The 72,089-nt window shown below is 43.3% G+C and overlaps 1 long non-coding RNA gene across 1 annotated transcript; it reads left to right on the top strand.

The window, feature by feature from the left end:
• Nucleotides 1-20,046: 20,046 nt before the first annotated feature.
• Nucleotides 20,047-51,252, top strand: LOC144242528 (uncharacterized). Its single transcript, XR_013338369.1, has 5 exons — nucleotides 20,047-20,126; nucleotides 25,132-25,261; nucleotides 47,057-47,140; nucleotides 49,497-49,653; nucleotides 50,706-51,252. It is a non-coding gene; the product is annotated as an uncharacterized LOC144242528 (long non-coding RNA).
• The last annotated feature ends 20,837 nt before the right edge of the window (nucleotides 51,253-72,089 follow it).

Genomic DNA, 72,089 nt, shown 5'->3' on the forward strand with positions numbered 1-72,089 from the left:
AGTGCATAGCTTGGTTATCTACCCAACCCAGAGAGCTGTCTATCATTTTCTGAGAATCTCCCCAGACTCCTCTGAGAAGATTGTCTAACTTTTAAATCCTTAAAACAAGATCAGTTCTCTCTTCCAGGGAGATATTAAATACTTGACAACCAGTACACCATGGGAGTAGGGTAACCAAAACCATACCAGTGGTAAGCAACCCATAAGACCAAACTGATCCATGCCAACTGACCATCAGTCCAGCATCTCCTTAACCTAAGAGGGACATTGAAAGCCTGTTCTTCTGATCTCCACAATAAACGTTGATAACAGCTCCTCGTTCCCTGGGAGAAGTACTGAGATCTTCTTTCCTGAGTTTCACAGACCCATGGCTTTGTCAGGGACTCGAGAATTTAGTGTGTCAACTGTATGATGGAAGCCGCCTTCTTAACAGAGCTGCACTTAAATGCCATGCAGTTTGCTGCTTTCTCCTGTTTACTAAACTCTGGAGTCACTCTGCCTGAGTTTAAAACCCAGCTCTACAACTTACCAGCTCTGGGATCTCAAGTAAGTGATTTACCCTCTCTGGGCCTACCTTTTTACTTGTAAAAAGAAGATAATAACAGACCCTGCCTTATAAAAGTTGTTGGAAGAATTAAAGGAATTAAAGCTTACAAGGTGCTTAGCATTATACCTTGTTCATAATTGGTTCTCAACAAATGCTTACTGTTGTTGTTCTTATATTTTTAACATTTATCTTCTGAAAACATCAAGGGCACAGTATCCTTAGAAACAATGTGTTCAATTCTTTACTTGGACAGAAGGGACTGTGAGGCCCTGGGAGGGTAGTCATTTGCATAAGGCCACACAGCCAATTGGTGGAGCACCATGACTGTGATCCAGCAGTTGAATGGGTGACATCTGTGCATAGTGGTCTGTTGACCCCATGCATAGACCAAGAAGGTAGGTACTTATAGGGGCAACGTTGGAAGCCTGGGATATCCATAATGGAACCTGCCTCACCATTGGCTGTGAATGGCACCCAGCTGTCCCAGACCCTCCTGCCACCCCTGGTGGGGGGTTAGCAGGGAAGACAAAGTGGAAGTGAAAGACTCCAGGGAAGAAGAGTCACAGAATCTAGCTTTTGTCTCTAACCTAGCATTATGCCAGCTCCATCCTGCTGGGAGTAACTTGGCATTTAGGACTGCCTTTATTCATCGCAAAGCAGTTTTACATATCCTATCATTTCATTTAATCTCCACTCCTCCCTGTGAACTAATTATTATTATTAGTCCATTTGAGAAAGAGATAGAGGTTAAATAACTTGTAATTTATCCTTTTTAAAAAAAATGTTATGGAAAGTTTCAAACATGCATAAAAGAGAAAGAAAATAAGACCACAAACCTCCATTTATCTACTGACAGTTTCAACAGTTATCTGCCTATGGCTGTTCTTGTTTTATCTATGTATACCCTCCCCACCATTTTCCCTCCTCCACTATAAAGCAAAGTCCAGACACCATATCATTTCATCCATAAATATATTGCTAAATGATAAGGACTCCCTTTAAAAGATAATCAGAGTACCGTAATTCTTTGATATCATCAAGTAGCTGTTCCTCATTTATGGTTCTTTTAAAATATCTTAATTGTTTTCTTAGGAAAGTAGTAATTTCTTTTTTCCTCAACATAGTATCATAAACATTTTACCATGTTGTTAAATGTTCTTCTAAAATGGAATATTTAGGGGCACCTGGGTGGCTCAGTCAGTTAAGCATCTGACTCTTGATTTTGTCTCAGGTCATGAACTCATGGTTCATGAGTTCAAGCCCCACATCAGGCTCTGTGCTGGCAGTGCAGACCCTGCTTGAGATTCTCTTCCTCTTTCCCTGCCTCTTCCTGCTCCCTCTCTCTCATTATAAATAAATAAATTTAAAAAATAAAATAAAATATAATATTTAAGCATGCACGATGTTAATGAATCAGTTAATTTATTGAGCCAATCATGCTTTCAGATATTTATGTTATTTCCAAATTTTCACTGTTAAAAAAGGCTTCCAATTAACATCTGTGGTAGATTCTAGGTGTCTCCAAATATACATATTCCCCTTATTCTTTAGGATAGAACCCCAAATTTACTTGGTGTGACAAAAGATAAGCTAAAAATATTTCACTTCCCAGTTTCTCTTGCAACTAGCTGAGGCCAAGATATGAATAGACGTTACATGGGGTCTCTGGGAAGGGTGCTGGAAGGAAATTGATTCGGCTGGGAAGTGCTCATTTTCACCCTCCTCCCCTCCCTTCTTCATACTGCCTAGAACACAAATAGAGTTCTTAGTGGTCCAACACTCTAAGATACACTGTAAGGTGACAGAGCAGGAAAAAATCTTGAATCTCTGGTGACCCCCTGATGACCCCTAGTCAGAGGTCTGTTTACCTCCAGACCTCCTTTAGGTGACAAAGTAAAAACTCTATTATTTTTTTTAAAAAATTTATTTATTTGTTTTTGAGAGAGAGAGGGGATGGGAAGGGCAGAGAGTGAGGGGGAGAGAGAAAATCCCAAGCAGGCTCCACACTGTCAGCGCAGAGCCCACCACAGGGCTTGATCTCACAAACCATGAGATCATGACCTGAGCTGAAATCAGAAGCTGGACATTCAACCAACTTTGCTGACACCCAAGTGCTCCAATAACTCTTTATTTAAGCCACTGTAAGGGCTTATCATTTAGTGTGAAGCCCTGAGACTGGCATATGCTGATCTTCACACAGAACAGCAAGAACATGATGTGGCTGGAGCAGAGTTAAGGTGTGGAAAATGGGTTCTACCTATGAGGTTGGAGAAGAGTCTGACAGGCCATGGTGAAGACACACATCTTACGTGTGCTATGTGCCTCACGATGGCATGAACCTTCTAGAGTTACTCCAAGGGAGTTATGTGATAGTGTCACCACATTGCCTGCCTCATGGTAAGCATTTACTACTACAATTATCATTATTGTTATTACTAATGACAGGGCAATAGCGTTGAAAGAGAATGGGACCAGGAGTCAGAGAAGTTTTGCAAGTTGCCAATCTCAAGACACTAGCCGAGTGTCTTTGCCTCTTATGATTTCAGTTGTGTCATATGTAAAATGAAGATGTGGAAGATGTAAGACCAGGTAGATGACGGTCAAACTTATGTTAGCCTCAAACCCCCTGCTCAAATGGAATATTGAATAAGTCAAACATGCCCAATAGACACAAGCAGAGTGACTGTGGTAGAGGTGGGCATTGCTGAATACTGTTGGTACTTGCTGGGGCTTCTCCTTTTCCATGCTGATCCCTCAGGAGGCTTCTCAAGGTGCTGCTTAAAAGCCATTAGACTGAGGGGCACCTGGGTGGCTCAGTCAGTTAAGCGTTTGACTTCCGCTCAGGTCATGATCTCACAGCTTGTGGGTTTGAGCCCCGTATCGGGCTCTGTGCTGACAGCTCAGACCCTGGAGCCTGCTTTGGATTCTGTGTCTCCCTCTCTTCTGACCCTCCCCTGCTCATATTATGTTTCTTTCTCCTTCAAAAAGAAATAAACATTAAAATTAAAAAAAAAAACAACACTAGGCTGAGGCTGGACATCATTAGACAGTAAAGAAATGCATCAAAACCACACTGAGACAGAGGACAGAGGATTTTCAGGGCAGTAAAACTACTCTGTATGATACTACAATGGTGGTACATGTGTCATCATACATTTGTCAAAATCCAGAGGATATACACCATGAAGAGTAAACCCTGATGGAAACTATGGACTTTGAGTGATAATGGTGTGTCAGTGTAGGGTCATTAATTGTTAGAATGTACCAGTGTGGTGGAGGGTATCGGTAGTGGGGAAGGTTGTGCGTGTGTGGAGGCAGGAGTAGATGGCAACACTCTGGACTTTCCACTCAGTTTTGCTATGACCCTGAAACTGCTTTAAAACATTAAAAATTAAGCTTACAAAATTTAAGTTAATTAATTTAAAAAAGTTTTCTTAAAAAAAACCACAGGGAGGGGCACCTGGGTGGCTCAGTCGGTTGAAGGTCTGACTTCAGCTCAGGTCATGATCTCACCATTTGTGGGTTCGAGCCCCACGTCGGGCTCTGTGCTGACAGCTAGCTCAGAGCCTGGAGCCTGCTTCGGATTCTGTCTCCCTCTCTCTCTGACCCTCCCCTGCTCACGCTTTCTCTCTGTCTCTCTCTCAGAAATAAATAAAAACATTTAAAAAGTTTAAAAAAAAAACACAGGGAGATAGCATTTCATACTCACTAGGTGGCTATAATTTAAAAAAAAAGACAAAACAAATGTTGGCAAATAACACGAATTAGCAAGAATGTGGAAATTGGTTGGAACCCCCATACTTTGCTGGTAGAAATGTAAAATGGCTCAGCCACTTTGGGGAACAGATCAGCCATTCCTCCAAAAGCTAAACAAAGAATTACCACATGGCTTAGCAATTCTACTCTTACGTTATGCATACAAGGATTGAAAACAAGTATTCAAACAAAAACTTGTATACCAATGTTCATAGCATCACCATTCACAATAGCCAAAGAGCAGAAACAAACTGAATGTCCATCAGCAGATGAATAGATCTGTGGTATGTACATGCAGTGGAATATTATTCATCAATGAAAAGGAACAAAGTAGTGGTAGATGCAAGAACATTACGAACCTCAAAAACATCATGCTAAGTGAAGGAAGCTGACAGAAAAGGTTGCGTATTGTACAATCCATTTACATGGGATATCCAGAAGAGACAAATCCATAAAACAGAAAGCAGAAAACAGTGGTTGCCAGGTGCTAGAGGAAGGGGGTAATGGGGAGTGACAGCTTCATGAAGATGGGGCTTCCTCTGGAGTGATGAAAATGTCCTAGTACTAGGGGCGCCTGGGTGGCTTAGTCAGTTAAGTGTCCGACTTTTGCTTAGGTCATGATCTCGCGATTCGTGGGTTCAAGCCCCACGTCGCTCGGTGCTGACTGCCAGCTCAGAGCCTGGAGCCTGTTTCAGTCTGTGACTCCCTCTCTCTCTGACCCTCCCCTGCTCACGCTCTCTCTCTCTCTCCTAGAAATAAAAAAAAAGAAAAGAAAAAGAAAAAATCCTAGTACTAGATGGAGGTGATGGCTGCAAATGCTGCAAATGTACTCAATGTCTCTGAATTGTTCACTGAAAATGGTTAATGTTATGTTATGCAAACTGTACCTCAGCTTTAAAAAAAAAACATCAGACTAGAACCCTCTAAATTCTTTCCAATGCCAATGCCCTGGCTGTCCTACTCCATTGCCATGCATAATTTGTAATCTGGAAGTGGGTTGGTGAATGCTCATTCCCAAGAAGAGAACCACAGCTTATTTTGCCGAATAGCCCATATCACCATTATCCCTTAAGCCCTGAACTAGGCTCTGAGGGGGAAAAGCACCCAGTAAAGGTAAGTTTTAAAAGGATAAAATATAGGGGTGCCTGGGTGGCTCAATCAGTTAAGCGTCTGATTCTTGATCTCAGCTCAGGTCTTGGTCTCAGAGTCATGAGTTCACATCTAGTGTTGGACTGTGCTGGGCATGAAGCCTACTTAAAAAATAAATAGAATAAATAAATAAAAGGATAAAGTACAGGAAAATCCAGAGTATGAAACACAAACAAGGTATGAACATAGCATAAACAGGGGTGGGGGTGATAGGTACTGTACTGTGATGGAAGGTCTCTGAATTTGCCAGCCTCTGGGAGTAACAGAAATAATTGTGCAGTTGGAGGGTTAAGTAGCAAGCTATTCTACTCAAAGCCAAAGGGTTGGGTTTTTAATTGCTTATAACGGTTGAAAGAAAAGACCCTCCAGGGCTCCAAGGGATCTGCAGAAGGATCGGTAGAGAATTCTAGACATCTGCTGTCCAATGTGGTAGTCACTTGTCACATGTAGCTATTGAACACCTGAAATGTGGCTAGTCTGAATTGTGGTGTGCTGTAGGATAAAATACATACCAGACTTGGAAGACTTAGTGTTTTTTTTTTATGTAAATATCTCATCAATTATTTTCATATTAAGTCTATGGCAAAATGATCATAGTTTAGGAATATTGGGTAAAATAAATATATTATTAAAATTAATCTCACCTGCTTTTTAAAACTTTTTTATGTAGCTACTAGAAATTTAAAAGTTATGTATGTGGCACTCGATTTTGCTTGGACATTATATTTTGCTTGGACAGAACTGCTCTGTGGACCATTGTACTACTCCTCCAGGGCAGGAGTGGCGCTGTCCAGGGTCTCTTGCAGAGCCCACCCAGCCTAAAGCACCATCTGGGCATTCAAGCTCCCCAAATAACTGCTGGAGAAATGTGGGCATGTCTTTTCCCAAGACAGCATAACAAACAGAACTCATTAAGCAAAGCAAATTTTGCTTGTGGCCTGGATACAAACACAGGTGCAGTGAAAGCTTCAAGTCTTTTTAAGCAACTCTATTTTCTCAAAAGGACAGTGTGGTCATAAGCATAGTGTCAGGGCAGGAGGGAGGTCCCAGCATGCCCTTCTCCCATATCTCAATATGTATCTCAGAGTCCCAAAGGGTAAATGGAATAGCATTTTTGAAATTGGCCAGGAAAATTGTGAAATGTTTATTTAATGGCAGAGTAAAAATTACATTTTCTGTCAAGATGGAAAACAAGAACAAAGATCCAAATAGGCAGTCCCTCATACTACCATTTTAGTCACAGTTGGCCTGTGCTTTTGGCTATGTTACAAAATGAAATAAATCCCTTTATAATCCCTCACACTGGCTCCAAAAAGAAGTATTTTCACAAGCACCAGAGCAGACCCTTTGGGTATTCCTTCCTACAAATGTTCATCCTTGCTCAAACCTCTTTGCCCTGCTCCCTATCACATCCTCTTACAAAATGGTGAACTGAAAGGACTCTAGTGCTGGTTATGTCATGGGGGGGAGGGGGTTCAGAAGGAGGGAGATAGAGGGAATGGTCCAAACAGGAATCTCTCTCACAAGCTCAATATCCTTCCCAAACTCTCCATAACCCTTCCCAGGTCACTCACCTTTGTCTGTTTCTTCTTCCAACTAACATATCAAATTTCCTATTTTCTGCCTGGCAACAATTCTTTTGCACTGATGTTACTTAACACTTTCACATAGTTTTTAGTCTTTGAGTAGCGGGACAGTTCCCCTCAACCCTCATCCCTATACCTAGCTCAGTATAACCTCATGTAACACTCAATAAATATTTGTTGAATGACTGAATGTATTTGAATCTGATATTTTCAACTCCGATAAAATAGAGGAAATCAATGTCAGGTTTTCTAGCTAGATAGAGAAACAGGACAGCTATATAAAATGATCTGAAGGAAAAATTGCATCCAACACTTTACTTCCAGGTCTCTGAAGGAAGCTGTTATAACAATGGACTATAAATACAGGGTGAATGCTGTATCTGTAAGGAAGCAATTCTAACAGTGTTCTGGAAGAGCCAAGAAAATCCAGCTTCTTCTCCCTGAGTATACACACAGGTGCGCTGTGTGGAATGAAATCCACTTAACTTGATTTTATGGACAGTGATTCATGCAAACTCAGTTCCAAACTGCTCAGCACGGCTCAGTTAAATAAATTACAGCAAGAGTAAGCCAGCCAGCAGTAAAGGCAAAAGACAGAAAATACACTTGAGGTTGAGGGCTGAAATTTTAGGAGTGCCAAAATCATCTTTCTTCTAGGGGTTCTGAAGGGCCTTCAGTGGTCTTCAAGGTCAAGGCCATGATTTGACTGATAGGGAAACTGAGGACCAGGGAAGACAGAGTATATGTTCAAAGTTACTTAGAGAGTGACCGGCAGAATCAGGGCTCCTGGGTCCCAGGTAAGAGCGTTCCTTCATCTCATCAGGCTCCTGAATGTCTTGTTCACTGCCACAGTACCAGGCACATCCAAGAGACTCGATAAACATTTGTTGAATGGATGAATGACGGAATATTTTAGGCTGGGGATAGCAAGTCAGCCTGAGGGTGAGAGACAGGGAGAAAGATCTAAGATGACCCTCTAGAATGAATACTCATGTATTTAGGGATGGAAGGAGTCCTCTTTAGGTGCTCAGTACTCTAACTCTCACTTGAGGAGACACAACCAGCCCCATACTTCGGCTTCCTTTCTGGAGTGTGTGACGGGCCTGCCCCAGTGTTCAGTCCTAGTCTTTCCCTTTAGTGACATTCCCTGAGGACTCCCGTCCCTTCCTTCAGGGCAAGGCCATCCCTGCCTGGGAATGGAGATAATTCAGTGGGGATGAGTTTGCCTCATTAACCCCTTAGCACCAACTGGCCCTGAGCACGCAAAAGTACTACGGTGACGTCCTTGGAGTGTTCTGTGAGATACTAACGAAACCTTAAAATAAATTACTCATATCTTTTTTTCGAACCTAGCTTCAATTATTTTTTCCCTTTGTAACCAAAAGATTCTTACACAAAATAAAGGATCTTAATAGCTAACACAATGGATAGATAAGTTTAAGGTATGTCAACTTTAAAACATGGCTGAAAATTCTTTGACAATTGTCCCATCACAAAATGAAGTCTACCTCCTTCCCCTTGAATCTGAGCAGACTTGCAACAGTCTTAACCAATTGAATATGAGAGATGTAAAGGTATATGTCAGTTCCGAGGATAACCCATAAAAGGGCATGAAGTTTTCACCTCACTCTTGGAGCACTGAGCAACCACATAAAAAGCCCGACTGCCATGAAGCTATCATCCTGTGGATAGGCTACATGTTGGGGTCAACAGTCCCCAGCCCAGGCACTACACATATGTGAAGGAAGAAGCTTCTAGATGACACCAGGCTCTGCCATTCAAGTCCTCCCAATCAAAGACTCAGATATCCAGGAGCGATGACCTCTAAATTCCTGACCTGTGGAATATAAGAACAAGAAAAAAATTGGTGGTTGCTTTATGCCATTAAGTTTGGGATAGCTTGTTACACAGCAATGTATAACTGAACCAGAAGTGCATAAAAGGAAGAAGAAAAAGGCCAAGAGTATGAAGCATTGTTTAACTGCTGTGTACAGAGGGGGACCATGGAATTCCAGTTTTCAATCTGAAGATACAAGAGGCAGGTAGCTTTGGGACAGGGAGAAGGGACAGCCAAGGTGGGTTGTTACATTGTCTTCTTTGGTCTACACCTGGGCCAGTTCTGGGCAGAGGCCCTCTCTGTAAGATGAGGAAGCTGACAGAGGGAATAACCAGCCTGCTCTTTGAATGTGCTTTAGACATTCCAGGTTGCTTTCTCAGCCACATAGCTCAGGACCAGGAGCATCACAGGTGGGAGGGCAGGCACTGTAGTTTTTCAAAGCTCCCATCCCTAGAACTCGAACTCTTTAGGTTGCAAGGGATAGAAATCCAATTAACTAGTGTAACCAATACGTGAACAATATAACATGGAGCTTACCATCAAAATACAACTTTATTTCTTTTAAAGTTCATTTATTGAGGGAGAGAGGGTAAGAGAGAATCCCAAGCAAGCGCCATGTTGTTAGTCCCGACACATGGTTCAAACTCACGAACTGTGAGATCCTGATCAGAGCAAGGGTCAAGAGCTGGATGCTTAGCCAACTGAGCCACCCACGCACCCCCTCAAAATGCAACTTTAAATTTTATTCAGTAGAGGGTGATGGCATCACACTACTCCTGGTGGTCCGGCAATGCAGGGCAGCCATGGGGATGTAGTTGTGTACTGTCTTGACCATGTTCTCAAACACACTCATTGTTCCCACATGCTTCAGTAAATAGACACCTTTCTTAGGTAATGACTTGACGTTCTGCTATGCTGAGGCCAAGTTATACCTGAGTTTATGCACCATCATGACCTACCAGCTAGTATTCTGTCCATTAGATAGACACCATAGTCTATATTATCTATCACCACAATCATGTTATGAAACAAATACCCACAACACTTCAGTGACATATGACAATTAACATTCTGCTCACGAATCCCTGGGTCAGCTGGGTGGTTTCTCTGGGCTTAATAGGGATCATTCATCCATCTACACTCAACAGTAGGTTGGCTTAGGAGGTTTGGCTGATCTTGGCTGGGCTGGACTTCCTCACATATCTGGGGCTTCGACCTGGCTTTGCTTCCCATGTCTCATTCCCCATAAAGCTAGCCCAGACTTATTCCCATGGTGACAGAGGAGCAAGAGGTAGAGCAAAAGTAAGCAACGTCTCCTGAGGCCTAAACTTGAGACAAACACACCAGCATGTTCACCACATTCTGTAGGTTGAGGCCAGTCACAAGATCAGCTCATGCCCAAGGGGTAGAGAAATATCTTAGTGGGGGTAGTTGCAAAGGCAAATTGCAAAGGGCATGTATTAAGAATTAGAACCATCTCAGAAATCAATGTACCATATAACATTTGCCACTCAGCAGTAAAATAATTTTGTATGTAAAATTTAGCAACATGCCTAGTACAGGTTTGCACTACACCAGAACATCGGTATACAGCTTGATAATTAGTGGTATGATGGCTGAGGACTGGGAGTATAGCATCAGACAGCTGGATTCTAATTCCTACTCTACCACTTACTAAATGAGCTTGGGCAAGGCTCTTAGCCTTTCTAAGCCTCAGTTTCCTCCCCTAAAAAATGGGCACAATAATAGCCATCCACATCAGAAGCTTATGAAGGTGAATGGTAACATCTATTACAAAATTGCCTAACACAGTGCTTGTCATAAAATAAGTGTTCAGTAAATAATAAATAACAATTATTAATTTCTTAATAAGGTGCCAAAGCAGGAGGGGGAATTGCATAGATCTACCCTGGCATGGCTGTCATGATCACTCCATTCATCTCACCCTCATGGAGTTTTGTTAAAAGTGGAGGGCAGACTCAGAAAGAAATAAATATGAAGTAGCAGCGCTCATATTAATTAATTCATTCATTATATGTCCCTATGCAATCTCCAATTTGCCTTTAAAATAGTATAGTTTTTTTTAACTTTATTTATGTTGAGAGAGATATAGAGCTCGAGTAGGGGGAGGGACAGAAGGAGAGAGAATCCTAATCAGGCTCCATGCGATCGTCACACAGCCCGACATGGGCCTGGATCTCATGAATCGTGAGATCGTGACCTGAGCCGAAATCAAGAGCTGAACACTCAACCAACAGAGCCACTCAGGCACCCCTAAAATACCATAGTTTTAAAGTGTGCTGGCGTTAGCAAATAGTTTCAGATGTGCCCAGAGATTTAGTTCCAAGGATTTTTAGTGCATTATTGCTGATAACAGTGAAAAACAGAAATTACAGGAGACTAACAAAATAAATTATACCTTTGAAAAGTGAAATATAATGTAGCCATTAAAAATCACCATGTAAGGTAGCTAGGGGCACAAGATGATGACGCTGTATTGCTTAGAGAGAAAAGCAAGGCGCTAACAGTGTGTGTAGGGTGATGAGCTGGTTTTGGTACCCCCATCCCCCGTTTCCCAGTGCACTTGTAGATCCATCAATTTTGAGATTATTGGAGATTCAATCATTCCTTTTTGATTCCTTGCTGATTCAGGAGGCGGAAATATTGGCGGCCTCTTCTCTCATGAAAATATTTTTCCAGATTTCGATCATTCAGTGCTTCAATCTCCATCTTATTCTAAATCTAATCGTGAATAGAGATATGGAAAAGCACTCAACTTCACGAATAGTCAAGAATGAGCAAATCAAAACTATACTGAGATACCACTACACATTTCGCCACAGCTGAAATAAAAAAGGCGGACCATCCCAAGTTGCTGAGGAAGCGGTGCAGTGGAACTTGCACATGCCACTTGGCAAACAGTTTGGCTGCCGTTATAAAAACCAAATATGCACACCAGCTATGCGCATGACCCGGCAGTTCACTCCTAGTTGACACTCAGCAGAAATGTGGGTGCCTATGCACTAAAAGACACACACGGGAATGTTCATGGCAGCACTTTTTACAATAGCCAGACTGGAAACAACCCAAATGTCCGTTTATAGTCAAATTGACGATTTGTGATCTCATCAAACAGAAGAAGCTTCTGTAGTAATGAAGATGAATGAGGTACATGCAGCAAAGGGAAGTAGAACAGAAGAGGCCAGAGATAAAAATGTATGCACACGGCCCCACACATGTACCCACATACGAATAGTTCCAGTTATGTAAAGTTTAACCGCCTAAAACTGTAGTCTTAAAAGTCAGGGTGGTGGTCAGCTTTGGGAAGGTTGGAGGGAGTCATGCTTGAGGAAAAGCATGAGAGGGCTTTCTGGGGTACAGGTAATTATCTATTCTGGACCTGGATGGTAGTCACATGCTCTACACTTTACTATAACTCATTGAGCAGTATGCTAATAAATTGTGTACTTGTTATGCATGTGAGATTCTTTGCAATAAGCATTTTTAAGTAAAATAAATTTAAAATGGCTCATACCATAAGATACTTTCTAGGAGTTACTGTCTAACAAACTGAGGTTGTCTGTCCTTATGATTCCTTGGGACCAAGGGAGTGTCCCTCTGAGAGTGGCCTGAATTCCTAGGAGCCTTGAGGTAAGGCATAAACAACAGGCCCAGGCCAGTCCTGATGAGAGAGAGCCCAATCTGGCTGCAAGCTCAGCCTAACAGAAACCCCAGGCAAGGAATTTCTTTGAGGAGCCCAAACAAGTTGGGAGACCCACCCTGAGGGGACAGGGACAGGGGCCCAGGGATAGGGGACAGGGTGGCTTACAGGAGCCCCTCCCTCTGCTTGCGTTGGAGATTGGCAAGCATTTAAACTGAACAAAGCCCCACTGACGGGAGCTGTTTGTTTCCAAAGGGCTGGTGGAACAACTAACTGTAAGCTGGGGAGAGGAAATTACACAATGGATGTTGAAATGTAGGCTTGTTGAAAAGTTGTCACTCGAGTAATGAATGCCCTATTTCCTGTTTTTTTTTCTTTGTTTTTGTGTTTTTTTGTGTGTGTTTTTTTTTTTTTTTTGCTGAAAGTTAAATGCTGGGCATAATTAGCTAGTAAAAAAGCAAGCTTGGCAGCAGAACAAAAATAGCACATTTTGGGAGCCCAGGCCAATTAAAATTGTTTATGCAGCCATTTAGCAATATTTTTCTCCAAACTATTATGACCGGGAAATATGCAGCAGGAGACTGTAAGGCAAAGCTCCTCAGAAGAAAAATGGCCCACACACTGATCCTTTAAACAGCCTGCTGTTCTCAGGGGATTTTATAATAAGAATGAACACTTCCATCCTCCTGAACTCCCTGGGCCTCCTCGGGATCTTGAGAACAGCATCACTCACCCTCTGGAGCAGACAGCTGTTGATGAGTTCTGCAACCTGCTAATGTTAAGATTAGCCAAGCTCCCCTATGTGGTAGAGAGGCCAGCGACTACACAGTTAGCTGCCTAATGCAGTCATTTAAATCATCTGGCTGATGCCGTAATCGGACCGAGCGTATGAAACATTTTTGTTAGTAACCGGACAGTCTGGCTGGTGTTAGGATTAGTTGCTAGAACTCCGCGAAATCGCCCTTGGTGAAGTTTGTCACCATGCCAGCTCCTCCTCTCTGCTCTCTCTCTCTGCCCTCTCCCTCTCCAGCACTTTCTGTGTCTCTGATGATCTTCCCCCTCAAGTACACGGGTTACATCTTCCTTTCCCTCTCCAGTCTCCTTGTCAAAACCTACTTTCAGATCCTTCACTTACAATCACGCGTAATGGACTGATAACAGCTTTAGAAGCCATCACAGCTCCCAGACACTTTGATTATGGAATTGCGGGCCCCGAGTTAAGGGATGGGGCAGGCACTTTGGAGGCGGAGAGCCTTCTCGACATCCCTAAACTTTCACCCAAAGGAAAGAGCCTATTTTGCTTAACTTACTAGGTTAACCCACTTGGCCAATGCCTCCATTGGCTAATGGGAGAGAAATCTTTGGAGACCTTTTCTTGGCCACAGGCCTTGCTCCTGATGCAGCAGCAGGGTTAGTCTTAGCCTGGCCACCTCCTCTGCCAGAGTTCTAAATCTTCCACGCCCTGAGGCATCCAGGTGAGCACTGTTCACCTAGAAGGCTGACTGTGTAAAGCTTTTTGCCATCACTGGGTTGGACATGCGTATTCAAACAGCAGAAGGGCTACCTCTCATCTTCCTGTTCACATTCTGTTCATTTCACATTCGTTCATTCGTTTGTAGACCGTATTTATAAAATATATGTGGACCAAAAACAATAATTTAGCTTAATATTAAGAGCTCTCCTTGGCTTGGTCCCAGCTTCCCTGTCTCGCTCTTTCTCTGACGAGTCATTTTCCTGAGTTTGCCAAGACCGTCTTTCCTCCGAACCACACGCTATACTTTCCTACTTCTATGCTTTGTTCAGACTCTGTCCCCTGTCTGTGCTCCTTTTTCTCCATGTATCTAAATCTCTCCCATTATATGAGGCTAACCTGAATCCCTCCCTCTTCCTGCCTGTAAAGAATGCCGTCTGTGACCACTCCTGGCCATGACAATCTACTACGCATCTGATCTCCTGTGGCATTTATTCCCTCGGCCTGTACATGCCGTGTGGTCAAAAATAGCCTTTGACATGTCCTGTATTCCACTGAACATTTTCTCCTTGCGTAGAAAGTATGGCCTAGAGTTGGCTCCCTCCCTCCAGCCGATGGGCATTGGAGTCAGGAGGGGGCCTCTGGTCAGCAGTTTCCAGATCAGAACTAAACCAAGTTCCTGGCAGTGGACCTGCCCCTGGATCCCCACAGGAATTTCCTGTCAACACCCCCGCCCTCTGCCTTCCACTTCCTGTCTTCCAGGCCTCACCTCTGAATCATGAATTTCCCTTCTAGCCCTTCCATTCTCTCCCCTGCATTCAATGAGCTTTACGAGGCTTCAGATAAGAACATTTGGTGAGAGCAGCTCCTGGAGCCTACAAGTGGGACAGTGGTGTAACCCTTCGCCGTTAGCCAGCCAGCGACCTTGAAAGGTCATCAGCTCATTCATTTATTCGTTCATTCAATCCATAAATATTTTCTGGAGTGTATACTGGGTGCCATGCCCTATGCTGGGCCCCAAGGACACAGCAATGAACAGATCCCAGGCTCTGCTCTCCTTTTTTTTTTTTTTTTTACAAATAGTTTATTGTCAGGTTGGTTTCCATATAACACCCAGTGCTCTCCTTTTTTAAAGAGCCAGAGATCTAGAAGATGATCCTGGCGAGAACACTAGCAGTAACAATAGTATGCAGTCTGCATGAGGGGAGAGGTTTAAGGTATCCCGTATGGATGAAATTCTGTTCTGTTGAACAATATCTGTTGAGAAATAGGGTCCACAGTACTCTTCTACAGAAGAGTACTTTCCAGAAGCTGCTGTTCCTTTATGGTGCACCAAGTCTTCAAAAATCTCTGGTTTTTCCCTTTGCCTGTTAAACTTAGCCATAATCCATTAAAAAGAGCTGGTCACAACACTTAGCAGGATTCTTCATGTATGTCACGGTAATAATCAGGCCATGCTTCTAGCATTCTACCAGGTGCTTTAACTTCGCCTGGTGTTTTAAAATGATGCTACGAAAGTGATAATTCCAGCACTAATGGTACTAGCTATCACTTACTGACCATGTGTCCAATGCCCCAGGCACTTTTCACAGGCCTCATAGAGAGATCTGAAGGCCAGAGGGGGCTTTTTACCTTACCCCGGGCCATTAGTACCTCCTTTGGGCCTATGTCCCCCAGATGTCTGTTCCCCCAGTGAACTTGCATCATTTTTGCCTGCCCCACCTCCGTTCTCCCCTCTTCTGGTGTCCTCACTCTCCTTTGTTAGGGACAGACCATCCAGTTTTCCATCATTCTTTGGCCAAAACCTAGTGCCTCAAACTAGACTCAACAGACATTCCCTTCCCTTAAACCTGAAACTTCAGGAGCTCCCCCGGTGCTCATTCAGCCTCGTAGCCGACTTGTGAGGTGACTTCCCAGTAGGCCCCACTCTGCTTACATTCACACAGTTGATTACTGTGGCTGGCAACCAAAGAACTATAACACAAGCTGTCGTTAATTGCAGCCTGGTACAGTCTTATCATTCCTTCGTTCCAAAGACGACAATCTGATGCTGTCCGGAGCTCACAGATTCTGCTCAGCACTCTGTGGAAAGAGGATGGACTCCGACGCCAGGGCCGTGGACCGTGGGACGCTGGAGAAAGCAAGTGCCTGACAAACAGCAAACGTGCCAAATGAGTGCTTTCAGAGAAACAAGGGTTGCCTGCACAGTATTGATTGTAGGCCCACTAATGGTTCAGGCTGTGAGGCTGGGCGTGACAGCTCAGCCTCGCTCAGTGCAGTAATATACCGCCAAGTCAGGCCTATTTTCCGGTGTCAGCAGGGAAATGGGAGACTATTAAGGACGCACCTTATCAGGAACTGAGCTCAGTGTCACTGGGGAGACTGGCAATTAGCATGATGGAAGCCGTGAGGCAGCCCCAGCTCTGGGCCAGGTGCGGAAGAAATTAGTAGGAAGCCTCTTAACTGACGGGTCAGCTCAGGCTCCAGCAGGGAGAGAGCCTCTAGCAAATGCTGATGCTCCCTTTTCTCTGGCCGGGAAGACCCCCGCCCCTTCTGGTTGCCTTTTGATCTGCTCTCTGCACACACATTTGCTGGTGGACGTCCATCCACTCTACCTGCCCCAATTACAAAATTCTCTCACACGTGAGTGGAGCTCTCTCATTTATTCTATCAGGCAGGGAGTAGAGTCAAGGGCCCAAGCTTTGGAGACCGGTGTGTCTGGGGTAAATGGGGGAATAAGTCAGGTGCTATCTTTCTCTCTGGGGCTCTTGAGCTGGAGGGAGCCATGAATGAGTGTGTGAGGGGCCTTCTTCTTTTGAAGAAATTCCCACCCAAGTGTCACCACTTCCCTCCTCCCATCCAAAACACACACGGAGGTAAAGGAAAGAGATGTGGCCTGTAAGCTAGGAGACCCATTTCCTGCTCTGCATGGGTTTGACGTGTGGCCTCAGAACATTGCATCTCTGAGCTCCAGGTTTTTCAACTATGAACGGGTCATAATCCCAGGGTTGTGGGATTGAGCCCCAAGTCGGGCTCTGTGCCAGACATGGAACCTGGATGAGATTCTCTTTCTCCCTCTCTCTGCCCTGATCCCCCACTCACACTCTCTCTCTCTAAAAAATTTTTAAGTGTATTTATGGCGAGAGAGACAGAGAGAGAGAGAGATGGGAGGGGCAGAGAGAGAGAATCCCAAGCAGCCTCCACCCTGTCCGTGCAGAGCCCAATGCAGGGCTTGAACCCACAAACCCTGAGATCGCGACCCAAGCTGAAACCAAGAGTCAGACGCCTAATCGACTGAGCCACCCAAGTGCCCCCCTTCTCTAAAATTTAAAAAAATAAAAGTGAGGCAATTACTAGATGATCTCTGAGTTAGTTCAGGTCCTCCAAGAAGCAGATGTCAAGAGGAGTTGACTGTACTAGGGTGTTCTGAAGAGCTGCTGTGAGAGAAAATGCGGAGGAAGGTGAGAAGGGCTGGGAGAGCCCTCAGACTCAGATGCTCGTTTGACTCTGAATCAAGAAGAGAGAGAAGGACGCTTACGTGGAAGTATCTCAGACTAAAGAAAGTTTAGCAAGGCCGCCGGAGAGTCCTCGAGCCAAAGACGGCTGTCACAGGAGTCCAGTGTCTCCCAGGGACAGGTCTGCCCAGCATCTGTGCTGTTCTCTGGGAGCAGCCGGGAGGAAGTGTGGCCTTGGAGGAAACACAGTGATGGATTTCAAAGCAAGCAGCTGCGGCCTCCTGTGGTGGGACGTCTGTGAGGTATATTCTTTTGGTCACAATAAAGCACCCTGTAGGCTCTGTGCTGCGATGTTCTAGAACCCTAGAGATAGGCCAGCAGACCCAGACCCATGTCACCCCGAGGGGGTCTGGCTGGGCGTTGTGGAGAGCAGCTGCTCTCGGGCACTCCCTGAAGCAAAGCTGGCAGGATGTTTGTGTGTTGGGATCAAATGCTTCCTGTCTCTCCTATTTTTGGCCTTGCTTTGGTCTTCAGAGAAGGGAAGTGAGGGCTCCAGTTTCCCTGTTGTCATCTTTGTTTGAAGGAAAGCCAAACAAAAGAGGCCCTGCCCTGATTACGTCTGTCTTGCCTTTCCTGGGTCCCCGCAAGCTTGGACCCTCCGTGCACATGTCCACACGCCCATACATGGGAAGCTGTATGCCTTTGAGTTCTGGATGAGTCTGGGCTCAGAAAAACCTAGACTTGAGTTTCAGTTCCGCCTCTTCCTGGCTGCGTAACCCTGGGTGAATGACCACCTCGTTGAGCCCTGACATTCTTATCTATAAAAGGAGGGAAACCATACCAACCTCTTAGGTATGGTTAAATAAGCCAATGGGGTGTCTGAGTGGCTCAGTTGGTTTAAGCGTCCGACTCTTGATTTCAGCTCAGATCATGATCTCACGGTTCATGAGTTCAAGCCCCACATAGGGCTCTGTGCTGGCAGTATGGAACCTACTTGGGATTCTCTCTCTCCCTCTCTCTTTGCCCCTCCCTTGCACACTCTCTCTGGCTCAAAATAAATAAAACTTAAAGAATTAAATAAGGCAAGGCACATAAAGTCTTTAGCACATTGCGGCACATACTACCTGCTTGATAAATGACACTTATTAGTGGTGTCACTTACTAAACACCTACTATCAGTATCTTTATTATCGCCCTCAATATTATCTTCTGGTGAGAGACGCTAAGGTCTCAGAAATTCGTCCTGTCCCCAAGAAGCACTCAGATTATGGGCAAGGACATGTAGAAAGCCACACCGAGATTAGCTGCTAGCCTGTGGGGCTGGCTTGGGAAGTTTGTTACAATCAGGGCTGTCTCGTTCATTTCACAACTTTTACAGGACTTCCCTCTCCTGTCTGTGCATCTGGTTTCCTGAGCTTGCAGGCAAGATCTTAGACCCAACACACCGTAATGTGTAGAGATGGTGATCCTGGCTTGCAGAGTACATGCTCCAGTCACGAAAGAACTGGAAAGGGGAGTGCTGGTCGAAGGTGGTGACAGACAAAGCAGAAGGAAGAGGTGGGCTGGCAAGGCCAAGTGATGAAGGGCCTTGTAAACTGTATTAAGGAATTGGACTTGATCCTGAGGGCAATGGCGGTGCCCTTGATGGGTTTCAAGCAGGAGAGCCATGTAATCAGATTTGTCTGATGGCTTCAGAACAATTTACCCAGGTTAGCCCCCCCTTCCCTGGGGAAAACCTACGCCCCAGAGAGGAAAATATGAAGAGAAAGGATTGGAATTGCACACGCCCCTTAAAAGCACTGCCCGCTCAAACTTTCCCTGACCCGTCCTCATCTGAACAAAGGCCCCGCGGCCAGCTGGAGAGGAGCCGTGTTGATTACTCACAATTCCCTTCCCGAGAGGACAGGCGCTGATGTGTTTTCTCTCGATAACACTGGCTCCTTTCGAGCAATAGGACTTCCTGTCTGATGGGAGAGCAATTACTGTACCTCCAAAGAGAAAATGCTTTAAACAAATCTAGTTTTAGCCCTCCATGATAAGGGAGATGTTTGCTCACAGATCCACCATTAGCCCCGAGTTTAAGGAAGAGCGGCCACTTAGGACTCCCAGCGACCAGAATGACATCTCCAGGTCTGTTTGGTAAAAGATCCCAGTGGCCAAAGGGAAAGGGGATCTTTCCCCCGGGGAACCTGCTCCCTCCAACACCAGCCTGGGTCTGGAGCTCCTGGCTTTCCTGCTCCCCACCCCCCAGAGGGGGCCAGGGGCCTATGAAGATCACTGCTAAGATTTAATCAACTCAGGGCACGTCCAAGCTGATCCAGTCAAATGAGGTGCCCCTCGGTCTGTTTCCATTAGCAGATCATGAGGGAATCTGCATGAAGACAATCTGCTCCCCAACAGGCATCAGTAAAAACTGCCTTGTGTCGTGCGTTGGGAGAATATGAAAACCAAAGACGCCACCCTTCAATGAGCACGCCAACCAGAGACATTCGTTGTTTTCACTATCTTTCCAGAATCAGCTGGAATACACCTGACCCTTGCTCGCGATTGCAATAGCATTAGTTACACTCGTGTAGCACTTGCAATGTGGCAGGCCCTGCTCTAAGTGCCGGACGCGGACTCATGTGCAGTCGGTGTAGGTCTCCCAAGGACCCTCTGCCACAGGTACTATTATTATTCTCAATTCTTAAAATGACATAACTGGGGCATATCCCAGAACTGAGGACATATTATGGTATAGCAAAGGCAGGGATTAAGTTTACAGATGAAATTAAGGTTGCTAATCAACTGACCTTGAGATGGGGCGTGTGTCCTGGATGATCCATCTGGGCCCAATGTGGTCACAGTGAGAGTCAGGGTCAAGTTTGAAGAGGCAACACTGCTGGCTTTGAAGGTGGAGGAAGAGACCTAGGAGCCAAGGGATTCAGGGGGCCCCTAGGTTCTCCCCTAGAGCCTCTAGAAGGAATGTCACCCTCTAACATGATGGTTTTAGACCCTTGAGACCCATTTCAGGCCTCAGAGCTCCAGAACAGGAAGATAATAAATTGGTAATGTTTTAAGCCATTAAGTTTGTGGTCATTTGTGACAGCAGCCACAGGAAATGAACACACTAGTACTGAGTGTACAGTCGTAAACACAATAAACATGGTCTCTGCCCTTAAGAGCTTGCTGGATATTGCCAGTGTTTGCGGACTCCTGGGTTTGGTCAGCAGTTCCTAAAGCATATTAGGCAGTGGGAGCTCTGCTTTTGCTGGAGCCCAGGGCTGGCAAGAGAGCTGAGTGCCCTCCTTGGCCTATTTAACTTACCTCCTTTGACTTAATAGAAAATATTAAGTATTTTCTAGTATTTGGGACTATAGTAGGTGTTTTGCATATAGACCTAATTTCATCCCGGCCACAGCCCTCTGAGAGATATTTTTATCCCCATTTACCAGATGAAGAAACTGAGGCTCTGAGAGGAAAAATGACTTTCCTAAGAGCACGCCACGAGTAAGTGGCAGGTGTGAACCCAAGACATCTGACTCTAAACCATCCCCGCTGTCAGCCCCCCCAGCTTCTGTTCCATCCTTGATGCCGGCTCGCCCGCCCCACCACCCCCACCCTCATTCACATCTGAAGGCAGTTGCAGGGCCCACTCATGGATTCCAGTAATAGGGCGGAGTCCCCCGTTTCGGGCAAACGCTGTTCCTACGCATGAGCACAAAGGGGTGTTTTTCAGACAGAAGCCTGGTGGAGGCTGAGATAAGGGTGGTTCAGGACAGCTCACGAGGGGCTGTTCGGGATAAAAACCCTTGGCAGACGGCGTGGACTAGGGCAGCACCGTGTGGAATCAGAGACTACGTGCCAAGCGCGGGGTGAGCAAGGGGTTCTGTTTCTTGGGGAGCTCTGGGCCCAGAAATGACCCTGAGGAAGCTGACACTCAGACCTGCCCCACCCCAGGCCTTCACATCTAGCCAGCCCTGTCCCCCCCCAGCCGTGGCCTCTGAGGCTGCCGTGTCTCCACACGTGTTTCTACCACGTGAGGGCAACTTGAGCTGGCTCTCAGCAGACCGTTGCTTGGGAGGGGGTGGGTGTGTGTCATTATTGACAGCAACAACAGCAACAAAAATAACTGTCACAGCCACTATTTATTAAGTGCTTAAAAACATTAAAGTAATCTCATTTAAACCCTCATGACAATCATTTGGGGTGATCTTATTATCACCATTTTACAAGGAGGGAAACTGAGGCTCGAGAAGGGGACTTCCCAAGGCCACACAGCCAGTAAACACAGAGCCTGCTCTCCCTTGTTCCAAAGCACATGCTGTCACAGAAGTCAGGGACACGCTTCCCACTGGGATCATTAATGAGGAGGCTGCCTGTCTCATTGCCTGCAAAGGAAGTGGGGAGGGAGTGGTCTCTGGCTGCTCCCATTTCTCAGGTGACCCTGTCTCTGATGAGGCTCGAAGCCACCACCTTGGCTGTGGAGACGGGATGCTCTGGCCAGCAAAGGGTGTGAGCCTGTGGGGCGAGCCGCACTATCGCACTGCCGAGTGGGGAGGAAGTGACTCAATCATCAAAGGCCTGGTCTTCCTCGGGGAACTGTCCCTAATCACAATTATCCCGCTACAATAATACCATTTCAGAGAGACTGTGAGCCGGGGCACTGTGTAGCCATGTAAACTGCTTCCTGTATCTGCCAAACCCAACAGCATTGGGCAATTAATAGAATCCAGCTAGGCCTCCCGCTCTGATAAGGCCGGAGCAGTTGTTGCCGCTGGCCGTGTTGCTCTCCTGACGAATGGCCCTCGTGCTGCAAAGTCATTCTCTCTCCTCCCTGGCAGCGCGGGGCCACAGTGGCCTGGGGCCCCCACCAGGCCGAGGAGAGCCACGCACGTCCTGTTTGACTTGGCATTTTGTGGAGATAAAAAATGATTTTCATTCTGCTGCTGAACAAAAGTCATGACCGTCGAGCCTACCCCAGGACCCTGGTGGCGAATTGACGGTTTGGGATTGAGCGGGACCCCTGCTGTCTAGAACAAGGACCCACAGACAAGAAAGCACTTCATGAGGCAGCTCAAGAGAAGAAGGAATTAGAAAAGGTTTAAATGGCACACCCTCTAGGTCATACCGGGGCTCTAGGATTCTAAGAGCCTCAGATCCTTACTTTGTAAGCAGTAAACTGCTTCGCAGGGCAGAGAGAAGGGCTTTAGGAAATGACCGGGCCCCACCCAAATGCTTCATGGCTCTTGGGATACAGTTGGGAGGCAACACTTCGTAGTTCCAGGGCCTCCCTGAATCTGGGGGTGAACGTGGTTTGGCAGACAATGGTGGCCCTCGGGGCAGGCCTGACTGCTGCCCAGACCTCCAGGCCCCACGGGACGGAAGGATGTTAAACACCAAAACGTAAATTGGTGCAGTCACTATGGAAAACAGTATCAGAGATCAAAAAATTAAAAATACGATTCCACTCTGAGTATTTATCCAAAGGAAAGAAAAACAGGAACGTGAAGATACGTATGCACCCCTGTGTTCATTGTAGTATCACTTACAGTAGACAAGATATGGAAGCAACCTAAGTGTCCATCGATGCATGAATGGATACAGAAGATGTGTTATATGTGAGATATATATATGTTTATATGATATATGTTATATCTATTTATAATGGAATACTATTCAGCCATAAGAAAGAAGGAAATCTTGCCATTTGTGACAACATGGATGGACCTTGAAAAATAAGTCAGACAGAAAAGACAAATACTGTATGATCTCACTTATATGAGTAATCTAAACTCAAACAAACAAACAAAACAAAACTTATAGAAAATATATTGGTGGTTTCCAGAGTCAGGGGGTGGGGTGGGGGGTGGGCTACATGGGTGAATGGGGTCAAAAGGCACAAACTTTCAGTTATAAAATAAACAAGTCTTGGAGATGTAAGGCACAGTGTGACTATAGCTAATGAAACCGTATTGTATATTTAAAAACTGCTAAGAGTAGACCTTAAAAGTTCTCATCACAAGAAAAAAAATTCTGGGACACCTGGCTGGTTCAGTTGGTAGAACATGCAACTTTTGATCTTAAGGACGTGGGTTCAAGCCCCTGCATTGGGCGTAGAACTTACTTAATTTAAAAGATGAATAAAAAGAAAATAATAATGAGAAAAAAATCTGTAATTATATGTGATAATAGATGTAAGTAGATTTACTATGTCATTTCACAATATATACAAATAATCAAATCATTATTGTTGTGTGCCTGAAACTAATACAATATTATTATAGCATAAAATGTTAACTAAAATAATATGAACTTAACCAACAGAATGTTAACCCGTGTAATAATGTCAACCACATCTCAATTAAAAGAAAAGCCGGCACTCTTCTGGTCTTCCCAGTTTCCTATTTTCTTCTTGGTGACCAGTACTCTCATTTTGCGTCAGTGGGTAGGGCGCACTCATTTTCTTGCAAAGGATCAGGTGTCTACATTCTCTGTGGTAAAGTTTGACTAATAAGTTTGTCTCGTCTGGAACCCTTAAGCCAAATTCCCGAGAAGTCTCGGCTCATCGAGTTGAAGGTGTGATTCATTCCTCAGGGGAGTGAAAGTGAGCTCCCTCACTTTCCTCCTCCCGAGAACAATGCAAATGAAGGCAGAGGGATTTTTGCCTGGGCAAGGTCAGAAAAACCTTTGAGGAAGAGGGAGTGAGGCCAGAGGATGTGGGTGTTTTAAAATTGGCTCTGCCTTTGCGGGAAGATTCTCTCCCAAGGTGACTTGCAAATTGTACTCAAATGTAGTAATTTCCCCCCCATTTGGGCATTTTGTGTTGTTAGTTGCTATTCTGTGTTGAGGCCCATTCTGATGAACTTTCTTGGGAGAAATTTCTTTTCATGGTCTCATAGTTTTTATGCTCTATTAGGAGGGAGACAGGAGGTAGCGAGGAGGCAGAGGTGAGCAGGGTGCTAGAGCAGAATGGGTAATCCTTTGGCAGTTAGGATATGAGGCCCAGCTCTGTACCTCCTAGCTGTGCAACCTTGGGCAAATTATTTAACTTCTCTCAGTGTCAGTCTCCTGATCTCTAACAGGGTGATAATTATAGGACTCAATGCCCAAGATTTGTCGTGAGGATTAAGTTCAGTCCTTGGTGCATGTAAGTGTTCAGCACCCGCATATTGAGCTTTTAATGAATGACTTTCATTGTTTTGTCATTTTAGATCATTTTTCTCCCCTACTCCCAGCATCCAGATCATTCTCGCAAACAGCAGGCCTATGAAACATCCCTCAACCATACCCAGGCCAGTCTCAAACACCTCCAGAAACAGAAGACTCACTAGCAGACTAGGTGTCTCATTTCATTTTCAGAAAGTTCTGGTTGACGGATGTTTCTTCCTTTCATTGAGTCAAAGTTTGTCTCTCTGGGCACATCATTTGGTTCTTGCTGTGCTCTCCAGAACTGTAGGAAATTTAAGTCCGATCTATGTGCAAATGCTGCAAATATTTGAACAGAGTTGATACACCCTTTCTGAGACATCTCCACCTGGAAAGCTTGAGTCTTTTATGAGGCTGGAGACTCTCATCGGAACCCGTCTCCCGCATATCACTCTCTCTCATGGAAGGTGAGTTCAAAGAAACCAGAAGACTCATTCAGTTAGCTGGAACCACATGACAAGTTTCACGTCTTTTGTTACAGAGGTGAATCCCCATGTCTACAGCACCAGAACAGCAGGAGGTGGTTGATTAATGGGACCTGGCTCTAGATATCAAGTGCACCCCAATGTCCTGTGGCTGGCGGAGCATTTCCTTCACCAGAAGGACTGGAGGTAACTTTAAGAGCAAGATGACAGGGCCCCTCAGAAGTAGAGCTATGGCTCAGCCTCCCCAAGACCAGGCGGCAGGTTGGGCCAGATAACAGCTAGATAATGGCATCAAGGAGTCACAGGAAGGCCGGCACTAATCTCTCAGGCCATGTTGTGTGAGCATCTGGAATCTGGGCAAGGGATGCTCCAGTCTTTGAACCTCCTACTTCTTCCTCTGCACACAGCAGTTAGCTGCTTCAGAAGATAATAGTCAGTCTCATCTCTGCCACATCGAGTTCAAAGGGGGTGGCTAATCTTGACTTTTAATTGCTAACTAATGAAGATTTTAATCCAAATCTCTCGGCCCAGTGACATACTGAACAATCATTACTGTCACACATATTTTAGCCTCAAGTTACTTTGTCCAGTGTTTGGCACTGTCCTTCACTCTTACACTAATACCACACTCACAACACTTCTGACACTGGCTATGTGGGTTTATTCCCACACCAACCAATTCTTTCATACCAGCCAGGTTTTCTACAATTTAATTCACTTCTGACACTACCTCCCTGGAGATAGCATCCAAAGCCATAGGTTAAGGACTCAGACCCACAAGACTGTCCCCATTTCAGATATCAATGGCAAGTCCTAGGTTGCCCCTGGTATCTATGCCCCTGGGACTTATGAAATGGGGTTCCTAGACCCCCTCTTTGGGTTTGATATTTTGCAAGACCAGCTCACAGAACTCAGGGACATATGTATTTATGTTTATTAGTTTGTTATCTAATAAATAATATAAAAAAGGATATAGATTAGTAGCCTGATGAAGGACAAGGTCCAGAAAGGTCCCAAGCACAGAGCTTTTGTCACCGTGGAGTTGGGGTGTGCCACCCTCCCTGCACATGGATGTGTTCACCATCCTAAAAGCTCTTTGAACTCTATTTTTTGGATTTTTATGGAGGCTTCAGCACATTGGCATGATCAATCATTAGCTCAATCTCCAGTCTCTCTCCCTTCCCAGAGAATGAGAGATGGGGCTGGAAGTTTTAAGCTTCTAATTATGGCTTGGTCTTTCTGGTGACCGGTCCCCATTCCGGGGCCCATCAAGAGTCACCTTATTACAGGGCACCTGGGTGGCTCAGTCTGTCAAGCGTCTCTTATTTTACCTCAAGTCATGATCTGACAGTTTGTGAGTTTAAACCCCACATCAGGCTCTGTGGTGGCAGCGTGGATCCTGCTTGGGTTTCTCTCTCTCCCTCACTCTCTACTCCTACCCCACTCATGCTCTCTCTCTCTCAAAAAAAAAAAGTCTTTTAGAGCAAAAGACATTCCTATCACCCCAGAAATTCCTAGGAACTTGGGGACTCTATGTCGAGAGCTGGGATCAAAAAACAAATATTAGGAGGAACTTGGGTGGCTCGGTGGGTTAAGCATCTGACTCTTGGTTTCGGCTCAGGTCATAATCTCATGGTTCATGAATTTGAGCCCTGCATCAGGCTCCATGCTGGCAGCATAGGGCCTACTTGGGACTCTCTCTTCTCTCTCTTTCTCCCTCTCTCTCTGTCCCTCCTTTGCTTGTACTATCTCTCGCTCTCAAAATAAATGAACTTAAAAATTATTGAAAAAATATTTTAAATGTGGAAACTAATTTGACAATAAACTATTTGTAAAAAAAAAATATTTTAAAAACACAAATATTAGAACAAAAGAAGTTTCTAGTACTCTTATCATTTAGGAAACTTTTAGGAGCTTGGTATCAGGAACCAGAGTCAGAGACTAATAAATATGTTTTCTGTTATTTCACATGCAGCCTGGGCACTTAGAAAGCATTTGTTCATTTGTTTATCCATCCATCCATTCATTCAACAACTTGGTTCTGAGCTCCAATCATGTGCCAAGGCACTGTGGTGCACATGGGACTCTAATGGCGAGCAAGACCAGACAGATTCCTTCTTGGCAGAGCTTAAGATCCAAGTGGTAGAGAGAGAGATTAATTAAATGATCATTAACATGTGCACAGGACAACAAACCACTCTAAATATTATAATGAAAAGAAACAAAGTTCTGAAGAAGCTGTTTATGAAGGATCTAACCTGGGTCTGCAGGAATCAGAGAAGGCCTGAGAATACATGGAGAGAGTGTATATCTAGTTTACTCTCCACCCTCCCCACTTCCCAGGGGCCTAGCATAGTCCTCAACACATAGTAGGTGTTTAATAAATGTTTGTGGATGCAGGAATGCATATATGAACTAACCATGTTGTTCTTGATTAAAGTGATAGACTGAATGGAGTTTTATATCTGGGTAGCTCTCTAGAGATTATGTGATGCTTTCACATGCATAACTTTGTGTCCCCAAATACCCTTGAGTAGTGGGAAAGATGGGTAGTATTCTCTGTGTTTGATGGGTAAAAGAAGGAGCGAAACTCAGTTGATGTCACAGGGAGGAAGTACAGTGACTAAAAACGTGCTCTTGAGTCTTGCTGTCCTGGGTTAAACCCCCTGTCTTATCAGTGGTGAGAGGCCTGTGAGCAAACACGGGGTACAACACCTTTGCCATGTTTTCCCTAGGCCTGGCATCCCCTGAATTAAAGTTCACGCTGGAGGGCTCCAAAGCGATGACTGTTTGAGGCTTTCTTTGGGGCTTGTGAGAACAGGGGCTTGCTTGTGGTCCACATGAATACAGTCTGAATCAGTGTCAGCTTCCCAAGAAGAAAGATGTTCTGTCTTCACCTTTGGCAAAAATCTCTCTAAACAATTCAACAAGTCATTATGAAAGGCACTGTGGGGCGCCTGGGTGGCTCAGTCGGTTAAGTGTCCGACTTCAGCTCAGGTCATGACCTCACGGTTCGTGAGTTCAACACAGATCCTGCGTCAGGCTCTGTGCCGACACCTTAGAACCTGGAGCCTGCTTCAGATTCTGTGTCTCCCTCCCTCTCTCTGCCCCTCCCTTGTTTGTGCTCTGTCTCTCTCTCAAAAATAAGTAAACATTTAAAAAATAAAAAGGCACTACACTGGTGTAAATATGCTTTCATATCTTAGTAAGAGGAACCACCTTCTAGAAATTTGTGTTTTAATAAAATTAATAACCACCACTACCAGTTATTGAACCCTCAGTATGTGCCAGTCAATGTGCTAAGTAGTTTACTTGTATTTACCCTCCCAACTCTGTGTGATTGGTAGTAGGACTACCTTACCCCCACTGTGATGCTTAATTTTTGTGTCAGCTTGAGTGTGGGTCAAACATTACTCTGGGTATATCTGTGCGGTTGTTTTGGATAAGATTAACATTTAAATTGGTAGACTAAGTAAAAGCACACTGTGTTCCTGAATGTGAGTGGGCCTCACCTAATCAGCCAAAGGCCTGGCTAGAACAAAACGGTTGACCTTCCCACTAGTAGCTAAGAACTCCTCCTGCCTGACTTCCTTCAAGCTGGGACACTGATATTTTTCCAGCCTTTGGGCTGGAACACCATAGGCTCTGTCAGGTCTCCAGCTTGCTGAATGTACATCTTGGGATTTGTCAGCCTCCATAATCACAGGAGCCAATTCCTTATAATAAATCTCCTTTATCTATACATATCTATCTCTATGTATCTCTATATCTGTATCTATGTCTCTCTAGATAGATAGATAGATAGATAGATAGATAGATAGATACAGGAGGCCACATATACATATACATATTATGTATTTACATACACACACACACACACACACACACACACACATGCAGATGTATCCTATTGATTCTGTTTCTCCAGAGAACTCTGACTAATACATCCCCTTGTGGTTAAAGAAAATGACACCCCAGCCCTTCCCCTTACTATTTCCCAAACTCATTCCAGCAAATTCCCTCCCAACCCCACAGCCTTGGGACCTGAAACCAAACATCCTTCTCTCTTCCCTAAATCTCCTTTATCTCCTGGATCTAAAGATCTGTCTTTGAACTCTCTTTGGATGCCCCTCCTCTCTTCATGCCTGCTGCTGATACCCAGATTCCAGATCCTCAACTTCTTCCATCTGGGGGGAGGCAGGGTGATAAGGCCTGAGAGGTTTCCAAGTCTGAGGACCCTCCTGCAACATACAGTCAAGATCTTCTCCAAAACTCAGCTCTTCTCCCTGCCCAGGCCCTTTTAGTCATCAGTGGCTTTAGGCATGAGGCCCAGGGCCTATAAGCTTTTATTGGGAGGGGGAGGGGGGCTGTCCCAGGATAATGTTTTAAGCCTAAAAAATATCTTATAATGGGTAACAAAATGTGAAAAAAAGAATTTCACTTAATAAGTGTTCAGCTGGTTAATTTGTTAAATTTTGGTATCTGTAAAAATTTCATCGCAATTGAAGAGAATTAAGTTAGTTTTTTATAACTTGGCACACATTTCTGAATATGCATAGTGATTATTATCCAGCCAACTGTAAAATAAAAGTGTTAAAAGAGAAACTGAGGTATATTAAAATTTTTTAGCTTATTTGAACAAAAAGTGATTCACACCAGACAGCCCCCAAAGTGCATAGGAGTGGTCTTCCTATAGGAGTTGGGACAGGACTTTCACAGGGCAGGTGGGAAAACAAAGCGAGGAAACTATTTGACCAGAGCTTAAGTGGGTGCCTTATTGGAAAAGGATAGTTGGCTGCTTGTGACTGGTTGTCTTTGGATTTCGCTTTTGTAATGTTGAGGCATTTATAAGCTTAGGTTTTGGTTTGCTTACATAGATGGCTAAAGCATTAGAATAAGTCAGCCTAATAGCATCCTTGTTTAATTAGTTTAACAATGTACTTGTAACCAAATAATTTCAGAAGTGACAATTATCAAAACCTTGTCTGCTTCTTCTATAGCAAAGTGTAGAAAGGGTATGCCTGGATCCTACAAAGCTCTTTTTTTTTTTTAAATGTTTTATTTATTTCTGAGAGAGAGAGAGAGAGAGAGAGCATGAGCAGGGGAGGGTCAGAGAGAGAGGGAGATACAGAATCTGAAGCAGGCTCCAGGCTCTGAGCTAGCTGTCAGCACAGAGCCTGACATGGGGCGCAAACCCACGAACTGTGAGATCATGACCTGAGCCGAAGTCGGACGCTTAGCCGACTGAGCCACCCAGGCACCCCTGGATCCTACAAAGCTCTTAAAATGCTCCTCTTTACCTCAAGACTTCCCTGCTTCAATTCCTAAGATCATTACCCTTCCCCACACTGGGCCCCCTGCTCTATTGTTCTCACCTCTGGTATTCAATGCTCTCTATACCAATCCATCTTGAACCTGAACCTTATTTCATTCATTCATTCATTCATTCATTCATTCATCCATTCATTCATTAATCTATCTATTTGCTTATTCAGTAAATTCAACTAAATCATGTTTATTCAATTGAATCAACTATTATCATTGATTTTTTTAAGTTTATTTATTTATGTTGAGAGAGAGAGAGAGCATGAGCAGGGGAGGGGCAGAGAGAGAGGGAAAGGCACATAGCCAGACTTGGGACTCGAACCCACAAACCATAAGACCATGACCTCGGCCAAAACAAAGAGCTGGATGCCCAGCCGACTGAGCCACCCAGGTGCTGTCCCTATCATTGATTATTTTTAAGTTAAGCATGGTTCTAAGGGGGATATAACATTAAGCAAGGTAAACAAGGCCCCTGCTCTCCAGAAACTTATACTAGACCAAAAGAGGTAGTAGTTGGTGGATTGGAGATAGCCAGTAAGCAAATACACAAATAGATACAATAAACCATCAGCTCTATTTAAAGAAAAATAAGTGAAGGTAAAGAACTTGAGGGTAGGTTCTCTTTTTGAATGGGGTGACTAGAGAAGTCCTTTCAAGAGGCCATATTAAAGTGGAGATTTGAATTAAGTCAGGTAGCCCGCCAGGCAAAGGTCTGATAGGAGAGCCTTCCAGGCAGAGGAACAGCCAGTGCAAAGGCTCTGAGGTAGTTACTTTCTTGGTGGATTGGAGAAAAGGAAAGAAGGTCAATGTAGCTACAACAAAGTGAACAAGGGGAAAGTTAAGGTTGAAGAGATGGGGTCAAGTGGGCAGGATGTGAAAGACTCAGTTAAGACAACTCCTATGCTTTCCAGTATATTCCTTCAGATGCTTAATTTGCAAATGCTGCCTTGTGTGGGAGGCACTTAATGGCTGACTGGTTCACTGAACAGCAGCAGCAGTTTGCAGAACACCAGAGGGCATCACAGATCTGCCGACACGTCCCTTGGACAGACATCTCTGTGGGCAGGGACAGACAGCCACCAATTGTCCCACAACCAGCCACTGCCTGCCAATTCCAGCAAAGGCTGTCTTGGCCCCCTCTCCTTGGCTTTGCTGCCTTCAGACTCCCACTTGCCATCCACCAGTTTCCTCATGAATGCCCCTTGCTCCATCCTGGTCAGACCGACAACTGTGAGCTTGATGTATTTTACCTTGGCTTGTATTGCAGTGGAAGACCAACTTGTTGTCTGCCTTCTTCTTGGTAATAGGCTCAGCATTTGTGATTTTTCAATCATGGAGTGTGCAGGAATTAATCGAATGCAGTACCTTTCAGAACCCTTCTAGTTTAGAAGCCTGTGGTGAATTATAAATATTTCTCCCATGAATGGAACTTGTTTGGCTTTTGTTGAAAAGTGTTAGGTGTTCAGGGCGCTGCGGCTAAACTTTGCTAATACGTTTCTCTTGAGCCTCTCCTGGAGTCAGACACTATTGAAGGCACTGGGGGAGCTGTAAACAAGACACACCAAATCCTTTTGGAAGGAATTTTCTAGGGGAGGGGGAGGGAGGATAGAGGGGAGAACAGCTAACAAACAAGTAAATGATAAATGATCAAGGTACATTTGGATAGTGATAAACAGCACAAGGGAAACCAAACAGGTGAGAGAGAGTGGCTGGAGATTGGGGGTAGGGTGATGTGGACAGTATCTTGGACTGGGTGACCTAGAGCCTCTGAAAGGATGGCTATGAGATGATACCTGAATGAAAACAGGGAGCCGGCCATGAGTTTCAGGCAGACATAACCCAAAGTGCAAAGGCACTGAGGTAGGAATGGCTTAGCCTTTGGTGGAATAAAGGAGAGTGGATGTCTTGGGCCAGGCTATATAAAGTCCAGTAGGCCTGGGCAAGAGGCTTGGGTTTTAAGCACAACGGGGAAGCACCGGGGAGTTTTAAGCAAGGGAATGATTTGCTTAGTGTGTTAAACTGTGGCTGACAGGTGGAAGGGTCATCAACACTCGGCTCTTATGTTTGTGCCGTCCTTTTCCATTTACAAAGGACTTCCTGCTTGGCAAACCTGTTACCATCACAAGATCGAATGAAACAAACAGAATGCATCCTGTTTTGTGGATGAAAAACTGAGGCTCAGTTTTTAATCAGTGACTAAGGCCAGGTAAAATAACCAGCGGGCAACAAGACTCAATTGAAAGCAACTCCTGCTTCTTAAGAGACATTCATTCCCTGAATCTGGGTTAAAAGGAAATTGACCAGCAACTCCCGTTCTATCTACGAGGTTCCTTACTGGGGCCAGTAAATGGCACAATCACACTTGCTTTGTTCCCTTCAGGAGTGGCTTCCCTCACCTGGGATTCATTCCCAACTCCTTTTTCCTACCACCTACCACCCAGTCTCTTCTCAACAGTTCCAGCCAGAGGAGCGTTCTTCCCTTTCAACCGCCCAGAACGCAGAAGAAGGTGCTCTGTTACAAGTACATCAATATGTCCTTGTACTTTATCTCACAACTGTACTCTGCAGATGCCTGTCACCCCCAAATTCTGTTAGTACCCACCTAATTCCTGTGATAGAGCTAAGCATGGAGTAAGCACTCAATATAAAACAATTCTCCCTGGGCGCCTGGGTGGCTCAGTTGGTTAAGCATCTGACTTCGGCTCAGGTCATGATCTCATGGTCCGTGAGTTAGAGCCTCGCGTTGGGCTCTGTGACACCTTGGAGCCTGGAGCCTGCTTCAGATTCCGTGTCTCCTTCTCTCTCTGCCTCTCTTCCACTTGCTCTCTCTCTCTCTCTCCTCTCCCTCTCAAAAGTTAACAAACATTAAAAAAATTATTTAAAACAACAGAATCTCTCAATTGAATTAGAGTTATTTTTATATCCCGAGTGCTTCCTACCTGCTAGGCACTGAGTTATTGGTATTTTCCAAAAATCACTTAATTCTAATAGCAAGCATCTTTGAGACAGGTACTCTTATTATCATTTTATACATGAAAAAACTGAGGCTCAGAGATGTCCATAAGGAGCAAAATGAATGCCTCCAACACCTATGCTCTCAATCTCTACCACATTTCCTTCTTACTGGAGACAGAGTATCTCTGCTTTTTCAGCCTTGATATTTAACCCTCGGGTGTGAAAAGTAAGAGTCTAAGAACAAATCAAAATGTCCTCTGCTGCAAACATGGAAGAGGCTTGCAAAACTCCCTGAGATGAACCATCAATCCCTATTCCACCCATCCACCCATTAGTCAGAGCAACCATCCTCCCCTCTGGTTTACGCCAAGTGTTTAAGGAAAGGATAGATACATCCTACAGATGGGTAGGTGGGCTGCGTGCTGAGGTCTGGCTTGCTTAACTCTGCCGTGCTATTCCCTGAATTAACTTTGCACCTCTGGGTGAGGCAGGAGTTCCGTGTAGGCCATAACAATAGTGTCGTCAGTGCACCTCTTCACCCATCGCTGGTCCTGAAAAGCAGCTGTGAACCCGGCTGGGCTGGGCTTCGGCCCCACTGGTCACCCTCAGGAGGCAAAGCATATTTGAGAACCTTGCCGTCTGTTGGTCCTCTGGACAAAGGATGCCCAGTAAAGCAGAAATGACCATAAAGGCAGTGCAGTGGTGTGGACGTCAAAGGACCACATTTCGGGGTTTTCATTCGGCAATACACCTCCTTTCTCCTCTCCAATGCAAAGCCTCTAGCATGGAAGAGGTCTTTAGTGAGACAAAAAGATTGAAACTTTGAGCTAATAACATATCAAAGTGAGACAACGATCACAGAGGCCAGCAACCTTAGTAAGAGACAGGTTTGTTCGCCCTGTGGACACTCCACCCTAGACTTACACGCAAAACAGAAGCCACAAACTAGCTGGTCATACAAATGGGCAAAGTCAGAGAGAGCAATATCCACACAGCAAGGCCTGGGGAGTCCTTAATAAACTGAAGAAAGCACACGGATCTGCCTAAAGGGGCAGACGTGACCCAGCTCGGAGCCATGTGGGTACACGGGCTCAGTGCTGAGAAATCATTCCACTTCCTGGTTTTTATGCCAAATCTTATTTTTTTAATGTTTATTTATTTTTGAGAGACAGAGAGACAGACCGTGAGCAGGGGAGGGGCAGAGAGAGAGGGAGACACAGAATCCAAAACAGGCTCCAGGCTCTGAGCTGTCAGCACAGAGCCCGATGCGGGGCTCGAACCTGCAAACTGTGAGATCATGACCTGAGCCCAAGTCGGACGATGAACTGACTGAGCCACCCAGGCGCCCCTGCCAAATCTTATTTTTAAACATTACCGACTACATCAACTTTTTAAAAACAGAGTGGGTGAATAAAACATGCCTGTTGAGGGGAAATACTGCCTCCCTTGATGATGCTTCATGAGAAGAAACATCTGTGGGAGTAAAACCCGACCCTTCCCAATCTTCACTCATTCCCCAACCCCCTCAGTTCCCCACCCTGGTGGGGAAAAGCAAGTTACCTGATGGGTTTGGAGGAAGAAACTGGGTGTCCGTAACCCAGCACCTTCCTCCTCCTTTCTTTTGGGAGCTACCAACCCACCGTCCCTCCCTGATGAAGGGCAGCGTGCCCATCCGGCCAGCATGGCTGTCTTCAGCCCCAGGACTCCTATCACTGTAAGCTGTGTTCTCCAACCTCCACTTTCTAAGGAAGGTGGTACCTTCCCTCCACCAGCTTCTCTTCGGTCTTAACTTCTCAGTTGGTTCTCCAGCTTAGACAGAGGAAAGAAGCCCTATTTATGGGGCCAACTCCAAGAGTCAGCTCTGATCCCAGGTTATAGGTTTGCTCTCTCTAACTTCCAACCACATTTTTGGATGCAGGATTTGGGCCTGCCATACCCCACTCAGGGCAAAGGCAGGATCCAGAAAGAGTCTTCTTCTGGTGACCCTCCAGGACGGCACTCAGAGAAATGGGACAGAGAAGATGGAGGGGATTGTGGGGAGTAAGAGAAAAAAGGGAGGGGAGATCCAGAAAGAGACCACCCAGATACGCGAGGGAGACACTATGTAGATTACAAGGTGACTTGGTGGGAAAATACAAGAATGTTTGGAAGCTGCTGCTTGCAAACATCATTTGCGTTCAGGATCACTTAATAGTAAGGTTATTTGCCTCCAGGTAGTGGTCTGTGCTTATGCACCCTTCCAAGGGGGCAACACGGAAATAGTATCTTCCATTCCCCTTTCACAAACTTGAAAGGATCAAATGAGTTATCTTTGGAGAATCTGAACATAAGACCTTGTTATCTGTATCATAAACAATGTAATTCAAGATGCCAAGAAGAGTTAAACTTATCTATTCTGAAATTCACTTTCCAAAACCCCAGAGAACTAACACCAGATGTTCTTGTCTTGAGGATGATTTAAAAGTCATTGCGACCAAGAGAAACTAATACCTAGAAAAAAAATGTTAAATAGCAAAGTAAGCCATTTTGGGGTTCATTTATTGGAAGTTTAGTAAGCAGTTACTACATGCCTGTCACTGGTCTGAGAACTGGGCTTGCAAAATTGAATAGGTACTCAGGGTGCCTGGGTGGCTCAGTCAGTTCTGCGTCCAACTTCAACTCAGGTCATGATCTCATGGTCCGTGAGTTTGAGCCTTGCATAGGGCTCTGTGTTGGTAGCTTGGAACCTGCTTCAGATTCTGTGTCTCCCTCTCTCTCTGACCCTCCCCTGATCATGCACTATCTCTCTTGGTCTCTCAAAAATAAATTGATGTTAAAAAAAATTTTTTTAATTGAATATGTACTCTGAACAAAGAGAGTTTATAGTGGTGGCAATTTCCGGCAATTCAATGTGCTGTGTTTTTGTTTTGTCTTATTTTAACTGAAAGTACATTTTAAAAGAATGTTTGGGAATTACAGCTCTACAATAAAATATGTTTTGTTTCACTTCCTTTAGCTGTTACTTTATGACAGCACTGACCTTCTGACCAGAGCAAAATTCTGGCCTTTCTAAATATCCCATATTGGCCGGGCTTAATGGGTTTTCAAAATAAATGGATTGGATTTCTCAACCTGTCAAAATACAGAGCACGAGGGGTCTTTTGAACTTGAGAGGCCTGCTCTGAGCAGAGATTCAGAGTCCACTGTCTGGGGGGTGGGGAGGCTGAGAGCCAGTTTATCAGCAACCTGTTATTTTTGATGGAGGCCGAGGTGAGCAGGACAAAGAAATGAGCTCAGGGAGGTCAGACTAACTTAAACATGATGTCACCTGGGGCAATCAAGGCATCTGTTGTCTTGCACTCTCTCAGGCGTAAACCTAAGCCCCTCCTGGCAGAAACCGCAGGACCGTCCCTGGGAAGGGTACAGAGTGAAGTAAGCAGCACCGGGACACAGACGTCCATGGCAGATGAAGAAGTGCGGGGTTAGCGATGAAACGATGGGCTGTGTTATCATTAATAAGAGCTTGGATGTTAGACCAGCTTGGATTTGTACCCCAGATCTAACAGTTTCTAGCTGTGGTCTTGAACAAGGCCTCAGCTGCCCCATCTGTGAAATGGGGCTGATGACAGTACCAACCTCGCAGAACTGTCAAAACGGTCACATACAACAACTGGTAGAGAAATTCCTCCAGGAAATGCAAACCCAGACTAGCTGCTCCTGACGATCAATCTGGCTGCTTCGTGGTCATATCCAGGGTCTCTCTGAGGTCAAGAGAGGCTGCTTGTATATATTAAGAAATGCTAAAACTGGGTCAAATGGAAATTGTGATGTTTTAATGGTTGACTTCTGCCAGTGCATTTTTATGGCTTGATGCCAAGTATCATTTAGAGATAATGTATTAAGTGGAATTTGAGGCCTTTTGTGACTGCAAGGCTGCTGCAAAACGACCCCCTCTCACTACCCCACACCCTGTTCTCTCTCTGTACATGAAAGGGTTGTAGTGGTGTTTAAAGCTTGGCTCTTCATATCTTCTCCCTACTGTCTTACATGCTGTGTAACTTTTAAGGACCTGATCCCAAAGGGAAAAGAGGAAGAGAAGAGCCCAGAGGCCATTTACAATGTGAAGGGACAGCCAAGCCCTCCCTCGAAGGGGGCTTCTTGTCTCTGCAGGAAGTATTTTTATTTCATAATTAACAAAGGCAAAGAGAAGCCTTTCCAGAGTATGTTTTTCCTTCAAAGCCACAGGAGTTAAAGCTCCCTGCCACCCAGGCATTGCTCCAAATGAATGATAGGAGCCTGTTATTCTGTGAGCATGCCCTGCCCTTGCTGGGACAGACTCCATAGAGCTCTTCGATGCCTTTCTCCCAGGGTGGCAGGGTGGGGGGGTTCTTGTCAAGGTTGGCCAGGGGCACCTTATATGACTCAGCACAGAACCAGAGTCTTCATAAAGGTGGGTTGGGGTGGCAGGCAAGAACAAGAAAGAAAGGGAGGGAGAGAGGAGGCAGAGTTACTAATTCCACCTGGCCACAACCAACAGCTCATCCAAGACCGTTGCAGAGTGCGTTTAGGGCTGGGGGGGGGGGGTATGTATCGGATGAGGGCACAGGGAGAATCCAGCCCACACTATGCTGTGTAGGAGTATAGGAACCCACTGGGATGATGCCACATTTCCATTTTGCTGGCTCCAGATCCTAGTAGATCAATAAGTGGACATCAAGAGCTGTCCCTGGTGTTGGGAATTACAAAATAGAAGAGTTTCCCAGCCAACATGTGAAATTGTGGAACAAATGCCCACAGACAAAGGGAAGCGCCTATCAGCACCAGGCCAGGAAACAATCTGGGAGCCACAATGGTATAAACCAGAGGGGGCTGATGTTGCCAGTTTATCTGCTTCTGTCTAACAGTTACTATGAATTGTGATCCAGGGAGCAATGTTGGTAGACTATTGAACCAGAAAGGGAGAGTTCTTGGTGTTTCTAAATTTTTCTTCTTTTTCTTCTTTATTATCACCATCACCTTCACCTTCATCACCAACATTGTTAACACTATAACTGATCATTTTTATCATCATTCCTTGCCCAGGGACAGTCAGTCTCTCACAATTTAAAGAGAATTTCTGCATCCCTTATGATAATTTGATCATACAGTAACTCTCTGATGTGGACAAGGCAATATTTTCCCTGCTTTCCCAATGTGTAAACCAAGGCTTGGAGAAGGTAAATCGCTGTCCCTAAGTCATACTCAAATTCAGGTCCCTTATTAGTACTGTTCATTTACTACAATTTCATTCTGAGAATGGTATCAAAATAGTTAACAATTGATAATGCATGAGTACTGACTAGTCAGGACAGAGACTCGTCACACACAATGGATGGATCTTGGAGATATTCCAGCCATGGCTCTAAATACCACACCATTGTATCTTCTGGTCCAGCCTTCTCTGCCATTTCACCTTAAGTTCTGTTCCCAAATAAGATGGAAAGATGAGGCATTTAGAGGTGAGATGGTGAGGTTATTAAAATAAAGAGAAAGCAAACAAATAAAACATAAAGGGAAAAGCTTTCAATCTTCTCTTCCTTGACCAACTTGAGCCAAGAGAGTGGGAGAAGTAGTTGGGAAAAGGGCATGGCTATTACATGGGTTTGTAGACTGCAGGAAGATCCCAGTCTTCAGAGCTGGAAGCTTGAGTTCAGGCTAAGTCTTTAGGGTGTCCTGTGGGAATCTATCTAATTTCTTACATAGAAGAAAAAGCAGGAATCATGAGTCAGGGGGATATAGGATTGGAGTGGGAGCCAGTTGAGAATCAAATGAGAAGTCTATTTTCCCACTGGGAAATAGAAGGGTCTGCTACTTGCTTCTCCTGGCCTGCTCGATCCAGGGATGGGGTGAGACAACAGGTAGCCAGTGTCTTCATCAAAGCTAAAGGAAATGTGCACAATCTGAACTCAAAAATTAATAGAAGATAAATCAGATTTTCACTTTCTCAGAAGCCATGCTCCCCATTTTCCATTCAGGAATGTTATTTATTCCATTTTTGTGCTTACTTTTATCAGTTCTTCTTGCAAACTATTCTTTGAAAGGGATCTTTTTATTTCAGAAATAATATACAGTGGCAGTTAGAAAAAAATAACATAGATAAAGGCAAATAAAGGAAAAGAAAATGAAAATCACCTCTGATTTCTCTACCCAGAAGTAACATGGCTTAAAGCGCTGATTCACATACTTCTAGATGGTGTCCCATGGAAAAAAACTATCATTGTCATGATGATGATTTACAAACATTTAGTTACTTTATTCCTAATGTTTTCTCTACCTATTGTTCTTGAAGTTTAGGGACACTATCTTTATTTGACAATGTAGACAATACTAGGAATCTGAAAATATTTTATTGCATGGGTATCTTGTTGATATCATAAAATCAGAGGCAGAAGAATATTTATTAGAAATATCCAAGCACAGGGCTCGGAAACAAATCGCTTGTGCCTGAGCAGCATCCTGTGTTTTCAAAGTGGCCACGTAAAACACAAAGCCCAGTGGAACCATATATCACTACTACATAAGCAATAATAACAATTCTCGATGTATATCTTCGTATTTTCTGCCTTGTTCTTGCAAAAAAGTTGGTAAAGGCTGATTAGACTGTTACACTTCTTTTTTTTTTTAGAAGATGAGAGATAGGAGAAAATATTATCTCAATGAAAGGTGGCGGGGAGCGGGGGAGGGGGAGCCCAAAGGAAAATCTGTTTTTTAAAAACCTGGGACTTGTCAGCATGATACACACCTCTGAAGATTAGAGCAAAGCAAAACAAACGTGTGAGTTATTTCCTGGATTAAAAGTTTCAATCATCTTTTGGGCTTGCTTCTTAGGTATTTGGATATCTGTAAATGATAAACAAGATGGCAAACAAACAAAAAAATCCGGAATGTGAGGCTTTCAGGTGAAATGGTCTTTAACCATGTTTCTGGCTACAGCCTTCATCAAAAGAATTTCTATCAGCAGGGGGAGCAGAGCTTAACATTAAGATGAAGGTGTGTTCCCTTTTTATGATTATAATCCTGCTGAATTGATACGAAGCAGAAATGTGTGCAGAGATATGTCACCAAACAAAGGATCTCAGTTCCTCTATTTATTTTTTTTCAGTTCCTCTATTTAAACAGGGAATCATCTGTAAAACATTATTCTGCAGGATTTTTGACAACATATATGATATTACTACTTCTTATAGAATTTCTACACAAAAGGTGCTTTGTTAATTAAATTGTGTATGTGGTAGGATTGTATCAGTTTCAGAATCAACTGATTTGGATATTTTTTAAAAATGTCAAGTGTTTATCTAAATTCCAGTTAGTTAACATATATGGCAAAGTTGGTTTCAGGTGTAGAATTTAGTGATTTGTCACTTTCATACAACACCCAGTGCTCATTCCAATAAGTGCCCTCCTTAACACCCACTGTCCATTGAGCCCAACCCCCCCCACCTCCCTCCATCAACCCTCAGTTTGCTCTCTATAGTTAAGAGTCTCTCTGACTTCTCCTTTGCCAATTCTGATGCCTTTTATTTCCTTTTGTTGTCTGATGGCTGATGCTAGGACTTCCAGCACTATGTTAAACAACAGTGGTGACAGTGGACATCCCTGTTGTGTTCCTGATCTCAGGGGGAAAGCCCTCATTTTTTGCCCATTGAGGATGATGTTAGCTGAGGGCTTCTCATAAATGGCTTTTATGATGTTTAAGTAAGTTCCTTCCATCCTGACTTTCTCAAGGGTCTTTATCAAGAAAGGATGCTGTATTTTGTCAAATGCTTTTTCTGCATCTAGTGACAGGATCATATGGTTTCTATCTTTTCTTTTGTTCTATCTTTTCTTTTCGATTTGCAAGTATCTTGTTGAAGATTTTTGCATCTGTATTCATCGAGGATATTGGCCTGTAGTTCTCTTTTTTTGCTGGGTCTCTGTCTGGCTTGCGAATCAAAGTGATGCTGGCTTCATAGAATGAGTCTGGAAGTTTTCCTTCGATGTCTATTTTTTGGAATAGCTTGAGAAGAATGGGCCTCTACTACAAAGCTGTAATCATCAAGACAGTATAGATTGGCACAGAAACAGACACATAGACCAATGGAATAGAATAGAGAACTCAGAANCGCACGTATAAGTGGATTAGGAGGAACGTAATGGAGGACCATGGAGAAGGAGAAGGGGAAAAATAGTTGGGGAAAGGGAGGGAGGCAAACCATGAGAGACTCTTGAATGCCAAGAACTAACTGAGGGCTGATGGGGGTGGGGGAGAGTGGAAGGGGGGTGATGGGCATGGAGGAGGTAATTTGTTGGGATGAGCACTGGGTGTTATATGGAAACCAACTTGATAATAAACTAAGAAAAAAAAAGAGTTTCTTATGGTTTGCTTTCCTCTCCCTCTTTTTCCCCATCCTCTATGTTCATCTATTTGTTTGGTTTTTTTTTTCCTTAAATTCCACATAGGAGTGAAATCATATGCTATTGGTCTTTCTCTGATTGACCTATTTCGCCTTGCATAATACACTCTAGCTCCACCCATGATTTGGAGTTTTTTGATAGTTTAAGCACAGCATACTTGAGTGTTACTGGGTTTTAAAAAGTGCCATTGATCAACTCTTTAGTGTTCATTGAGGTTTACTTGCCCAGAATTCAACAAACCACTCTCTGAGTTAGAAAAGAAATTCTATCCTCACAGATCTCACACCTTCATTGGGAGGAAAGTCTTATTCATATGAGGATCTAAGACCAGGAGAGCTCAATATTGAGTTGCTGTTGAGAAAGTTTCAGAAAAGAAAAAAAAAGGTGTGTGCTAGAAAGCTATATCTCAGTTCTTATATGCTAAAAACATCAAGAAGAGAAAGAGCAGTAAGAGAAGAAAAAAAAGGAAAAAATGGATGCTCTATTCCATAAGATCATATTCCATGAAAACAGGAAATAGAAGAAAATCCAGGCAATAGCTGATAAAAGAGGGAGGTAATAGAATTGGCAAGAGTGGAAGGGAAGCTGGGAATGGAAGAAACATTTCTAATGCCTACTTTTTCTTTATTTCTTAAAACAAACATTTACGGAACACCTATATGTGTCAGGCACTGTACTAGGTACTAGGGATAAAGCTGAAGAAGACAGACATGGTCCTGGTCCCCTGGGATTTCAGAGATGGGGGGAGCAATGGCCAAGGAAGCAGCTAAACAAAGCGAATATAGCATTTGTTAAGTGAAGGAAACAAAAACAGGAATGAAGAGTGGGGGAGGAACCTACCTTAGGTAGAGTGGTCAGCAAAGGTCTTACTGAAGAAGGTGCTTTTATACTGAGATCAAAAGAAGGACAGTAGGCACCAGAAATTCTGTGTTTCCGGTGTAGGGAACAGTAGTGCAAAAACACCAGTTCAGAATGAGTTAACGTGATTACGAACTGTGAGAAGACCGCCANAAAAACCTTGTGGTAAGGAACTAAGATTGTGTTCTAAGAGCAGCCGGAAGCCAGTAGAGAATTTTAAGCAGTGGAGTCACTGAGTTTGGTTTGTTTTTGAAACATCACCCTGGTTCCGCCTCACACCATATACAATAGTTAACTCAAAATGGATCATGGACCTAAATGTAAGAGCTAACATTATAAAACTTTTAGAAGAAAACGTAAGAGTAAATCTTTCTGTTGTTGAACTAGGCAATGGTTTCTTAGCTAGGACACCCAAGCATAAGCAAGCAGAGGGAACAGATAAATTGGAGTTCTCAGATATTAAAACTTTGATTTCAGAGTACACCATCATGAAAGTGAAAATACAACTCACAGAATGGAAGATAATGTTTGCAGATCATGTAAGTTTAAAAAAAAAAACTCTTACAACTCCATATTAAAAGGACCCCAAATCCAATTTAAAAAATGGCAAAAATATTTCTCCAAAGAAGATATACAGGTGGCCAAGAAGCACATGAAAGAATGCTCTACATCACTAAGCATGAAGGAAATGCAAATCAAAATCACAATGACATATCGCTTCACATACCCAGGAGGATGGCTATTTTAAAAACAAAACTAAAAACAAGAACTGCAATAACAAAGAGAAAGGAGAATAGTTGTTACCAGGGACTGAAATGAGAAAGTAATGGGCTAGCGTCTCAGTTCGGGAAGATGAAAAAGTTCTAGAGATGGGGGGTAATGAGGGTTGCAGTGCACTTGGATGTACTTAATTCCACCAGAACAGTTACAGTTACAATGGTAACTTTTATGTTATATATGTTATGAGTATTTTACCACAATAAAGAAAAGTTAAAAGGGGAAGGGGCAAAGAGTTTGAATAACATTTTCCCAAAGCAGACAGACACATGGCCAATAGCTACATGAGAAGACGCTCAACATCACTGGTCCTTAGGGAAATGCAAATCAAAACCACAGCAAGATACCAGTTTACACCCACCAGGACGGACTATGTTCAAAAAAGCGGACAATGACAAATGTTGACAAAAATGTGGACTGGTATGTTGCTGGTCAGATTAGAAAACGCGACAACCACTTTGGAAAACAGTTTGGCAGGGCCTCAAAACACGTTAAACACGGAGTTACCATGTGACTCAGTGTCTCCAGTCCTACGTACAGACCCAGGAAAATTAGAAACATAAGTAAACACAAAAATGTACACAAATGTTCCTGGGAGCATTTTGCATGATAGCCAAAGAGTAGAAACAACTCAAATATCCGTCCACTGATGAATGGATAAACAAAATGGGATATATCCATACAATGCAACGGTATTCTGCCATGAGAAGGAATCATACTGATCCATGCTACAATATGGATGAACCTTGAAAATATGCTAAGAGGCCAGAAGCAAAAGATCGTATATTGTTTTGATTCCATTTATACCAAATGTCCAGAATAGGCAAATCCATAGAGACAAAACGTAGATTAGTGGTTGCGAGGGAGTAGGGAGAGACTGCTGATGGATACAGGGTTTCTTTTCGAGATGATTTAAATGCTCTCAAATTGGATAGTGATGATGCTTGTGCAACTCTGTGAATATATTGAAACCCACTGCATTGTACACTTTAGATGGGTGGATTTTATGGTATGTGACTTATATCTCAATAAAGTTGCTATAAAAAACAAACAACCAACATTGACGAAAAAGATCAACCTAGCCGCTTTATGGAGAAAACAGCAAGGATCCTTCAAGAGTTATGTGGAACCCAAGTGACCAATTAAGAAGCTACTAGTGCCCTCAAGGCAAGAGGTGACAGTAAATCACCTGGGTGGGGAGAAAAGGAAAGGAGGAAGCATGGGTTTTGGTTTGGGTGAGTGGGTTGTAGGGTGGTACCACTTACCACCCATCCGAGAGAGAACTGAGTTTGGGTCCGAAAAGGAAAACCTGCACTAAATCATAATCCCAGTCCTATGAGGTAGATACAGTTATCCCCATTTATAATTGAATGAATGAGGCTCACTGAAGTTCAAATAAATACCCTAATAAGCATTAGTGCTGTGATTCAGATCAGCCTGACTCTGACACCTATGGTCATTTTTTGCTTTGTTTTTGTTTTCCCATGGCAGCATTTATTTATTTATTTTTATTGTCAAGTTAGCTCACATACAGTGTAGTCTTGGCTTCAGGAGTAGATTCCCATGATTCATCACTTACGTACAACACTCAGTGCTTATCCCAACATGTACTCTCCTCAATGCCCATCACCCATTTTCCCAAACCCCCCAAGCCCCCACCCACATCAACCCTCAGTTTGTTCTCTCTATTTAAGAGTCTTTTACGGTTTGCCCCCCTCTCTATTTGTATCTCTTTTTTCCTTCCCTTCCCCTATGGTCATTTGTTAAGTTTTTCTATTTTTTTTGGAAAATACCCTCCAGTTCCATCCATGTTGTTGTAGATGGCAAGATTTCACTCTTTTTTTTTTTTTAATCACAGAGTAGTATTCCATTGTGTATATATTACCACATCTTCTTTATCCATTCATCAGTTGATGGACATTTGGGCTCTTTCCATAATTTGGCTATGGTTGATAGTGCTGCTATAAACATTGGAGTACATGTGCCCCTCTGAATCTGCACTCCTGTACCCTTTGGATAAATTCCTAGTAGTGCAATTGCTGGGTCGTAGGGCAACTCTATTTTTAATGTTTTGAGGAACCTCTATACTGTTTTCCAGGGTGGCTGCACCAGTTTGCATTCCCACCAGCAGTGCAAGAGGGTTCCCCTTTCTCCACATCCTCATCCACATCTGTTATTTCCTAAGTTGTTAATTTTAGCCACTCTAACTGGAGCGAGGTGGTATCTCAGTGTGGTTTTGATTTGTATTTTCCAGATGATGAGCAATGCTGAGCATCATTTCATGTGTCTGTTGGCCATCTGGATGTCTTCTTTGGAAACATGTCTATTCATGTCTTCTGCCCATTCTTCACTGGATTTTTTGATTTTCAGACACCCATGCTCTTTATTGCACATTATATGAGCAGAGATTTTTAAAAGATAAAAACAGAGAGAAAGAAATTGGGGAGTGCAGTACTAGAAGGAGGTGAAGAGGGATGGGTCAGGTACCCTGTATGGAGCATTTTTGCCACCCGGTTTTGGACAAAAGTATTTCTATTTATACTGATATTTATACAAAATATTAGTATACACTGTCACTAATAACCAAAGAACCCCAAAATGTCACCCCCAGCTCCCAGTCAGTAGCCAGAGGCTGTTAATTCTTCTCAAATGTGCTTTCAGCCCTCTCCATGGACAGTGCTGCAGCTTCCTTGGGTCAGGGCCCTCTCATCTCTTGCAGGAGGTATTACAACACCCTCCAAATGTTGTCCTATAGCCCTCCCCCACCCCAGCAATTGGTGCTGGAGTGTGCACAGACATGCACACACACCCATCTCTCCTAATCCCTTTTCCATTGCCAGGGTGCTCTTTCTTTCTTCTTTCTTTCTTTTTTTTTTTTTTTTTTNGGGAGTTCTATTGTTAGTTTCCTGAGGAACCTCCACACTGTTTTCCAGAGGGGCTGCCCATTGCCAGGGTGCTCTTTCTAAAATGCAAACCTATCCATTTCATCACATGCCTTAAAACCCTCCAGGGATTCCTGGTTGTGCTCAGGATCAAGTTCGAGCACCTCAACACAACTTACAAGGCCTTTCACTCTCTTGACTGCGTGTACCTGTTCAGCCTTTCCTCACTCTTCCCCCTTCCCTCCGTCTGGCATCACACACCCTTAACCTATGGGCCGGCCACACTGAACTATTTTCAGTCCCCTAATGCACCATGCTCTTGCTGACCTCAGGCCTTAGCGTGTGCTGTTCTGGCTGGAACAGCCATCTGTAACAGTTGCATAGCTAACTCCTACACATCCTTTGGTCTTCTGTCACCCTCCATGTCAGAGCTAGGGTGCCCTTTCGGACATTTCTCGTGGCCCTCTGCACAGCCCCTGTCGGCACAGTGGAATTAAGGGGTGGCCAGCCGAGCAACCAGCTGGAGAAGCAATCTGCAAGAGAGAATAAAAATCATAGGAAATGTAATGAAACCAGAAAAATTCTTTCTCCCAGAACCCTCTCAGAGGGACTTATCAGAATATTCTTCCCAACCACATAGTGCTATTAGCCCATCCTGTACAAATGAAATGAAAAGCAGATCACAGATTGGGTGGTAGATAGATAATAGCTGGATCGAAGGATAGCTGGACAAACATTTCACAATTATTCATCTTTGGTCAACATCTTCTAGTTTCAGTCTAGCAGAGCCCTCGGATACAGGACCCGCGTGGGATTTCCAGTTCTGCTACTTCCAGCTGCAGGACCTTCCTCACAGGTGCGTTGGGGTGGGGATCAAAAGAAATCAAAAGAAGAAAATTATCTGGCATATTACCAGTCCCAGTTGGTGCTCAATAAACACTAGCGATATTTATTGGCTCACTGGTTCATCCATATTCTTTAAAATCTGTGTCCCATTCCAGTGTATGAGCTTGTGCTTCAGCATCATGCCAGCTGCACGCCTGACAGTGTGCCTTCTGGTTTCAATAATCACTCCCTCCCGGTGCCGTCCCTCATCCACACCTGCACCCCCCTCAATTTTAAGCTTTGCTTGGCCCAAGCTTCAGGCTCTCAGGTCGACAAACCCACATCGCCACCTAGAGGACAGTGTGAGAATCTGGGGAAGAAAACCATTTCACGGTGCCAAATAAACGAACTCAGCTGTTTCGTGCTGGTGCTAACGAGGCCAGGTTCACAGGTTTATCCCCAAAGGGGCCAATTAGCTTTACACGGAGAGACACTTCAGAGCACGGCCCCAGCCTCTAACCCTGGCCCCTGGTTCACACGCGTGTTGTTAGAAAGTGGATTCATCAGGCCAATCCCATTTTCCATAATTTCTTTAAAAGAAAAAAAAAAATCCATCTGTAAGGTCATGTGGAAACAATGAAGATGAACAAGACCTGCTCCCTACTTTTAAGGAATCTTCACCCTCAGGAGTGTTTCCCCAAGTGATTCCTGAGACATCAGTGGGAGTTAAGAGACTAGATGGCTCCACTGTGTTAAATTAGTTTGGGGAACGCTGGTCTAATCCAAGTCAGGCAGGTTCTCTTATGGAAGGGTTTCTTAGAGTCTTTAACATGCTAATATGCACTGTTAATTTTCCAATAAGGAAATGTGTGTGCAGATTTTCCCAGATTTGGATGGCCATAAGACGTCCCCCCAGTTTGTAAAATAAATAAATAAAAGAATAGTAATGAATCTGCTGGCCCTGACTATGGCTGCTTCCACAGGAACATCTATTTTAAGAAGCAACTCATCCATGGGGAAAAGTTCACAGTCTATTGCTAGGTTTAAAAAAAAAAAGCAGACTATAGAACAGTATCCCATTTTGAAAAGACAGAACAAAGATGTCCATACACTCGAGAGGAAAAAAACTGAAAAGACATAAACCAAAATGTTAACCCCGGTGATCTTTATGTTGGAGCGGCTATTGTTTTTCTGCGTTCTTTATATGGTTTTCAAGGTTTTTGTATTGAGTATATACATACATTTTATTTTTTTTAAGTTTATTTATTTTTGAGAGTGAGCATGTGAGTGAGGGAAGGGCAAAGAGAGAGAGAGTGGAAGAGAGAAAGTCCCAAGCGGGCTCTGTGCTGACAGCGAGGCTCGAATCTGTGAACTGTGAGATCATGATCTGAGCCGAAATCAAGAGTTGGACACTTAACTGACTGAGCCACCCAGGCATCCCACATGTAGATTTTAAAACAAAAACCACAGAGGGTATGTTCTAGGACAGTATGCCATCTTCATAAGACTATTATTATAGAATACTAGCAAGAGCTAACATCTTCTGAAGGCTAAGTGCCCGGCATATGAATTGTCTAGATTATCTTGTTTAAACTTCATGTAAATCATATGAGATGAAGTACTATTTTTTGCCCTAATTTAAAAATGGAAAATTAAAGAAAGAAACAAACCCTGTGGAACCAGAATTTGGACCCCCTACTTTCCTCTTTGCTGTCTGTCCTGCCTCCCCAAGACACACACACACACACACACACACACACACACACACACCATGAAGAAGAAAGATGATACTCTTCCTCCAGGGCGAGGGACTCTCTGAGGGCAATGATGCTGTACACTGTCACTGTGCCACACAGCCACTGGCTGTCATTTATTAAATGCTCGCTGGTGCCAAGAATTATTCTGAGTCCTTTGATATATATAAACACGTAAACTGAATAGTAGCTGGGCTCTGCAGACTTTAAGATTTGCCTTCTGCAGCATTGCTGGGGCCATGTCTCTCCTCTTTTTCTTTCACTGGCCCCTAGAAGCCCTGAACAACTATTGGGGAAGGCAGTTCAGCCCTCTCCAGCCACCAGAGCCATATTCAGCTCCACTTCCACTGCGGTTAACATGCTCCGTTAAACAGGCTTTCTACCCAATTGCATGCTAGTGCTCGCTCGCTCTCTCTCTCTCTCTCTCTCTGTGTGTGTGTGTGTGTGTGTGTGTGTGTGTGTGTGTGTGTGTCTTGCCCAAAGGAAAACTATTTCCTCACTGGTACGAAGTATGCCTACCTTCCTTAAAAGGCAGAAGTGTCTATCGTCAGTTTGGGTTTAAAATACACTCTTTCTTTTGTCCATCACAAGTACATTATCAAAATAGTTTCTTTCATTAATTTCATTTTACAGATGAGGAAACTGAGGGCAGGGAATTTGCCCAAAGTAGCAGCAAAAGGATACGCTGGACCACTGTTTGAACCAAGCCTGTCCAGCTCCCCTATGTCACCAAGATTCAGAGGAAAACTGACCCACTTGGACTCTGCAGGACACAGAAACTTTCCTGAAGGTAGGGCTCTTGTACTATGGAAAACATGTTAGGCTGACTCAGTTTCTCAAGTGCAAGTGGAAAGAAGCTGGTCAGAACAGACTGGATTGAAGCAAGCACACAGTTCTTCACTTCAGGTAAAAATCTGTCCTGCAATCCAGTTTTATGTGATTTGACTGCTTTCCTCAAGGGCAACAGTAGCCCTCTGAAAGAAAACCCCTTCTTTTTCTCTGTTCCCCATCCCCACTCCTGCTGATTTCTTCTGAGTCAGGTGACCATTCATATTGGAAAATCACTCCATTTTTTTTTTTTTACTATGGGAGATCTTTTCCTTTGTGCGACTTGGGTCTGGACAGAAATGATTGCTAGATCCTTACCCTCACTGAGTGGCATCTTCTACCCCACTGAGGTCCCAGCCTCCTGCAAAGTTGAACAAACCAGTTCTTTTGTCTTTACCTTGCCTCCCAGGTGAGCTAGCAGCTGAATCTCCCCCACCAGCTGGGCCTTAAAGGGCGAGCAAGGCTCAGGGCAGAAGCATCACAAAGCAATTTAGGACAATGTGGGTTCTTCATTACATCTGCAAAATGCCACTAGCACTTTGGACCAAACGTTAATATCGCACGGCTTTGACATCTTGTGATATAGCTGGAGTTTGAGGGATGGGGCTGAGAGTTGATTGGGGTCCAAAAAATAAATCTTTTCTATTGCCATGAAGCAGTTACAGTTGCACAACCGAAACACCAGCCCTTTGGAAAAGCTATCAAACCCACTCATGCAGTTGGGTAATATCATCATCCAGAGTACTTCCTAGATGCCTGGTGTTCGAAGCACTGTGCAGAGCAAGTTGAGCAGACACAATCTATTATGTTAGACATTTCCAAGGCAGGATATATATTTCTGATGCTGGCAGTGAAACTGGTTCAGAAAGATGCCAAAGTACCCCTCACAGGTTAGTGTATATGTATGCGTGTATATATATACACGTATATATATGTGTGTATATATACATATATATATATGCATATGTATATATATATGCACTAACATTTATTGGGTCCTCTTTCATTTGCCAGGTTCATGCTATACATCTCACATCATCTTCAGAGCAACCTTTGAAGGAGGGGCTATTGATACCCCCATTTTACAGAGGAGGGAGCACAGGCTCTTAGCTGTTAAGTAACCAGCCAAGAAGATACAGCTAGTAAATGATGGAGCAGAATTCAGATCCAAGCCCCCCTGACACCATGGTTCACAACCTTAATCACTGCACCCTACTTGTACAATTCATGTAAAGTGGCTCCAGTGTGAATTTTGGAGTCTGGGAACTGGACAGCCCCGGATTCACATTCTCATTTTACTACTCAATTGGTCCATGTAAACAACCTCTCTAAACCTTGGTCTCTTCATCTGCAAAAGGTAGGAACCTTAATGCTTAGCTTTCAGGCTTGAAAATAAAGAAGTACTTCTGTAACCATATTGCTTCCAAAGACCCGGTTCAGTCCCAGAACCAGAATCCCTTTGCACGGCAGGAACACAAAGACTCTTACAACAATAACTTCGGTTGTGTTTTGTTTCATGTACGAAGGCTCTGGTGGACACACAATGGTATGCCCATGGTAGACACCCAATCAGTGTGCAGCTATTCTAATTCTTGTTTCCAAATATACTTTAAAGTTATATCTTTAAATAACTAACTCAGTTTATCTGATTGAAATGCTACTTAAATCAACCTACTTCTCTACTCCATCCTCCACATTTTAAAAAACTCTCAGTCGTTTCTCCTCATTTGTACTGAAACAGAATGAGATGTGTATCAGAAGCCCCATTTTAACCTCAAGCTACGTTCCCTCAAAATCTTATATTGGCTTGTACCTGTTTAGAAATCTGAATAAATAACCCCCCAGGACCAAGATGCTCCTGGAAAAGGAGTCAAGAGGTGAGGCCCACCTCCTGACCTGGTTTAAGTACAAGGGCAACCTCGAGACTGGAGAGGAAATGGATGTGTGCCACACAGATATTCCACTGGCCCAGCTCATGGGAATTTCCGTCCGATTTGACACAGCAGTCAGTCCCTACTTCTTCCTTCTTTCAGGACTTTTCCTGTATAAGACTCTTGTCTTGCTATAATTTAACCTTCACACAGCAGCCAGAGGGTCTTTCTAAAATGTAAGTCAGATCTTGCCAACTCTCCTGCCCTATTGAAAACTTCCAACAGCTTCCCACTGCGTGGTTAAAATCCAAACCCTTTATCGTGGCTTACAAGATCCTTACAAGAGTTGCCCCTGACTACCTCTCTAAACTCATTTCTTTCCACCTGTCACTTTGTTCGTGACACTCCAGCTACAATGGCCTTCTTCTGTCATTCCTGCCTCAGGGCATTTTCCCTTGGTGTTCCTTCTTCCTAGAACACCACCTTAGCTAAAACAGAAACTCCCAGTACACTATCCTATGCCATTTGTCTTTATAGTACTTACCAGCACGGGAAATTAGCTTATTGGAATAGAAGCTCTAGTATCGGGACTAGTAGCTGGTAAATAGTAGGTTCTCACTGTTCTCTGCACCCATTCCTCCCCACACTCCACCCCCCACCAGTTTCCAATCTCTGCTCTACACCCTGGATTTCAGCACAGCTCTGCCATGGCTTGGTAACCCATTTGGATTTCATTGTCTGGCTTTCTGATCTCAGCCCTTGATTCCATTTGACTCCTGGTTCTGCAGATTCCTTGGATTTCAGCATCATCCAGAATTTTGCTTGAGAAACACTTTTTCTGCCATTCTGGCCTGGCTCCAAACCCATTTCTCAGTGAAAGAGCTCTGTCTGCTAGCTCACGTGGGAGCAGCCATCTACGCTGGCTCTCAGGACTGGAGGGGGTCTTCACCCGAAGAGGCCCACTTTGACCACCGGACCTGGAAGCAGTTAAAGTAAAAACAGAAGCACACCCTACTCCAAAGGAGGCAAGATCCCTTCTCAGTGACTCTCTTCATATCAGGTGGCCCAAACCACTGGGCTATCCAGAAAATTGGACTGTCAGGATGTGACCGAAGCTTGTCTGGCCAGAGCAATTGTCTGGCCCTGGAACAATGCTTCCGTCTCATTCTGGGGGTGACCAGCTGAGACAGTCTATCACATATGGCATCACACAATGATTCCCTGCTACATGCAGAAAGCCACAATAATGAAAGCCACCACTACTAATGTCATTTACTGAACTCCATAATCAATACTAAGTGTCAGGTACTTTATGTTCATGGTTCCGCTTAATTTTCACAGTAAAATTAAGATAGATGATTAGCCCCATTTAACAGATAAGACGATCAAGGCTCAGAGACAGGTCAAGTAATTTGGTCAAGGTCATATAACAAATGAGTGGGAGAGCCTGAATTTCTGATTCCAAAGCTCATGCTCACAATCCCTACCGTGTAATTATTCAATCATGGATCTCCTCACACACACACACACACACACACACACACACACCCCAAATTATATACTCCTCAAGAGCTGGAATTTATTTCCTGGTCATCATTCACATAGCACAGGGACTGACCCTTAGCAAATGGTCAGCATATTTTGCAAATGCATTTTTCATACTATTGCATCAGTGTTATAATTTATATATACTATAATTAATAGATTAATATAAATATGCGTTGCCATAACACTCCACTCTTGGCTTTTCTATTCCCTACTACTGGTCATTGGGACTACTTCCAATTTTCAGTTTTACTGAGCAGTACAGTAACTTGCTCTTACTAAAACACAGAGTGGGAGGGAGTGAGAAGTAGAAGGTGAACCTAATAAAGGAAAAAGAACCCTACATCTTTCATGAGACTATTCAGAGGGAATCCAATTAAGTAATATACTAATTGTACAAAATAGAGAAATAATTCTGGGAATATGATAATAAAATTGCCAGCCTTTTCTAGTAATCTTCAATACCACACTTTTCATTAGAAAAGCAGATGTGTTTAGTGTATTATAAAATACACATTACCATCCTTTTTAGGCAAGATTCAAAATGTTTTCAAAGCCGAATGTTGGTGTACAAAACAAAAGTGTCAAAATTCTATATAAAGGGGAAAAAACATGCGACTATCTTTTAGCACACTGAATTTGGTTAGTAATGTGCCCGAAGTATTAAAATATATATACAGCACTTTTGGTCTGTGGTTTCTGGTTCACATTTTTAATCTGGTTTTCTGAGTGCTTTTGTTGAACAACCCTCAGGTACCCTCTAGTGGATGAGATGAAGAATGGTTTGGGGCCAGAGGCACCATTTGTTACCCATTTGTGTATTAGATGCCTAAAAGCAATCATAACTTGTGCTTCTAGGTCTACATGAAGGATATAGAAATAATGACTATTTTAAAGGAAACACTTCATATACTTAAGTCACTCCTAATGGCAGACTTTACTTTTAGATTTATTAGCATGAATAGTTTTTGGCCTGCTGGTTTATTTTATCTTAAATAACTGTTACTTTTCCCACTCTCTTTTAAAACATGAACAAAAAGTAAATAGGATGGTTTTAATCATCTTAAATAGGTCATTAAAGATCTTTTCAAATAACCCATAGGTGGGTTAAAGAAAGTTATTAATTTTTACCCAAAAGCAGGGAATTCTAAAAGGAACAATAAAACCCAGTAATAATTTCTGCCTTAAGGAGACTTCACAATGACATAGGCAGAGATCACCATTTTCCAAAATGTGGTCTGTGAGATACTAGTTCCCGGATGCATTGATGGGGAGGGGAGGTGTCTTTCAGCTGAAAGACATTTCAGAAGATTAACTCACTTTCCTTGTTTTCTTTCCACGCTCAGCTCATAAATTTCTGATAATTTGCCTTTCTGTGTTACTTGCTCATGGGAAGGGAATGCAGTGGGCCATGAAACACAAGCTTTTCAGGCAGCTTTACTGGTTATCATGGTGAACTTAAATGTCGGCATTCCCTATTTATGTAGAAATAACTACGCATGTGTTCCTGTATATGTATAGTTAGTTGTTTGCTAGCCAGTTAGTGGATATAGTCATAGCAAACATATGAAACTTTTAACACTTTGTGGGGCAGGGACGGGGATACGAAAGGATTTCACTTTCAAAGCTATACTTTCCCTAATATTTAAAAATTTTACAACATGAATGTTTAACTTTTATAATCAGAAACATGTATATACACACATCAATTATTATATTCAATTGTAGAAGTTGAGAGATAACAACATTTCTCTCTAGCAATGGCCCCAAATGCACTTCTGGAGCTCCATGTGCCCAGACTAATTCACTCTCTCCTAAGCACCACCCACCCACCTACCTTCCCTGTTCTCTCCAAAAATCTCCTGTGTTTGTTTATATCCAAAAGGCAAGACCTGGCTAGATGCTCTTGTCTGGTTCCTGGAGCTGAAGTTTAGAGCGCCCCCTTGAGGCTTGAAGGTTCCACAGTGCTCCCCAGCTGTGGTTGTTTCAGAAGATGCCACCCACCGAGGTGACTGGGTGTCAAAGCTGACACCAAGACAGTCCCTTGAGACTGTCTTGTCACTGCTGATGTTGTTTCTTCCAGCAACCTTCAAGTTCTCTGTAGTGTTTCTCTCACTGAAAAATGTAAAGGTCATCCCTCCCAGGCTCTAAATTTCTACTTGCTCTGTCTCTCTCAATCCCTCTCCCTCTCCCTCTTCTCCTCACTCCAACCCCTTTCTCTATTTTTCTCTGAGCTTATCCACACACACACACACACACACACACACACACACACACCACCAACGTCCAGTATTGTAAGTACACCCCCCAATTACAGCATGACTCTCTGGGTGCTGACAAAATCAGGTTTCTGCATCAGTAGAATGAAGACCAGACCCCAGGTCAAGATGAACTCATTGGAATAAGCACCATCCCATGGGGCTCTGCCTAGAAGCTGAGCCAGCTCCCCTGTGACACCCTGTCTACCTCATTTTCTGCTTTCTTCAAAGTGAAACAAGGACCTAATCTCTGCGATGTAACGATACATCAACATTTATTGCACACTTGACATAAGCCAGGAAATGTTCTCTGTCTCTTTATTTTTATTTATTATCTCATTGAATCCTCACAACAACCCCTGAGGTAGTATTATTTTTCTCCCCATGTTATAGATGAGAAGACTGACGGGTCCAGAGCTTAAATAACTGGTCCAGAGCAATACTACATGAATTTAGCCTCTTGCAAGAAAGGCACATGAAACTTACATGGTGTGATTCTGTTGGAAATATTTAATCGAGAGCTCTTTGGTCTACATCCAGGATAGGCTAACCTCAGGCTTTTTGAACTAGGACATTTGTGCTTCTAGATGGTCAGAGTGCCAGAGGTTGTTGATGCTATTTTCCTTCCAGGTTTCTTTGGGAGGAAATATTCTTTTATGGTAAGACCAATGAGTATATTAAGGAGTATAATGAAAAATTGTGGGTTTTTTAAAGATAAAATGCAAAAAGATCAAATACAACTAAAAGAATCCCTCTAGTGAAGGGCTGCAACACAGAATCCTCTATGGCTATGCCTCTCACGCTTTACGGTGCCCATGTATCATCTGTGGGCAGGGCTGGCTCCTTGGATGTGGGACCTGGGTAGTCCCACCCACATTTGGTTTAATGTTCTCCTGCCGCCATCTCGAAATGCTCACTGATTTTTAAACTAAGGGCTTCACATTTTCATTTTGCATTGAGTCCTGCCAATTATCTAGCTGGTACTGTCCAAGGATCTTGCTAAAATGCAGATCTTGATTTGGCATGTCTGGGATAAGGCTGGGGCTCTGCAGTTCTAACAGACTCCCAGGTTATGCCTGCTGCTGGTCCGAGGACCACACTTTGAGTGGCAAGACCCAGCCTTTCACTGTATCCCACAGTTGGTAATATGTAAGTGAGAAAGTTCAAGAGCAGTGGAGAAGGGGGACAGTGAAATCCTAGAAGTTAAATTGACAGTAATTAAAAGCACGGGTCTTTACTGCCACTTACGCTGTATGATTCCACAAATTACTTTATCCTCCTTATGGTTTAATTTTCCCATCAGCAAAATGAGAATGATATCAATCACCTCAGAGGATAGTTGTGGAGAGTAAATGTATGAGACATCTCACATTCAGAGTGCAATAGAGATAACGACCTTAGTGCTGTAAATGGTAACTCAGCGTAAGACCAGGATGGAAAAGAAAACATATAGGTTGTCTCTATCTCCTTTCTAATGATGCCTCCCACTTTCCAGGCTCTCCTCCTTGCATCCAGGCAAATACTCTTGGTGGAAGCAATTTTGTTAAGGAAATATTGTATAAACATTGCTTATTCTTTATGGGAATCTACTTTGCTGACACCATGGGAAATACTATCAATCACAAGACTATAAATACTATATCAGTTTGCTAGAGCTGCCATAATAAAGTACCGCAGACTGGGTGGCTTAAACAATAGACATTTGTTTTCTCACAGTTCTGGCAGCCAAAAGTCCAAGATCAAGGTGTGCACAGGGTTGGTTTCTTCTGGGCCTCTCCCCTTGGCTTAAAGATAATCTTCGTCTTCCTTTGTCTTCACATGGTCTTTCCTTTTGTGAATATTGGATAGGATGCACCCATATGGCCTCATTTTACCTTAATCGCCTCTTTGATGTCTCCACCTGTGAATATAGTCACATTCTGACATCCTGGGGGGTAGGGCTTGAACATGTGGATTGGGGGGTTGGTTTACAAACTTCAGGCCACAACAGATACAGAGGACAAAACCAAGGAGAAGTAACATGTGTCAGTGGGTCCATATACAACCCATTCCTGATTTCAGCATTCACTGTGAAGGATCCTTCATTCTTCATGAATGTTATGCACTGAGGGTGAGAAGCCCCTCCCTGGCCAGGAGTAAGGGGTAGCGCATGTGAAGGGGCTTTCAAGTCCAACAGAGCCAGCTCTGAATCTCTGCTCTGTTACTGACCACCGAAAACCTGGGCAAGTTACTTCGTGTCACTGGGCCTTAGTGTTCTTCCTATAAAATGAGGATACCAATAAGGCCTACCTCATAGGCTTCTTGTAAAGATGAAAAGCAGATCTTTTTAAACAAAGGAAATTGCCGGCAGTTTGGCACTGGTCACCTTTAAAGAAGTCTTTAGTGTCCCCTACCTAAGGAAACTTTGAGTGGGCCCCCTGTTTAACTGAGCGAAGGCCCCCTCTTTGTATGGAAGATTCTGGGGAGTGTTAGGGGGCAGTTTGCAGAGTGAGCCCAGGGATCTTCTGCGAGAGAACAGACTGATTCCTTTCTGTATTCCCAAATCTTCCCTCTGAGAGTCGGAGCTAGGGAGGTATATGGAGGTATATGAATACGGGCAACCCAGAAAAGGATTCAGAAAGGCAACAGGTCCAGCTGAGTCAAGAGATGTGGGACTTGTGGCCTGCCTTGGCAATAAACCTCGAAAGGAGAGTATCAGATGGGGATTCAGGGCCTGTTAAGTGTTTGTGCTATAATGGGCTCTGCCTATCCATCAAGGCGGGTATATTTTAAAAACGATAACCCTGGAGGTACAGCTCTTTTAGGAACGACAAGGGTCTCTCAACTGAGCCTAACCCAGAGGCCTCCTATTCCCTTGAAAAACTGCTAAGGGGGACCAGGGTTGGTGAGCTGAGGCCCCGCCTCTGCAGCATCTTAAGCAAGGATTGGACTATGTGTCGGTTCTGCTGCTATCATCTTGCGAAGTTCTTGAGAAGTTGAGTCCCATCCTCACCATCCCTGAGTAGACTGGCTTCTGGTGGATGCGGTTCCATGGGGGGAAATACAATTAGAATCGAGGATGGTCTGGCTCTGAGTCCCCTAGGGAGTGTTGTCCTGGGGGTGTACCGCCCATTCTCTAAGAACCCCTTCTCTCCCCCTGCGGGAGACTCCCTCCAGCGACTGGAGCTCAAGAGCAGAGAACAGGAGCCGAACTCCCATGCTTTGGCCACCACGACCAGCTTCCGATGTACTCGGTACCCTTCACTGCAGTTAATCCACACGACACATCTTGCCACACGACACATGTCAGGGCTCCTGGACACCTAAAAGAAAGGCGGATGGAGCCTTGGGGACAAGTCCGTAGGACTTCTGAACTTCCGGCTCCTACCAGCAGGTGGGGCCTCAAGCAGTGCAATCTGGGAACTGAGACCATCGCATCCGGTAAAAGGGAACCCTCAGGCAGGTAGTACAGTCTTTAACATACAGTAACTACCTTTAAAAAAATGGTAGTATTATGGGAAAGGTAATTACTCACATAATACCACCACCACCACCACCATCACCACTACCACCACCACCACCGTTGATTGCGTTTTCACGAATGGAAAGAAGAGGACTTTCTCCCAACTAGCAGAAGAATGAAACTCTAGTCAGGAATATCATTTTTCCTCCACCTTAAAGTATTGAGTAGACGGTATGACAAGTCTACTTTAAGTACCCTCTCTTTCCTTGTCAACTCTCCTTCTACCCTTACTTCTTAACATTCAGTCGCCTACTATACCTATAACCATAGCAACCCAGCTGGTGGGAAATGATGGAAACTCCTACTCATTCTTATGGAGTCAGGTAGGTCTTCACCTTATCCGTGAAGTCTCCTTCAACCCTCACTTCAGCCTCAGAGGACATCATCTCACGGCTGCCGTGACATGGCTGCCCCGTCCACACCTGTATGGGAACATTTATTGCAGGCTTTCAGAACTGTGCTTGCTTGCTTGCTTGTCTCAATCACAACACCATGACCTTTTTGGGCATATTTGCACACCCACTGCTTGGATTAGTGCCTGGTGCATAGGAGCTGCTCAGTGCATTTCATGAATGTTGGAAATTTAAGGGAGGAGGGTAGGAGAGTGCACTGAATTGCCTTCAAAGGAGGTGGGGAGGCAGGTTGTTGCGTGAATGGAATCAAGCTAGAGTGGCCTAAGGGGCACAAGCAACAGAGCCAGGGAGGAAAAGGAAATCATGCCCTCAGCCAGCCTGCAGGCTGCCACGGGGAGCGATGGTAGCTGAGAATTGAAGTCCAGATCAGCGTGTGGCTCTTGCAACCGGTTAGGACAAGGGGTTTAAGATTGAGACTTGGTGGGAGGGGGCTTGAGTCCCATTTTTATTCATTTATTTTTAATGTATTTATTTAAGTTCAAGTTAGCTAACATATAGTATAGTACTGGCTTCAGGAGTATCAAGTCCTATTTTTAAATGGTAATGACGGCTTCGTCGGGGGGAGCGAGAGTTGCAGACTGCATAGTTTAAACGGAGGAAAACATCTGTGTAGATTTCCTCTCCATCAGCTCCGAGTGGTGAAAAAAGAATCATCCAGAGTTTAGACCTGGTGCTCACACTTTTAACCTTTAAATTGCCAAATTACAGACATCATCTCATTTAAAAGCAAATACGAAAGGAAAGTCAAGCGGATCTGAGTTCAAATCCCAAGTCTTCCACTTATTAGCTATGTGAAAGGGAAAATTTAACCAACTGAACCACCCAGGCGCTCCTTGTGAAAGGGAAAATTTAAAATAATGTATGTAAAGTTCTTAGGACAGGGCCTGACACAGGTAGACATTTAATACTAATTTCATCCTTGGTCTCACTTTCCAGGGTCAGCCTGGGGTATGTTTCTCAAATGCTTCTTTCTAAATCCATTTAAACACCAAATATTACGTGATTTATTTTTCAAATGAGGTGTGAGTTCTCAATATGATTGCACAAACCCAAACTAGCCCAGGTGTCTTCTTTCAGGGTCTGCAGAAGATCATGAGGGTACTCGCGAGCTTTGGAACTATATTTTTCTTCTTTCCCTCGTCTGTTACCTGGTGGAGGCAAACTGTGCCATTTTATTTTCCTGTTCTTTCACCTTTGAGTGATGAGGCAATAATCGTTGCTGCAGGAGCATTTATTCAGCCAAGCTATTTCGCCAGCCTTTCACCCTCAAATATATTCTTTGTTCCCCAACTGAAAATTGGGCTGTCTTTCATGAACAGAGATGACACTGTGACACTCTTCACCTTCAATGGGCTTTGTTAGTTTTCTTACAATAGCAATAGGTTGTAAGCCATCCACAAACTGTTTCACTTGGGATCTCAGCCTTATTAGTAAGAAACATGATTGGAGACCGAAGCAGTAGGCTGGAAATCTGTGCAATTACAATTCCAACCTTAGCCATAAAACTGTCACATATCAAAGGATGGATGGCGGGACATATAGACAGAAATTTCAAATAAGAAATCTCAAGGATGACTCTCTTTGTATGATAACCATCTTACATGAGGAAGGAGGGAGGGGCCTACCCTATATTATGTCATTAATCTACTCTAAGCACATCCCCTGGCATTTGTCACTCCAGTGTAGTAATAATGAGATTCTGTAAACACACTGGAGAACACAACGTGCTTAAAGAGCTAAGTTTCAATGTAGGGCCAAAATGAAGGGCAAAACACCCATGTTATCTATTTCTCTATTGAGAGATATTTGGACATACCCAATAACACTCTTTGTGCCTTAAAGCTGGTCATAGAAAAATGAGCCATACAGTGACATGGTCAGGATATCTCAACAAATTCAAGTCTACAGATGGTTCATTCCCAAATGAAGGTGGGTTCTGGATAGATGTTGCCACTTTTTAAATGTGTTACCCTAGACAAGTCATTGAACCTCAGTTTTCTTGTCTATAAATTAAGAGGAATAACAATTAAGGAGAGATGACCATTTACCAGAAAAGATAGAACAGTAATACTAAAAAACAAATGCTTAGAAGATAGATAGGTGGCTGTGGTTAAAACATCTTAAGGTCCTGGGGCACCTGGGTGGTTCAGTCAGTTAAGCATCTGACTCTGGATTTCAGTTCAAGTCATGATCTCACAGTTCATGAGTTCAAGTCCCACTCAGGCTCTGCACTGACAGTGTGTAGCCTGTTTGGGATTATCTCTTTCTCTGCCCCTTCCCCGCATGCACAGGCACACTCTAGGTAAATAAATAAATAAACCTTTAAGAAAACAACCCTTTAAGGTCCTTCTATTTGTTTCAAAGGAAGATAAAGCTATTGACTAACTCTAAACTTTGTTAAGATTGTTAAACCTTTTATTGAGTAACCAGTATAAGAATGAAAATATAATATGTAGCTTTCAAATAAATAGAAGAGAAAAGCTGTCTGGAGGGGGGAGGAGCAGACAGAGAACAGAACTCAGTCAACTCAGTGGAAGGCAGGAATTGAATAAAAAGAAATAAACAAAGAAGAGGTTTTTTAAGGGGCCCCTGGGTGGCTTAGTCGGTTAAGCATCCGACTTTCGCTTAGGTCATGATCTCGCGGTTCGTGGGTTCGAGCCCCGCGTCGGGCTCTGTGCTGACTGCCAGCTCAGAGCCTGGAGCCTATTTCAGAGTCTGTATCTCCCTCTCTCTCTCTGACCCTCCCCTGCTCACGCTGTCTCTCGCTCTCTCCTAGAAATAAAATAAAAATTAAAATTAAAAAAAAAAGAAGAGGTTTTTTTAAAAGGCAAAATAAGATAGTAGAAATAACCCAGTATAGATCAACAATAATAATAAATGGAAAAGGATTACATTTATCGATTGGAAGACAGAGACTCTCAAGTTTTGTGGGCTTTTTTTAAATGTTTATTTATTTACTTTGGGGGGAAGGGCAGAGAGAGAGAAGGATAGTGGTAATCCCAAACAGTCTCCACATTCAGCACAGAGTGCCACACGGGGACTTGATCTCACAACCATGAGATCATGACCTGAGCAGAAATCGTCAGATGCTTAACTGACTGAGACACTCAGGCATCCCAAGATTCTTAGATTTTAAAGAAGGAAAAACATGGTTCTCCTGAAAGAAATCTCATTTTAAAATAATGAAAACTACGTGACTGAATAAGCTGCAAGGGACTTTCAAACAAAAGCAAACTAAAAGAAACCTTACGTAGCTCCTTGTTATCATACAAAGTAGACTTTAAAAAAATAATAATATCACTAGAAAGAGAGAGAGGGTTATTGTGAAACGCTAAAATGAGTAATTTGTCAGGGACACCTGGATAGCTCAGTTGGTTAAGCGTCCAACTTCGGCTCAGGTCATAATCTCTCAGTCTGTGGGTTCAAGCCCCAGTTCGGGCTCTGTGCTGACAGCTCAGAGCCTGGAGCCTGCTTCTGATTCTGTGCCTCCCTCTCTCTCCTGCCACTCCCTCTCTCTCTCTCTCTCAAAAATAAAACAAACATCAAAAAAGCTTTAAAAAAACGAGTAATTTGTCAGACAATTATAAACATTTCTGGATTCATGTATACTTACTAACACAGCTTCAAAATAATTATAGCAAAAATGGATAGAATTTCAAGAAGAAATTGGTAATCCCCAATCATAGTCAGAAATTTTTAATATACTGTTTTTAGAAACTGATAGATAAAGCAGACAAAAGAAAAGTAGCAAGAATGTTTAAAATGTGGACAAATTCAATCGAATGACTTGTATAGAACTCTGTGGTCAATAATTCCATATTACATTCTTTTCAAGTACATATGGACCGCTGATAAAAACTGACCCCAACCTAGATCACAGCGAAGTATTAACAAACATTAACAAACACAAAGTAATTTATATCACTCGAATTACATTATCTGTCTAAAATACAATGAAATTTAAAACCCTTTAGCAAATATCACAATTCCAGACTTCAAGCTATCTTACAAAGCTGTAGTAATCAAAACAGTTTGGTACTGGCATAAAAATAGACACATAGACTCACTTGGTGCCTGGTTGACTCCGTCAGTAGAGCATGCAACTCTTGGTCTCAGGATTGTGAGTTCAAGCCCCACATTGGGTATACAAATTACTTAAAAATAAAATCTTTTAAAAAAATATTGACACATAGATCAATGGAAAAGAATAGAAAACCCAGAAATAAACCCACAATTACATTGTCAATTAATCTTTGACAAAGCAGGAAAGAATATCCAATGGGAAAAAGACAGTCTCTTCAACAAATGGTATCAAGAAAACCGAACAGCTACATGCAAAAGAATGAAACTGGACCACTTTTTTTTTTTTACATCATACACAAAAATAAACTCAAAATGGATTACAAACCTAAATGTGAGACCTAAAACCATAAAAATCCTAGAAGAGAGCATAGGCAGTAATGTCTCTGACATCAGCCAAAGTAACTTTTCTAGAAAGGTCTCCTGAGGCAACCAGGAATTAAAACCAAAAATAAACTATTGGGACTATACCAAAATAAAAAACTTCTGCACAGTGAAGCAAACAATTAACAAAGCCAAAAGGCAACCTACTGAATGGGAGAAGGAATCTGCAAATGACATGTCTGATGAATGGTTATGATCTAAAATACATACAGAACTTACACGATTCAACATCCAAAAAACTAAACAATCTAATTTAAAAATGAGCAGAAGACATGAGCAGACATTTCTCTAAAGACATCAAGGGGGCGCCTAGGTGGCTCAGTCGGTTAAGTGCCAACTTCGGCTCAGGTCATGATCTCACCATTGGTGAGTTCAAGCCCTGTGTCAGGCTCTGTGCTGACAGCTCAGAGTCTGGAACTTGCTTCAGATCCTATGTCTCCCTCTCTCTCTGCTCCTCCCCCCACTAATGCTCTGTCTCTCTCTCTCTCAAAAATAAAAAAATTAAAATATAAAATATAAGGAAAATTAGAAAAAGAAGACGACATTCAGATGGCAAACAGACACATGAAAAGATGCTCAACATCACAAATCATCACAGAAATGCAACTGAAAACCTCAATGAGATATCACCTCACACCTGTTGGAATGGCTAAAATCAAAAACATAAGAAACAACAAGTGCTGGTGAAGATGTGGAGAAAAGGGAACCTTTCTGCACTGTCAGTGGGAATGTAAATTGGTGCAGCCACTGTGGAAAACAGTGTGGGGTTTCCTTAAAAAGTTAAAAATGGAACTACCTTATGGTACAGTAATTGCACTACTGCAATTGCATATGCCCCCAAAATACAAAAACACGAAGTCAAAGGGATACATGCACCCCTATGTTTACAGCAGCATTATTTACAATAGCCAAATTATGGAAGCAGGTCAAAAGCCAATCGATAGATGAGTGGATAAAGAAGATGTGGCATATAGATAAAAAAGAATGAAATCTTACCATTTGCAAAGACATGGATGGAGCTAGACAATATAATGGTAAGTAGGATTTAGTCAGAGAAAGACAAATAACATATGATTTCATTTACATGTGTAATTTATGGAACAAAAAACGAGCAAAGGAAAAAAGAGAGAGAGAGAGAGACAAACCAAAAAAGAGATTCTTAACTATAGAGATCAAATTGATGGTCACTGGTGGGGAGGGGGGAGGGGTCACTTAAATAGGTGAGGGGGGTTAAGGAGTGCACTTGTCATGATGAGCAGCAGGTGATATATGGAGTTGCTGAGTCATCATATTGTACACCTGAAACTAATAAAACACTGTGTTAACAGTATACTGGAATTAAAATTTTTAAAAAATAAACATAAAATTCTTTGGCAAAAGCATGATCAATCACCCCATCATACCCTAATATAGCTAGAAAATTTAAAACATTTAAAAAAATAAATACATCAATTGGGGCGCCTGAGTGGCTTAGTCAACCATCTAACTTTGGCTCAGGTCATGATCTCATGGTTCATGAGTTCAAGCCACNATTTTATTAAATATTTAAGACAAAATCACACCCAAAGAAATACGTATCAAACAGCCAAAGCAGATTTTGAAGGTAAATGTATAAGCTTAAATGCATATACTAGAAAAAAGGAAAGATTGGAAGTTAACTTATCATACAACTAAAGTAGTTACCAAAAGGGAAGCCTGGGTGGCTCAGTTGGTTGAGCATCTGACTTTGGCTCAGGTCATGATCTCACAGTTCATGGGTTCGAGCCCCACATCGGGCTCTGTGCTGACAGCTCAGAACCTGGAGCATGTTTCGGACTCTGTGTCTCCCTTTCTCTCTGCCCCTCCCCCACTTGTGCTCTGTCTCAAAAATAAACTACAAATAATAATAATAATAAAGTAGTTACCAAAAGAACCACAGAAAGCATGCTCAAAAAATAGAGAGAAAAGGAAGACTAAAAGTTGGCATAGAAATTAATGAAATATAAAACAAGGAGACAAGAAGGAATGCCACCCCCAAAACCTTTGGGGGGGGTGAAATATTAATCCAATAAACAACCCTCTAGTGAGATCTATTAAAATAAAAGAGAGAGAAGACATAAATGAACAATATCAGGAATGAAAAGGAGTATATATTACAGAATATTTGAAAAGCAATCATAAAATATCAACTTTATGCCAAGATATTTGAAATGTAGATGAACAGTTTTTTTGAAAAGTTGAAATTACAAAAACTGAGTCAAGAAGAAATAGAAAAACTTCAGTGAACTTTATAATGAGGAAATTGAACCCTTAATTTAGAAAATCTGTCAATGGTAAAGCAGTGAGAAATAATATTTTTAGCAGACAGATTGATGAAAATCTGATACATCTGATAATGCCAAGAGTCGTCAAGAATGAAGGGAAATGGAAATTCTCAAACTCAAATAATGGGAGTGTAAATTGGCCCAACCACTTGGGAGAGCAACTGAGGGTCTTCTAAATTGTAGGTTTTACCCTATGACCCAGCAATTCCACTTTCAGAAATTTGCTCTAGAAAAGTCTGGCACGTGTCTAATAAGGACAGACGCATCCTGGCCATTGCCATATCTCTTGAAATGGTGTGAAACAAAGTTACTAAGTTTCTAACAGCAGGAGACTAGATGAGCAATACATGTGTGCATATGCAAATAAAGACAGATGCTATCTGTAAATAAAGTGAATAAACTTAGATTTCAATGGAGAGAAATCTTAAAAATGCAACTTTGAAAAAGTTGCAAAAGGATACATAGTATGATATTAAATAAAAGTTTTAAGAACAAAATAATAATAATACCCATTGTGGATTCAGAGAGATAGATAAATAGATAATTAGATATAGTTTTAGAATCTGTGTGGGATGGTTCAAACATACAATGGGTTTTTAAACCCAGCGTTTAAATACAGTGGATTCTCTGAGGAAGGACTGAGGGAAACGGGATGGGAAAGTATTCAATGGTATCTGTAACATTGTATTTTTTTAAGGAAAAATACATGTAAATATCCCAAGTCTGGGCAATGGTTCATGGATCTCTCTATATCATTGTATAGATACAATGCATTGCGTATGCTTGAAATGTCCGTACATTAAAAGTAAATAGGGAAAGTAGTACCTGCTCTGTCTTCTTCTATAAACATGGGAGGACATTGTTCAAGTGTACTGTAAATAACAAAGTTTTATGCAAATGTAAATGGTGTCCTCCTTGGAGGTATCCAGTATGGCAGAGGTCGAGGGGTGGGTGGGGAGCCAAGTCTGGGGCCCTCTCACCTGCATTTCCTACAAGGTCAATGTGAAGATCATTTCCAAGAGAAAATTCTGGTTGGAGCTCAAGCGGCTTGTTGAAATGCATCCAGCCAGAAGTGTGGAGAGGGAAGAAAGGAAACCAAAAGGAGCAAAAGTGTACTAGAAAGATGAAAAGGAGAGTACGAGGATCTAACCAGGCAAAACCAGAAATGGCGTGAACAAAGTCTGGAGATGAAGGTGGAGACCCACAGCAGGGTTTAGATGAGTTGGTAGAATGGAGTGGGTGAAGGGCAGTGTTGTTTTTGCTTCTGTAAGATGTGCTACCTTGAAGTCTTGTAGGATTGGTTTCGCTCACTCAGGCAGCTTTTCTTTGATGCTGCTTCTTGCTCTTGAGACTCAGGCTGCGTGGCTTGGGTATGTTTGGTTTGCCTTGTGGAATATGAATGGTTGTATTCACTATTGTTAAGAGCATGGGCTCTAGGGTCAGAGATGAGCGTCTTCATCCTGGTTCTACAGCTTACTAGATGTCTGCTCTTGGAAATGTTGAACTTTTCTCTTTTTTGAGAGAGAGAGAATTTTAAGCAGGCTCCATGCCTAACTCAGAGCCCAACTTGGGGCTCGATCTCACTACTGGGGGATCATGATCTCAGCCAAAATCAAGAGTTGGACACTTAAGGGGTGCCTGAGTGGGTCAGTTGGTTAAGCGTCTGACTTCGGCTCAGGTCAGGATCTCACGTTTAGAGGCTTCGAGCCCAGAGTCGGGCTCTGTGCTGACTGCTACCTCGGAGCCGGGAGCCTGTCTTCAGATTCTGTATCTCCCCTGCTCGTGCTGTCTCTCTCTGACAGTCAAAAATAAATGTAAAAAAAAAAAAAGCATAAAAAGAAAGAGTTGGACACAAACAACAGAGCCACCCAGACATCCTTGAACTTTCTGACCCTTCATTTTTTTGTTTGTAAGATCAAGTTAATGAAGGGCCTTCTCCACAGGGATGTTAAGAAATCAATTAGCAGCACGATACCTGGCACATGAAACACTTAATGAGCATCGGGCCTTTTCTGTAAAAAGAAACAAAAGCAATAATTCAATCATGCTTCTGCAAAAAGTGCCAGCCGTCTAACAGCAACAATATATCTCACCAAATGTAGACCTTTATCTCATTCCAGAGTGGTGTCCGGAGAGGTGATACTAACTACCCAATTAATGAAAGATAGCTGATCCTGTTGAGGGGAGGTCCCCTTGCAAACAACACCGCTATGTGGGGCTTGCAGGCAGCAGGGCTCTCGTTCACAATCACAACAGGTGCCTCAGCCTTGTCAAACCAGTCTGATCAGGACACACAGGCGTCAAATAATCTCCTTTCATTCCGGCTCCAGCCAGGTCTACAAGCTGAGATGACCTAGGGAGTTAAAGAAAAAAATAAAAAAGAATTAAAAGGAAAGGTATCCTGGGGCTGTTATGAGGGTTGCACAACATTATGAATGTACTAAATGTCACTAAATGGTAAACTTATGTTTCTGTGTGTTTTAGCACAATACAGAGAGAGAAAACAATGCATACATAGCAACCAAGATCTGCAGACCAATCCACCAGACACAAAATTGGCCTACACTTCCAGTAAAGAACAGAAGAGATGAGGGGCACCTGGGTGGCTCAGTTGGTTGAGTGTCCAACTTTGGCTCAGGTCATGATCTCGTGGTCTGTGGGTTCGAGCCCTGTATCGGGCTTTGTGCTGACAGCTCAGAGCCTGGAGCCTGTTTCAGATTCTGTGTCTCCATCTCTCTCTGCCCCTCCCCAGCTCGTGCTGTCTCTCTGTCTCAAAAATAAATAAACATTAAAAAAAATTTTTTAAAAAGATCAGAGGAGATGAGTAATCACTTCATGAATGGACCGAAATATACAAATGAAGTAAATACATCCTGCATAACAGACAAAAAGTATTCCATGTCAGACAAGTGACCTTAAGCTTATCAAGGTAAACTGAAACCCGGATTGGTCTGACCCCTAAGAAGCAACTGTGTATGATTTGAATTCAGCTTTATGGGAATAAACAAAATGTAACAGGTTCCAATGGTGCCACTTTCTTGGTGTGGTCACAGTCATGTGGTTTTTCATCTATCAAAGATGTCTGGCTTAGGACTCATGTATCTTAAAAATGGCATAAAACTTACTGACGGTTCTTGCCCCAAATTAAAGTCTGTCATTCATTGGTTTAAATATAAAATAAGGGGCGCCTGGGTGGCTCAGTCAGTTAAGCATCCAACTTTGGCTCAGGTCATGATCTCACAGTTCGTGGGTTCAAGTCCCACGTCGGGCTCTGTGCTGACAGCTAGCTCAGAGCCTGGAGCCTGTTTCAAATTCTGTGTCTCCCTCTCTCTCTGACCCTTCCCTGTTCATGCTGTCTCTGTCTCTCAGAAATAAATAAAAAACATTTTAAAATTTTTAGATAAGAGGGGTGCGTGGGTGGCTCAGTTGGTTAGGGATCCAACTCTTGATTTGGGCTCAGGTCATGATCTCACATTTTGTGAGTTTGAGCCGCACTTCAGGGTCTGTGGATCTGTCTGTTTGGGATTCTCCGTCTCCTTCTCTCTCTGCATGCACCCCCCCACACACACCTTTGCTCTTTCTCTCAAAAATAAATAAATATTTTTTCAAAAGTAAGAGGAAATAATTAGAAGGCTTCTGCTATAGGAGATCTTTTGCACTACCCCCCATATTTGCTTTTTCTCTCAAAAATAAATAAGCATTTTTTTCAGAGATAAGAGGAAATAATTAGTCTTCTGCTATAGGAGATCTTTTGCTGTATGTTACAAGGTGCCCTGTTTCGCTTGGATGGGGACCTCACTTGGGACCTTCAAGACCAACACAGGAGGAAGAGTCTGGTGGCAGAGAGGTTCTAAGTGCATTTCAGTTTTCTATAGCAGTCAGCTGCTGAGGGCTTAAGCTGAGCCCAGCACTTGACTAAGCTCATCACAAATGTTACCACAGTTAATTCCCACCACAGCCCTGTGAAGGCAGGTACTATTATTATCCACATTTTACAGCAGGTGGATCCAAGGCTTGGAGACACTGACTTTCTCAAAGTTCCATGGCTCATAAGTGGCAGAGCTGGGATTAGAACTCAGGGTGGTATGATGTCAAATCTTGAGCTCTTAACCACAAGCTCTATGACTTTCTCTGAGTGGGAAACTGGGTTTCATCATTTTCTTCCCATCCCTTGCTCTGCTCTCCTCTGGGCTTTGTTCTCAAGCAGGCTTTTTCCACACGGCGGCAGGGATGGCCCTGGCAGCTTGGGGTTTGTGGGATTCCTAGTATGTAGGCTTCTCAGGAGGAGACTGGGTGTAATAATGGCCCTGGGGAGGGCTCTGTGGTTAGGTCCCTGCAAAGTGGTCACCAACGTTTCTCTTCTCTGTGTAAGCATGCTGCTCCTCCATCAAGAGATAGAGTCGATTTCTTTTCCTCCTGAATCTGAGATGCTTTTCCCTAACCAATACACTGTGACAGAAAGTGACATCCTGGGGATTCTGAGCCCAGGCCTTTAAAACACCAGCAGCTTCACTGTCATCATCATGCCCTAAGAAGTCCAGGCTATCCCACTGGAGAAGGTCATGTGGGAAGGTCCTGTGAGATGAGATGCCACGCAGAAGGAGGCCCACAGAGGAAAATTGAGGCACCATAGCTGAAGGTCAGCACCATGGTCCCGGACCTTCCAGCTCAGCCTGGCTGCCGGCTTGAATTCGGCCGTGTGAATCAGCCCAGCCAACACCACATGGGGCAGAAGAATACCCAGTCAACCCGCAGAGTCATGATAAATAATAAATCAGTGTTTAAAATTGCCAAGTTTGGGGGATGGATGGTTATGTGATAATTGTCTTGGTTAGGTAGCATCACACGCCCAGGGGCGCATGGGTCTCTGACTAGAGAGGTGTGCTTCCGTATAGGAGGATTAGGAGGAACTTAACGGAGGACCATGGGGGAGAAGAAGGGGAGAAATGGTGGGGGAAAGGGAGAGAGGCAAACCATGAGAGACTCTTGAATGCTGATAACAAACTGAGGACTCATGGGTGTGGGGGGAAGGGGGGAGATGGGCATGGAGGAGGGCACTTGTGGGGATGAGCACTGGGTGTTATATGGAAACCAACTTGACAATAAACTATCTGTAAGAAAAAAAAAAAAGGAAGAAAGGTGTGCTTCACCTGTGTTCTCTCTTCCACCCTCAATGGCTGCCCATAGAAATGCAAGGCAAATGGAAAAAGCCTATGTCCACTTGCTTTGGGTGGGTTTACATTAATGTAGAAGAAAGAGCAAAGACTTTGGGGTCCAAATACTGGTCTCTTTCCAATGAACTACCATGAATAAGAGATATCTTGCCTCTCTGGGTCTTTCTAAAACCTAGAAATAATCTCATTTTTTCATACAAGGCTCTTTTGTAAAGATGAGGTGAGATTTACCCCACAAATTTTTACTGAGCTCTTCCAATACACCTGACACTACCCATTACATTGTCAGCTCTTGGATAACTAGCTCTTTGTGCCATCACTTTTTCTCAAGTTCCAAAAATATTTATTGAATGGATGCATTGGGACAGATCCTGATGACACAAAGATGGATGCAGAATTGATTTCTGGAAGGTTCAAAGTTCACTGGTAAAGACTGTATAGAAAACAGCAGAGTGGTATACAAAATTTCACTATTATTTAATCTTTTAAATATAGTGGCTCACCACTTCATTTATTAGATTTACTAGCTCTCTCACCTCATTCACAAGAGAATTTGCAGAAGCTTAAAAAATCATCAAATATAAAAGGATAGAATGTAGATGAGAAAATTAGGGCAAGGGGAAAATAAAGGTCGAAACAATGACTTATTAATCTAGAACTAATTGCAGCGTTCATTGTTTTTAAGCTGGTAGCTTTACTTAAGATAATTAATCTATCACCAGTGCCAAGATTTCTAAAAGCAATAAAATCTGTTAAATTAGCCATCTGTACTTTTGGCCTTAAACAGAACCACTCAGATTATACAGTACCTTTCAAATCATTTTACTTGGGAAAACTGCCCCTTCTCCAGGTGAGTTAAGTTGGTTAG

Source organism: Crocuta crocuta, unplaced genomic scaffold, assembly GCF_008692635.1.
Source record: "Crocuta crocuta isolate KB4526 unplaced genomic scaffold, BGI_CrCroc_1.0 scaffold384, whole genome shotgun sequence".
Lineage (NCBI taxonomy): Eukaryota > Metazoa > Chordata > Mammalia > Carnivora > Hyaenidae > Crocuta > Crocuta crocuta.